At 38.4% G+C, this 72,089-nt stretch overlaps 3 protein-coding genes across 5 annotated transcripts; 2 read left to right on the top strand and 1 right to left on the bottom strand.

Annotated features, from left to right (window-relative positions):
* Positions 1–11,331: 11,331 nt before the first annotated feature.
* Positions 11,332–27,742, bottom strand: LOC111867650 (gastrula zinc finger protein xFG20-1). The gene is made up of 4 exons (XM_023857669.2): positions 27,162–27,742; positions 26,523–26,696; positions 14,272–15,389; positions 11,332–13,175 (listed from the first exon to the last, which is right to left on the bottom strand). The coding sequence occupies exons 1-4, from the start codon at positions 27,303–27,305 to the stop codon at positions 12,209–12,211; spliced, it is 2,403 nt and encodes an 800-aa protein (XP_023713437.1). The 5' UTR covers positions 27,306–27,742; the 3' UTR covers positions 11,332–12,208.
* Positions 27,743–30,521: 2,779 nt separating this feature from the next.
* LOC111867655 (kielin/chordin-like protein) lies at positions 30,522–53,292 on the top strand. Its single transcript, XM_023857680.2, has 8 exons — positions 30,522–30,661; positions 41,087–41,191; positions 42,113–42,242; positions 44,831–44,946; positions 45,524–45,661; positions 51,205–51,336; positions 51,542–51,595; positions 52,375–53,292. The coding sequence occupies exons 1-8, from the start codon at positions 30,604–30,606 to the stop codon at positions 52,515–52,517; spliced, it is 876 nt and encodes a 291-aa protein (XP_023713448.1). The 5' UTR covers positions 30,522–30,603; the 3' UTR covers positions 52,518–53,292.
* Positions 53,293–55,931: 2,639 nt separating this feature from the next.
* On the top strand, positions 55,932–62,773 carry LOC111867654. 3 transcript variants are annotated; one of them, XM_023857679.2, is made up of 2 exons: positions 55,932–58,696; positions 58,922–62,773. In XM_023857679.2, exons 1-2 carry the CDS (start codon positions 57,642–57,644, stop codon positions 59,202–59,204), a joined length of 1,338 nt encoding a protein of 445 aa, XP_023713447.1. In that variant the 5' UTR covers positions 55,932–57,641; the 3' UTR covers positions 59,205–62,773. The 3 variants fall into 3 exon arrangements, with proteins under 3 accessions (XP_023713447.1, XP_023713446.1, XP_023713445.1); XM_023857678.2 differs by having other exon boundaries at positions 55,932–58,844; positions 59,070–62,773; XM_023857677.2 differs by having other exon boundaries at positions 55,932–58,909; positions 59,135–62,773.
* Positions 62,774–72,089: the final 9,316 nt, after the last annotated feature.

Raw genomic sequence — 72,089 nt, 5'->3', positions numbered from 1 at the left:
GCTCAAGCGGTTAGTCGCTGGCTTCCCACTGCGGCGGCCCGGGTTCGATCCCGAGTCAGGTCAAGTGGGATTTGTGGTGGACGAAGTGGCGCTGGGGCAGGTGTTCTCCATATACTTCGGTTTCCCCTGCCAATCTTCATTCCACCAATTGCTCCACAATCACCCTCACCTATCATCTGGGGCTGGTACAATAGGCCAGAAGTGGCCGCAGTACAATGGACTTAGTCCCATCCCACCCCATCCCATATTATACTTTCAATTAATTAATGCAGGATACAATTACATCAAATGACTTATGGACTGTTGACTGAACTACCATGGTTACTTATATGCTCAAGAAACTTAACAATCTATATTTAAATTAGAAGATTTACAGTACTCCAGAACTGTTCTGCCTCATAAAGTGAAGGAATGCCACTAAAACAGCTGCAAAATGTAGACAAAATTTAGGCTAGTAAGACTGAAATCTGTCAGACTGAAGAAGAAATCACATGCAATTCACATGCAAAGCTATAGAATTTATCATTAACATGCATTTCTTTGCTTGTATGATCATCCTGCACAGTTTCATATTCATATTATATTCACAACTAGCATAATCATGAATTAAATAATTTTATGCAAGTGGAATTAAGTCTTAGCCACAAAAGAAAAACAAAAAAACAAAACCAGAACACTCATTACCTACTGCTAAATTTTGTGCACAGAAAAATAAAACTTTATAACTGTGTTCAACATAAATATATATTTATGACTATATACATGTATATATACAATACACAATAAAATTTAATTCAGTCACTATAATTTGGTTGAGCTGCTCAAATGGTGTTTTGTCATTTTCATACACATTTAGCATTAAAACACATACCTGAAAGAAAATGACACCCTTTCAAGGTAATTTAATACAAAATTAGTATAAGACAGGAAGGGAGCTTCATTAGAACAAGGCCCAAGAAAGAAATATTAGAAACTATATACAAATCTTCTATCCATATTGCTAACATTATCAAATTATGTAATCATGTCATGTAAAGACTTCCTGCTTATACTCGTAACATGTGATCTGGGTGTATTCTATGATTGGAGTAGATTTCAGACAAACTGAACAGTAATTTGAAACTTTCTCAAACAAAAACAATGGCAATTAACGACTTGTGTTTCCTGGTCATCACCTATTATATGGTTCTGCACACCAATTAAAACCTAAATAATTATACTTGCACAGAATTTTTAACAGTTTTAACTAGGTTTTGACCATTGTATACACTTAAATTTCCTAACATGCAGTGCTTTAAATAGAGCAGCACACAGGAAGTCTCCTCCCATCACAATACCACTTTGTTACAGATTCACTAATTACAAATATGGCGTGATGAAGATTACCTTAAAGCTGACAATACTGGGAATATTTTAGAATTAAGTGAATATGTTATTATCCAAGAAATGAAATGAGATCTACGTTTAAATACCTGCCTAAAATAGTAACATTTTTATATTTGAGGTTCTCATGGTGGTGACTATGGAAAGTACCATCTTCTCATATGCGACACTGTGTAGTGTGGTTTACAAATATTCTGGTGGAATGTACTACCTCTGTCTTCAGGGATGAAGAGTAAAGCCAGTAAGCAAAGAAGCAGCAAGCACCAACAAAAGTGCTCTGCTTTCTGCCCATTTGTTTTTTGCCAAGTTCAATCCTGAACGGTGAAGATGGAGACAGTACATTCCTCTTGAACACTGGCAAACATCTTCCACATTACATGACACCATATCCCAAAAGATAAGTCTTCAAGAGAATTCTTCATGTTACTCAAATTATTCTGTTATAAGACTGTCTTCCAGAAAAGAAACCAGCTCTCCAGATATGCAACTTAAACCTAGTAGGCACTTCAGAAAATGCACTCACCAACAGATCACTAGTACTCTCCATACAAATACTTTTATCTCACAGCTGGCATCTTATAATTTGCCCACGGCAAGTGGCCAACTATATTTCGTAAACCCCAAGGGAAAAACTGAGTCATGCATGACAATGTATGAATGTTCTCAGAAAAGAAAATTAAAGTGTTAAGACATTTCTTATGTTACACCACAGAATATACAAGAATTAAATCAGAATGAGACTAAGAAGTAATGTCACACCTACATGCCTACATGTATACAATATTAGAGAAAGATTTACTCTGAATAAGAGAAATATAATGTCTATGAAAAGTGTAATTCCAACCTAACTATAATATTTTTTATGAAAAACAGAAGAGTTACAAAGTAAAATATTATAATAATATTGGATAATCATTGTCGAACATTACAATACTAAATCAAAGAGTCCAACATTTCACATATGAATTATAATTTACCAGAAAAATTACATATTTATCTTAACAGTAGTCCCTTTGTAGTTCAGTCTATTTCTTTCATGCTTCAATATATCACAGAAAATTTATCTTCTTTGAGTATGATTATAGGAATAATTAACACAAAAGTCTTTTAAATTTAAAATGACATGGGCACCTACCAAAAAGCATGATTTCTGTTAATACAAATATGTTGGAGAAGATGTGCAAATGCCTGTGCACCATCAATTTCTTTGGGAATAACACTACAAACATTTGTCTGACTACCTTTAAAAATGACTGTTTAGCATCTGTTCTTCACATAATGTTGCTGTAGAAAATACCACATTCATGGCAGTTTCATGCAAGGATATTGTTATGAACCTTTTAGAGATCATTGCCCATTTTACCCACCAAATTCAACCCCATATCACAACAAAACATATCAAAGAAATTTTTTATGAGGTACAGTTCAGTATGTAATATGTAAAATATTTTAAACTTACCAGTCCTATTCTTTCCTTTAAGTCATCTCATTTTCACATATTCATGGTAATTACTGTTCTGACAATAACAAGACTGGTGAGAGGACACTTTGTCTCATTCCAGTACTCGACTAGATCAACCCCAATCTTCTTCAATTTTACAGTATTAATTGTGATTCATAATATAATATATAATGCTGAACTCAGTTTATATGCACTTCTCTCAGAATATTTCTATAGTGGCTAATATAAATCCTAATTGAAAGATATTTTAATATTCTATCTAATGCATGGTGATGAAGAGTTATTACAGATGCTTCATGATGATTGGAATCACCAACGTCTTCTAGATTCATTACAGTAAAGTTCAAAGAACTTAACCGTAAGACCTCTTGTGAGAAAACATTTACATACAATTTTTCTTGTGGTTTACAGGGACATGCAAGGGATGAAAGGTTTATGGAGTTTGGTTAATCCAGTAGCTGACTAAACCATAACTTGACAAGTGAGAAGTGATTATGTAGCAGACAATCTACATATGTTGCATCACATCTAGACTCGTTTCTTTCAAAATAATTACATGCAAGACTAAAGAAACATTTCAAAATGCCACACAGAATTCTAAACTTCATGCATCATTCAATAACATACTCATCACTTTGAAGTAAATTTGAACTTTATCTCATTTTGCAAATGCTCTCTTAACATTGAGAAGGGAGTCAGTCAGTACAATGCTGTCTACTGTACACGCCACTCATTTCCTTTCTTTAGATAATTTACACCCTACTTTCAATTAAGGGTAAAAATGGAATATAATAAATTAATGAAACTTTGGTTCTGTGTCTGCTCTTCCATGTTCTTCTGTTCTTACAATTTCTGTACAATATTGTCATATACATATTTCTCTTTTAGAATGAGATATGCAGCAGTTAAGCATACCATATGGATTAGAAACCATTCATGACTACATATATTACTTTGAGTATACAGTAACATTAGTATTTTACTAGTCACATTCATAAAATGAATGACATCACAAACTGAAGAATTACTCCAGTATTCTAGAAATACCATTATCTCTGAACTTTTGGCTAATGAACACAATGTACGTCATGTTTTACACATCACACTATACTAATAACAAGGGAAACTATGCTAAGGAGATTTAATCTGTGATCTGCTGGGTTATGCCATGCAGTGCTATTTGCACTTACATATCTAAGACTGCATGGCATCTAAACCCAGAAGACCCCAATTAAACTTCACTGCCGTGAAATCTTCAATCTCCCATATATATGGAATTTAGAGGGTCTGTCATTCGTTGACTTTTTCTCCATGCACCTCAGACAATGAGAAATGGAAAATGATGAACCTAACCCTATAGCACTTCATGAGAGACCATAAGATTAGTAAAATTCAGTTTTACGTTAAATGGTCATCAACACAAATTCAAGGGTAACTGTTACTTATTAAAAATGTGGTTTCAATAAATATTAATACTTCTGAAGTTGTGTTGATTGCCATTTAAGGCAAAATTCAAATTAATGTGGCTTTCAATAAACAGTAGTTACCTCTGAAGTTATTGATGGTCATTTATAGTAAAATTCAGTTTCACTAATCTTATAATTATTAAACACAACATGATGCAGAATTTAAGGATGGAGAGACAGAGGGAATGGGGATTATCTGCAGACTAGCTGCAATTAAAAGTACAACTGCCATGATGCAGTAAGACTGGATCCAACAAAAATAGCCTCCCCTGGCTTTTGCCAGACAGAAGATGTGAATAATGTTATTTCACTATTTGTGTCATTATATTGAAGCCTGAGAGAGCGAGGGAGAGGGAAAGAGAGAGACAGACATTATGAATTGCCTGTACACTAGCTGCAATTGTCAGTACAACTGCCATGAAGTATCAATACTGACAGTGACATTAAATTTTCCCAAATGTCTAAAAATTTCCTTACCTAGCAGAAAATCATGTGTCTGCATTAAAAAGATCAACTGTACAATGTCTGGGGAATTAATCACTGTTTATTGTGAGATTCATATGAAACACCACTCTAAAGAATTAAACTCTTCTTCTCATAGACAGTATTGATGTATATATGTGGATGTACAGAGTGTTTTTCTTTAAATAAAACTGACGTGTTCACAGTACTATCTTTCACCACTATTCGTGCACCGCTGGCCATGAAGTGCACACAAATTTTGCCAATGACTCAGTATGTTGATAACATTTGGAATGAAGGGAAGTTCCTACTTTTGTTCAAAGATCACAGGAGGTGTTGAAAACACTGTCCCTCTACACATAAATATCTTTCACAATTGTTTCATTAAAAACGCATGTACACACATTCCTTCTTGCACTTACAGCACACCAGACATCAACTTTCACTGAATGGCTTCAGCAATTGTGTTGCTGTTCTTGCACTAGACTTTGACACTCCACTCACTTGGGCTAGACGTTTCAGTGATTTTCCTGGTGTACATTCAAGTCTGGCCCCTATCTCATCTAACTTCTCCTCAGCAAGCACTTGGCACTTGTGTTTTCCTTCTTGTCTATTAAGAGTCTCGTTGTTCTAAGTTTATTCACTAAATTATGAATTGTCTGTATGCTGGGAACTCTTTCATCACAAAATTTATGTCAAAATTTTTGCTGACACTTTCCAGCAGATCCATATTTCACGTAGGTGTCATACAGGTTGCTCTAAAATAGTGAACCATGTTGTACCACACCGCTGACTATTAACTGGAAACAAACGGCTCACAGTGCTGGTAACTGCTGCCTACTGCTCACAGATCATAAACACACTCCCATGCATAAATACATAACATAATACCATGTAGAGGTCTACAAGTTAATTTAATTATTTTCCTTCATTCCGAATGCATGCCGAATCATTAGCAAAACATGCATGTGTCCCACAGCATATTGCACACCGGTTGCTGCGAAGCGCAGAGCTGTGAACTCATCAACCCAATTAAAATTCTCCCCATATTTTTGAATAACCTCATGTATAACCACTGTGTTTTATTGGGGTTTCTTGTGTGAAATCTTCAGTTGTACTGTACATGTGTTTTTGTGTTTATATGACATATTCCACAGCAGACAATCATTTTGACTAATTCTGAATCCACGGAATGTAATGTAATATAAAATAGAAGGCAGAAATTCATCAGGAAAAAGAGAATATTTTAAATTTGCTCACACATACTACTTAAGATACACTTCAGAGGTTGTTTAAACGTTTCTTAAATTTGAGAACACAAATTATATTTAAAAACTGACTTTATGCCAATATAAAAATCAGACAAAAATTTTGACCATGATATTAAATATTCATGCAGATAACAGATGAAAGATGAAAAGTATTATCAACTGATTATTTTCATCCTTCAATTCAATGTAATTTTAATTCTGAGCATACATTGGCAGTCTTTCCTTCTCTGTGCTAAACTTATTTTTTATACTCAAGCAGTACTTTCTGCTCCAAAATTATTTAATCATTTCCTTAAGGTGTCCAAAGTCAAATTCATTGCTTACATCCAAGACTAGCATGAAGCCTGTTGAAATTTCAATAGGAAATTGCTAAAAACAAACTTCATCAAACACACTCAATTATATGAACTTGAGAAGTTCTGGAAATACATCTGCATTTACAATGATAGACTAAATATGATAGAATAATAATATGCACAGGAAATGTTTCCTGTAAAGGCTGCCTACAAAAACAAAATAAAAAAAAAATCTGCTCTTTTCTTCTATTTATTTAACTCTCAACTATAATAGTTGATGCTTGACTGATGTGACCCTCAGATATAAGATGAAAACTGACAAACACTTCATAAATTTCACTAATAGTAATTATTTCCACAGAAACACCTAGACTCCCTTTCTTTCCATATACATCTTGAAATCTCCCCTCATATTCATATGCAGTACCACACTATGCAGAAGGATCTCAAATGCAACAAATGGGTGGAATCTTAACATAGAATCAAAAGATTCCCTTCTACAGTTCCCACAGATAACCATACCAATGAGCCACTCATATACATTAAATCACAATTTCACTGAAAATGCAAGTTACAAACAGTAGATTTTATTTTATGTGAGCAAAGGTCAAAACTGCAATGATGATTAAAGCATACATATCTCTCACTGTGACATGGTGGACCTATTCATAACTAATAACCCTGACTACTAAATAATGACAAAATAGCAACTCTCAAGTTTTTCTCCAATTCACATACAAAATAAGAAAGGTTACTCAGGTAACAAATGAGGTTACTTACCTATTTATCAGACTAACACATTAATAATAATTTATAATATTGTAACGTGTTTCGTTACAGAATACGCCGTAGAGATCGTTAATTGGTTTATTCAACAATCTACAAGAAACGGCTACAATTAATTATAACACAGTTGCGGGTTTCCACACTTTACAAACCCTACAACCAAAGTCTTCATGTACTAATAACGCGGGTGCTATACAAATCTCCCTGAATTACACACTCCAGATATAACTGTACTACAGCACTCACTAAGTCTCGAAAGCACACAATAAGTCTTCCGCTCGATGACTTCTTAGTTATCGCACACTCGCAGGCGGCTACCTTGAGAACTGTTGATAACACACTCTCGCTCGACTACTACTGATCTCTGCGACTGCCCCAGTACAACTGACTCGTAGCTGCTGTGCAGTTCCCTTATATAGCCGCAGTGCTTGCCTGTTGCGTAATGAGTGCCACGTCATCCTGTTACGTCACCGCTGTTAACTCACGTTGCATAGCTACCAGGTTGCGGGGGCTGGGCTAACTTTGGCTCCGCTCGTGACGTCACCGCGGGGAGAGTGGCGGGGTGATGACTCGCCTATTACGCGAGCGCTACGTTACCGCCACATGCCGCTGGGGAGGTAGGGGTCCTTCGTTGCGCAACATGTCACAATATTAAAAGCTATATCTGTACTGTCACTAAATTAGATTTCCATCTCTCAGTCGTGTACTATCCAACATCCCCTAGATTGTAAAATTCTGGTGAAGGCAAAGCTACCCCTGTGTTTAATTAAGCTACACACCCAGAAGACATATTCTTAACCTTAGTACTACATGAAAAACAGTGACCAGTTTCATGTGGCTGCTTTACTCCTAGGGATAAAGTCCCAAGTACTGGTCTCGATACTGTGAAGAATAAAACAATCTCTTGCTCCTACCAAGAATGAAACTGCAACTCCCTGGCCATCTAGCCTGCAGCTAATCACCATAGCTACTGATATATCACAAGAACAAATGTCATAAAATAGTTATATTTTGTTTAAATTAAAATAATTAATAATGGAATAAAAACATCCTAATAAATAATTAAATGACTGAAAATGTGCTAGCTTGTATTCCTACTGGCACTCATGTTTCACTCCCCCGTACATCCATCTCCCTCGCTAGGAAATGAAATGAACACTTAAAACTTACTATGTTCAATGTGGGAACAAATTATTGGATATTTGTCTTTTAGTTAGTGTCCAATGCCCCACATTAAATATCTTTAGCTTTCTTATATATCTTACATTTAACTCATTAGTTTTACTCTTCAATAATAAAATAGTGACATTCAAACAATCAAATTCATATTCTGCTCACACAGTATATGTATGTTTTAATGGAAAAATGAGAGTTAATGACATGCAGTCAGTTAAAAGGATTAAGAAAGTGCTGATGTTTCACACCTGTAATATATGTATGACAGAATAAAAAAACTTTTTATGAACTTCTCAAATGAGATGAGCTCAATTCTTCTGATTCATTTCAATCAATTCTATTAAGCACTATAAAAATATACTAGGCTTAAGGTTTTCTCCTTTCACCTTGTGTAAGGGCAAGCACACTTCTTAAGCTATAGAAATTTCTTTACAAACAAGAGGACTAGCTTAACACTAGAACTCTAGATATGTGCATGATTTCATGCAAAACACACACACACACACACACACACACACACACACACACACAAAGAGCAAAAAACTTCTTTACCTTTTATTAAGTCAGAGAATCTGTTTGTGTAATGCATATATGAATTATTACACCTATATTAATCTATGTGGGTAGGCTGAAAAGTAATGCACATATGCTTGTAGAGCGCGAACAAAAACAAATAGCAAGATCCATTAAAGTACAATTCTTAAGTTTCAAAAGCATACATTTATTTTTCAACATAGTCACCGTTAAGGCTAACACATTTCTCCCAACGTGTAACAAGTTTTTTCAATCCGTCACTGAAAAATTCTTCCGACTTTTCTCGAATCCAGAACTTGACAGCTGCCTTCACCTCATCGTCCGAGGTGTAATGATTACCCTTGAGGTCTCTCTTGAGTAGAGGAAAAAAAATAAAAATCGCAAGGCGTAAGATCGGGGGAATAAGGAGGGTGTGGAATCGGTTCAAACTTCAGGTTTCGCAGAGCCTCTTCAGTTGCGGGCGAGGTGTGCGGACGAGCATTGTCATGTTGCAAGATTATTGGCACCAGGCTGCCTCTAACACGACAAACTCGACGCCGGAGGTGTTTTAGAGTCTGTATGTACTGAAGAATTTACCGTTGCCCCTCGTTCCAGAAAATCGGTCACATAAACTCAGTGAGCATGCCAAAATAGTCAAAAGAAGTTTTTTGGCGGATGGTTGTTTTTGAACTTTTTCGCCTGAGGAGAAGACGGATGTCAATATTGAGCGCTCTGTCTTTTCTCTTCCGGGTCATAACGATGGACCCATGACTCGTCCCCCATCACAATATTCAAAAGAAAGTCGTATCCTTCATCACGGTAGCGCTGCAAAAGTTACTCGCAGCATTCCAATTGACGCTGTTTGTTCTCGTCTATGAGACGGCGTGGTACCCATCATGAAGAGATTTTACGGTATCCCAGTTGTTCGATAATGAAGCCGACACGTTCCTTGGATATTCCAATATGTTTGCGATACGCTTTTGAGTGATTCGTCGGTCATTTTGAATCAAATCGTCGACGAGTTTGCGATGATTACTGTCTGTGGCAGTGATCGGACGTCCGCTGTGTGTTTCATCAACAATTATGGCTTTTCCAGGCTTGCAACCACGAAATGTTATTACCCATTGATTTACATTAGATCTATCAACAGCATCGTCACCAGTATGAATCTCAGTAGGAGTCACTTTTTCAGCAGTTAAAAATTCGATAACAGCACGCTGTTTAACTCACGTTGACATGGCACTAGAACACGTCTCCATACTTCCGCTTCTCGAAATACACTGGATGAACGCAACGACCTAAAACCTGCGCACGCGTATTGAGGGGGAATGTTACTTCCACATGCCACCCAGCACGCTTCTGAAGGTCATTTCGTTCACGCTCTATAAACATGTGTGCATTATTTTTCAGCCTACCTACGTACAATGCAACTGAGTATTTAATCCGTTAGCTAAATCTATAATGTACAAATTTTATTGAAAACTTCCTTATTCTCTTGTATTGTTAGTTACCTCTTTGTTCTCATTCCCAACATCTTTACTTCCGTTACTTCCATTTTGTATCTGTTCTAGATCATCTTCTGATTTGCCCTTGTTTACTACAAGATAATATTTGATTGCTGGGATATTACCACTTTTGAACAAGCAAACTATACATGGAACCAACCACAAATATGAAAAAATCACAGCTGCTCATAAAACTAAATCACATCCAGCCTGCATTAAAAAAATATAAACAGAACATGAATTTCAGTAACTGTCACAAAAATTACAACATATACTTACAAAGAGAATACTATTTGATTAATTAAATTTCATTGTATAAAACATCCCTTCATTTTTCATGAATTTATGTATTCATATTTTCGTAATAGTCTAAATCTGTATTCATAAGATTCCTCAGCCCACAATTCAGTAATCCTTACCTGAACCTAGAAAATTATTGTGATTGCTTAGTGTGTTGATATGTTTTATATGATAAAATCAATCTAACATCTTCAATAAATCTAGAACACTGATACATAGCATGCATGGAGGAACAAGGAACTAAAACGAAAACGTGATAAGACCAGTTGATGGACCAAGCTGGAGTATATTATTAAAATAATCTTACAAAAGCGAGCTTCAGGATAAGACTAATGGGAACATTTCTAATGAAGCTCAGGGTCCTTGGCATGGAAATGGGGTCGGAGGAATAAGTTAAATAACAGTAATGTATAAATTCTTAAGGTCAGGATTGTAAGAAATCACTTGATCGTGTAAAAGTAAAAGTAAGTACAGGTATCCCTGTAACAGGCCATGATGGCCAATAAGGTTGTGAGATGTTGAGGTTCTCACATTTTCTAGACAACTGGCTCATAGATGGCGGCAAGGTTATCAGCCCTACGTGCTGGCCGCCCTTTACCCCCAGGAATATTCCTGGTACTCATTTCTGTTAGAGGCTGAGACAACCCCAGGGCCATCGTGTGGCTGCGAGGATTGGGTCAATTGAAATAAATTCAATGACCTCATCGGAACTTGAACCTGTGACCTTCCAGCAAGTAGCATAGTGCCTCAACCAACTACGCTACTGTGTGCCCCCATCAGTTGATCATGAAGTGTCTATAAAGAATACTGTCTTCCATGAGACTGTCTTTTAGGAAGTGATATCATGTAGCCTGGTAGATTATTACTGATATTTTGGTGGAATATGTTGCATCCATCTTAAGGATAGAAGAGAGCACTACAAATCTCACAAAGTTTCCATAAACTGGGAACTAAAAGAATAATGGAAACTCTGTGTGGTATAATATATCCTCAGTAAGGTATAATATGAAATTAAGTCAGGTTTACAATTCTGTTGTACAATCTAAGATAAACACATTTGCTGAAGATGACTGTATGAATATGTGCTTTACAACTGTGAAGTTCTCTGGGTCTAAACATCACACTGCAACAGATGGAGCTAGGTTGTCAGCCTCATGCTGTGGATACTCCACTCCCAGGGAAATACAGAAAAAGGTGGGAAGAGTCCCAGGACTAATCTGGATGTTGCAGCAAGGATAAAAGTTCCTGTTCTAGGCAGGAATAAACCCCTGATCAATCAGCCCATAACCAGCAACTTTACTAACTGAATGTGTGGATAAATGCAACCAACCAGACTGACAGGTCCATCTTCCAAAAACCACTTCACATTCCAAAGTACAGCATGTTTTCAGAGTTATAGCTGAAAGCTGTTACAGTATGGAGTACATAAACAGAACATGAACAAGATCACTCTAAACGCATAATGAAAAATGCAAAGTATGAGACAACTTTTAGGTATTGCAAAAAAAAACCCCTTTTAAGACCAAGACTTATTTTGTAAGCAGAAGAGATACATACTCCTTATTGAAACTAATACTCTAATGGTATCTCAGAGGGTGGCCTCAACTCCTGGAGCTACCTCCTGCAGCACTGATGATTCAAGGTCAGAAGGATGAGTTTTCACGCCAACAGCAGAATCAACAACATGACATTTTGCATGGCTCAACAGATTACCTCGTTTGCTGAAAACTTTGCCACACTGAACACAACCAAAAGTACCTTCTTCTGCATGGGTCTTTTTGTGTGTAGTGAGATACCAATGGAAGTGGAAACTTTTTCCACATATATCACATGAGAATGGTTTGTGTTCGTTGTGTGATTTGAGGTGTTTTTGGAGCATGGCTTTGTCACCATAACTCTTTCCACAGATTCCACAAACATGAGGACGATCACCTGAGTGAGAACGCCGATGTTTAGCAAGATCGGCTCGACGAGCAAACTCACGCCCACATTCACTACATGGAAAACGTTCACCAGCATGTACCTTTAGGTGAATGTTTAGGTTTGTTTTCCATTTGAATGATTTACCACACACGTCACAAGTATAAGGAGCCTCCTGTGAATGAACCCGTCGATGGTCTGAAAGATGTGAGCGCACACGGAACCTCCGTCCGCAGGTACCACACACAAAAGGGCGTTCACCTGAATGTGTACGTGTATGTGACTCCAGGTTGCGTTTGTCCCCAAAAGCTTTACCACATGTGGTGCATGGATATGGGCGTTCACCAGTATGTGTTCGCCTATGCCTTTCCAATTTTCCACGAACACTAAAAGCTTTGTTACAGAACTCACATGAGAACAGCCCTGCATGAATGCGTTGGTGTAGTGTTAAATCCCAACGAAGCACAAAGCTTTTGCCACATTGTTCACAGCTATGTGGACGTACCTGAGTGTGCACACCCATGTGGGCATTTAAGTTAGTGCGACGCATGAATGACTTGCCACACTCTGTGCATGGGAATGGTTTCTCTGGACGGGAAGGACTAATGTCTCCCTCTCCAACTGTTCCCTTGTACCTGTGAAACACAATATAACGTTCAGGACTTCCAGAATTTTGTTATGTAACCTATTATCATCTACCTTGTACTAATTTTCAAAAACATTCTTAGATGCCAGTATGTGTATGCTTGATGCACATGCTTAATATTGCTTCTGGAGTGAAAAATGAACAGAATGATCTTATTCTTGACAAGGATTTTGTTTCTATAACTTCAGGTATATATTCTTTCTTTTTATCTATACTTATGACACCAGCAGCAGTACTAGAATTAGGCTGATGATTTACAAACTGATCAAAATGAGGAAGATAATGGCCACAACCCACAGAAATATATTACATCATCATCCTGGAAAAGGACAGGAATACCATACAAATTCAGAATAACTTGCTTCTAGGATGGGGATTATAATATACTATCAACTATTCATGTGTAGAATATTCAGTATGAGTATAATTACTGTGTTTCTGGGCATTACCCACCATCCTATTTTTTTATTTAAAACACAACTTTTCAGAAACTGGATTCTGTCTGTCTTCAAATGAAACCTACGCAGTTGAATCCAATTGAGAGCACCAGTCCCTATCCATTGGGCCCAACTAAGTAGGCTTCACCTGAAGATGGAGACAGAATCCAGTCTCCAAAATGGTTTGTATTTTACATAAAAAACAGGAAAATGGATAATCTCCAGAAACACAACATGCCATTATCATAAACTTTTAGATCTGAAGATTACTAGCATATGTGTCTGTTCTTACTTTCTTTGCTTACAATACTTACTGATGTCACTGAAAAATCAGAGAAGTCTACATTGGATTGTAAATGGTCTTTGCTTATATTAATGGTTTCCTTCTCTTCTATTAGCTCAGGTATGAGTGCATATTATGTAGCAATTATAACTGAATCCATTAGAGAAATGTCAAAAGTATGCAATCAATTTTCAGATCAGTAAGAACCAAGGGGATTGAGATTGTAATGAAAGAGTTTCTTCACATCTTTTCTCATTCCCTTCATTAAATGTTGGTATATCATATTTAAAAAAACGACATCTTTCCAACGCAACAACGATAAACAAAGAAAAGCGACTACAATTATGCATACTTTAAAGACTTACTTATCAGTGTCAATCAGTATAGTTGTCTGTTGAGGTATGGTGGATTCCAGTGACAGAACTTCGTGTGATTCAGATGGGAAGCCAAGTGATGCATTCTTGGTGCTTGTATCTGGCAGAATCTCTGTTACATCATCAAGTACTTGAGAAGACTTGGTCACTAATGTGCTGGGTTGAAGTTCTGCCGTATAAGCTAATGTTGGAGTCTTGCTGGTTGCATCTGGTGGTGTCTGTTCTGAACTGTATGTCAAGAGGTGTGCTTTGGCACCATTGCTTATACTGTGTTCAGCTGCATAAGTAAGGAGAGTTTTACCAGTCAATGCAGAAGGTTCATCAGCTGTATATGACAGCATATGACCCTTTGTTAAGGCTACAGGTTGTAATTCTCCTGTAAAGTTTATATTTTCTGCCTTTGCAAGAGACATAGGATGTTGATTTGCTGTATAAACAAGCGCATGGGTCTTTTCAGATGACTCTGAATTTGGTTCTGCAGTGTAAGTAATTGTCTGTGGTTTATTTATATTGTCTGTAGTATACGAAAATGTCTGGATCTTTGACACATTAATAGGCTGTGTTTCAGTAGTGTATGCAATAGTTTGGGTTTTTGCAGCAGTAATAGGTTGTGTGTCTGTCGTGTAGGTTAGTGTGTAAGCTTTGGTAGAAGAAACAGACTGTGGCTCTATAGTGTACGAAAGAGTATGAGTTTTAGATGTTGAGACTGTTGGTACCTCATTTGTGTAAGTGACTGTGTGTACTTTATTTGCTTCAGTTGTGAATGACTGAGTTTGTGCTTTGGATATAATACTTTCATGAGGTTCCACTGAATATGTAATTGGTGGAGCCTTTGACTGCTGTGGCTCTGTCACATCTTTGTACTTCAATTCTACCATAAGCAAGATATCCTGACATTCTTCTCGAGGATGCTGTCCCACAGTCTCAGCATCAACTTTGCTCAGTACAATTACACTTCCATCATGCTGTACAGTCAATGTGTTTCCTGCATTTTGATCAGCTTTCTCAATATCTTCAGGCCATACACGGGTTGGTCGAGGACCCAATAATGGCACGACTCCCAGTCCTGTGTCATGTACTGTCCCATTCTTCTGGGGATCCACTTCATTCTGTAATGTAACATTCCACTGACACGCATATAACATATTTACAAAATAACTAATTGCTCCAGTAACAACAGTTTTATATGTTGGCTGTAAACTATATACTATAGTTACACTTAGTAATAAATGATGGATATATGTTCTAAAAATGGTAGAAATGGAAGACAAAATCATGAAAAGAAACATAACTAACTTAAACATTTACTGTGATTCACTGTGATATTTTTTCATGAATAATAAGTACCTAACTGAATATAGTAGTATATTATGGATGAACTTATTTTAAATCGTAAAAGATGGAAAAACTTGTTCCTTCTTTAAAAGTTCTAACCCAAATAAATTAATAACATACATTTCACATAAAACTTAATTATCTTTGTGCAAATACTGCAGTACAGATCCTCAATATTGAAAATTTTCCAAATATACCCTCAAACATCCATGTCATCTCCATATCTGTCATTCTCAGCATGCAATGATGAAAGTTGCTCAGAAAATTTGTGAAGACATTCACCATTATTCAGACTTAATGTACCTAGTATTCTAAAAACCAGTTTATATTTTCTAAAATACCAGATAATGGACAAAGTCCAAAAACCCAGTAATTATGAATATTATACAACACTGTCAGAACCCTTCTGAATCTACTGGATGGAGTGGTTCACTAATGTCATAAAACTTGCAGGAGAATCTACATTTAGAACGTATATTATTTTATTTCTTCAGCAATAACCCAAAAGAACTTTCTTTTTCTCTCAGTGTTCTATTATTATACCAGATTTAAACTACAAACAACAAAAAATGGTCACAGTGCCTCCCATTTCTACAGAGGAACAACAACTGACACCATTCCAAATTTATTTTGCATTCTACAAATCCATGTTTGGAAAGACTGTTGGATACAGTATAAGTCATATATCTTATGATAAATGTGGAATTAATTATAAATTCCAAGTGCTGTTTCTACAAATAGTAAAGATAAAGAATACAAAAACTGTGACATTAATGACCAACTTATAAATAAACTGAATAATTACACTGAACACTTAGACTATTGGTAGCAGACTGTGTAAGCATCTCCCAATGTCATTATACTAAGTACAACAACTAAGAAGTTGGTAAGTAATCATCAATAAACACATAAGAATTAATTATAAACACAAAGGATTTACAAATTTATGAGTTCACAATATGATTAAGAGTAGTTAAAAACTAAGCATAGAGAATGTAAGAACACAATGAGTATGAAAAAATATGTTAAAAATTAAATATCTTTAATTACAGAATTAATTATAAATTTCTAATCATAATTTATAAATTAAAGTACAAAAATCAGAAATGTAATGTTAACAGTTAGCAACAGATCAACTGAAGAACATCTTATGAACTCCACACCACATTATAAAATAACATAAACGTATAAAACCAAAGCTTTGCAAAATATTGTATCAGGTTGACCTTCCTACCAAGTTCGTGGAAATCAATCAAAAAATAGTTCAGATTTCCCTTCTGAAAACCAGCTCAGGAACCAAAGTATGCTAGGAAATAACTCCAACTGTCATTAAAACACATGTGACAAAATGTGAACTTTCCCATTTTGGGTACAGTAAGTGTAAATATCTTACAAACAACAGTTTTTGCTTCTAACATTAGAAACAAGTCTGTAATGATGCACTTCTTTTCATTGCAACTGGAACAATAACAACTTACTCTCATTTATTCTACCCTTCTGCCTCCTTACAGAACTGGCTACAGAATGAACCAAAATTTTTAAGATCACTGTTCATTTCACATGTTTCCACTGAAGTTTAAACTTCAGCTTTAATAAATATGAGCATTAGTTTCAACACATCATTCTGTTACACACCATCACCAAAAACAATTAAATATGGCTTTAAATTTGCACTATACCTTCAAATCCAATGATATTATGATGCATTTTGTTACAAAAGAAACTTTTTATTTACAGCATTAAAATATTTCACACTAGAAAGTTCACACCAGTGGCCAAAAATAAGACTTCCTGGTCGCCAGTGGTGATCAAAAACGTTTGACAGGTAACTAATTTCTGACTCAGCAACTGGGAGTAGGCTTTCGGAATTCTGTAAGTTTCACTTGTTCACCAGCAGCACAGAGGAAGTGGCAAACCACAGAAAAACAAGTTGCAATCAACTTAATTAGGATATCTTAACAACTAATTTCTTTTAAGTTTGAAATTTTGCCATTACCACATGCCTGTCTTGTACAGGGAGATCGAAAAGACACGCACATCAAACTAAAAGTTGTTATAAATTGTATTGCAGTTAATATAATTATATCTCCTACAACTAGATGGTACTGTAGGAGGACTAACAACGATTAGAAATGCCATCTGTCGTGTATCAGTCATACAACGTCTGCAGTATAGCTTTATTTATTGCGTGACAGACATGTCATTTTCCCAAGAACGAGTTTTCATTGTGGAACAATATTTCGCCAGTCGTTTCTCACTGATGAAGCATGGTTTCACCTTAGTGGCTACATGAACAGTCAAAACAATAGGATTTGGTCATCGGGGAATCCACATGGTCAGAAAATTGGAGTGTGGTGTGCTGTATCACGTTGTCAAATAGTGGGCCCAATTTTTTTTTTAAACAACAGTGAACAGTACAGTGTACCAAGACATCATTACACAGTTTATTGCGATTCTTGAAGATGATGAACGTGAGTGTTGGTTGCATCAAGATGGTGCCACATGTCACACACCTAATGAAACCAAGCAGTTCTTGTGTGAGTTTTTTGGTGACTGTCTCATTTTGAAAGGATTGTGGCCCCAGCGTTCGCCCGATTTGTCACCCGCAGATTTTTTCCTTTGGGGGTAGCTCAAAGGAATTGTCTACAAAAACAATCTGCATACACTGGATGACCTCAAGAGGAACATTATGATGGCAATTAACAGCATCAGTTTACAGGTGCTCCACAAAGTGGCCTCAAACATGGTAAAAAGAGCTCGTGCATGCATTGCTGAACAGGGAAGCCATTTCAAGCATATGTTGTAAAGACATGATTTGATTACAAAGACAAAACAACTCCATCAAGTGTGACTACTGAAGTTTTTACTACTTAAAAACTTAACACCCTTACATGTTTCAGTCCCTACAGACCATCATCAGAGGGACATCGATACTTTTTTAGAAACTACTATCACAATGGGTGTTTTGAGTGTTAAAATACATATACATATAATATTTGTAATGCATAATATATACAAAATCCAACTTTTCCACAACTACAGCAGCTTTCTTGGTATATTAAATTTTTTTTAAAAGTTTGTTATTTAAGTTAAAATTTATAAACCATGTAGATTCATGTCCCTTCTCCTATCGTCTTTATTGATGGGGGTGATCTCGTTCTGCCTGTCTATCTTGAGGAGATTCTTGGTATCATCCTGTGTTGTTCATGGTGTGCTGTGTTGTTTTTACTGTCTTTATAATTTGTTAGTGTGACGGACCAGAATGAAACAAATCAAATACATGATTTGATTTTGCATTTCTAAGATGTAAGGTTATAAATATTAACAGTAAGTGCTGTATGTCTTGTAGTTTGTGCATTAAACCAGCAAATAAGATTGCTTTGTGTGATGTGCACGACTTTTCAATCTCCCTGTATGTTTATGACAAACGGTACAACAGGAAGGAATGAATCTTGCATGCCAAGTGGATGCAAGAACCACAGCAAGACATCACAAAATACTGATACATCTATTTCTGATGACCAAAGTATGTCTACGTATTGGATTTTCAAACATTTTTCAAGCCATGTTTCATATCATTCAGCATAAAAAATATGACAACTGAATGATCAGGAATTATACTGCAGTCCCCTCTGTCCTGCCAGCTGTAAAAGACTTCTGATATCATCTTCCTTTCCAAGTATTCCTATTAGGTCTTCATGGCTTTTGGCGATGATATCTTCCACAAGAAAGATTAATATATACTTCAAGGATCATACAGGAAATGCCAGGTCCAGGTTCCACCACCTATGACAATCTTTCAGAACAAGTCTCGACCACCTGCTGCAATGATGATCTAACCACTGATCCTCATTCAGTCACTTAATTGTTCTTGCATCAGCATGCTACTATGAGGGTAAGTCAGTAAGTAAGTTACAAATGGATACAGAACTTAAACATATAAGAGTACTGATGTGAAAAATGCTTTTATTTCTCAACATAATCTCCCTGCCCCCCTCGTTGGTTGCCTTATCGTGGTGAGGGGGTTTGAGTATGCTAAGGACCCTGAGAGCTATACCAGCGGCAGCGTAGCTACTGGCAGGGCCTCCCTTGCTGGACAGGTCAAAGGGTAGGCATCAGACGAAGAGAGACACCAAAAACTGATGCCGGAAGCAGCGTCATCAGTAGCGACTTGAAGCACAGAACAAATGATGCTCGAGATGGTTCAAGTTCGTATAGCAACAGGCGTGACCAGAGTGGTTTGAACGGCTGCTGTACTGCGATGTGGAAAGCAAATGGAAAAACTACCACATTATCACTTTTCCTGGATAGTCTCTTTCCAAAAACAGAAGATCGCATTAAGTGGAGGAACTGTTTTGGAAGAGATTGTGGACCTGTCGTCTGACAGATTACTGATGAATGAATGAATGAATCTCCCTGTACATTGAGGCACCTGTCCCATTATTTCACAAGCCCCTGAAAACCAGGAGCATAAAATTCTTTAGACTGCTGACTTCCCTTTCTACAGCTTAATCGTCACGAAAATGTTCAGCCAAAAGATGATGTTTAAGAGGGCCAAACAAATGGAAGTCACTTGGAGCAAGGTCAGGGCTATATGGAGGATGCTCGAGGATTTCCCACTTGAAATCTCGCAGTGTCTCATTTGTCTTGTTGGCAGTATGGGGACATGCACTGTCATGCAAAAGCAACATGCCTTTGGTGAGGAGTCCTGGTCGCTTCCGTTCAATGGCCTTATGAAGTTTCCTGAAGATGTTACAGTAGGAGTCGGCATTTATGGTTTGTCCTTGAGGCTGTAACGCAGTGAGCAGTATGACTTCGTGATCCCAGAAGACTGTGAGCATCATTTTTCTTGAGGATGGTGTCACCTTAAACTTTTTTTGCCAGGCAACACAGGATGTTTCCACTGCACTGACACAAGCTTTGTCTTGGGCTGGTAATAGTGAACCAAAGACTCATCACCTGTGACAATTCAGGCTAGTATATCATGTCCTTCATCGTGGTAGCGATTGAGATGCTGTAATGCCAGACCCATTCTTTGCATTTTGTGTTGTGGGGTCAGCATGCGCAGCACCAGTGAAAACCTAACCTGTCATGCATTATGAGGTAGGCCATGCCATGTGAACAACCTATAGCAGTGTCTATAGTTACCCTTCTGTCTGCTTGGATTAAGTCTTCAACCCGTTGCACATTCTCCTCTGTGGCAATCTCTGCTGGCTGGCTGACACAGTGTTCGTCTTTGATACGTGTCTGCACTTCAGAGAACTTGTGCACGCAATTGTAAACAGCTTGATGTGACAGGCACTTCTCACTGTAGATGGGAAACATTTCTTTATGAATATTCCTTGATTCCATACCTTTTGCCCACAAAAATTGCACAACGGAGCACTGCTCGAGGGTTGTACACTCATTCACAAGCACTGCCATCTTGCAACTGCTGTTTCACTTTTGTAACCATCGAGTGTCTGGTGTTGAATGTCATCAATTGCCACTGGACTAATGCTGCCATCTGGTGGTGATAGCCTCAAGTGCCTCATTCAAACATGTAGCACCCCACACCAATTTGTAACTTATTTATTGACTCACCTATATATATATTGGCAGACATCATGCATCTTTAGGTCCTTAATAAAATTTCACCTTTCTCTGCAGTCATCTCTACTGTTTAGCACCAGGAGAGCCAAGTTTAGCATAGCAATGTGCTACGACCCTCACGGCCAGGGTTTGATTTCCAGCAGGGGCAAGACATTCTCCACAGCCTCCAGCCTGGCTCTCAGGCTCACTCAGCCTCTACATCATCATGACATAGTGTTTAATTAATCAGTACAGGGATTTTACTTCATTACTTTTATATCTGTACTTTCAAACAACCAGAACATGCTACCTCCTGCAGCTATCTCACATTTTTCTCATTCCATAGCGTTGCAGGCCATCCACTGCATGGATCACGCTCCAAAACTTCATATATAGAACCTGTGATGTCACTCAAATGTCTTTGATCAGAACACTGCTCACTAAACTCTGACCAAAGCACCTGCAGTGTTTCAATTTCCAAACTCCCCAGTCACTGGCAAGATGTTATGCTAGCCTCCTGCTTGAGGGGATCCATTTCCCCAGTTCAAAGCTGTCCACACAATGTACTCATCTCTGGGATCTATCATGCTTGCTAACCTAACAGAAACTGAACAACACTACTGTGAGACTCCAGCTCACACATCACAGCATTGCTATATCTGTTCCTGTGCCAATATTTTTGGAAGCTTCCACATATTAAGAAATACATATAAAATTATTTTTAAAGTTCTCCAAGTTTTATTTTCCCCATAGGTATGGCAGAATCCCTATTTAAGGTTTCTCAGTCTAAAAGAGCATTCTGAAGAGAAATTGTAGAGAAAAATGAATCACACATTTTATGTTCAGCACACTTTTTCCTTACAGCTATGGTTTTTGTGATCATTGAAAAAACTGGATATATTTCTAATTTTCCATGAAGCATCTTGGATTATCCATGTTTTTCAGTAATTATTTTCATGATTTTCCTCCTTCAATAGCTTGTGTAATTGGGAGTGTATTGTATATATTTATATATCAAAACTGTAATGCACTGAAATCATTTCTGTCCAACATATTATTTGAGTATCAATGTTTGGGTTAGATGCTGTAATTTAGAGAGGCAGGCTCCTTTTCTTTCCAGTTTCTTTAAACTATTTTGTAATTATGCCAACAATAAGTGCAAGAGGCTACTACAACCAGGATCACGCACAATTGTTAAATTGTTAAATCTATAAGAGGTAAAAAGTCATGGAATAAATCGTTTGAGTCAGTTTATATAAATGGTACTTTAACTGATAATCAACAGCATATAGCTGATTCCTTTCAAACTACTTTCTATTAACAGCAGACAATATAATTTCCAATATCAATAACAATGAGGAATTAGAAGATAAACAGGGTGGGGCATATAAACCTATCTGATTTCAAAAATGCGTGGAATAGAAATAAAGAAAGATGCAGGCAAAATTATTTTATTATTTGAAAGGACATAGAATACAGTTTTATTTTAACTGGGTTTAAAAATAGTATCTTCCAAATGGTCACCTCCGTTTTCCATACACCGACAGAGCCTGTTTCGGAAGTTTTCCATGACTCTATGAGTCATACTCCGTGGAATAGCGTTGATTTCTTCGGTGATGGCAGCCTTCAGTTCATCGATAGTTTGGGGACGATGCGTGTACACCTTTGCCTTGAGGTAGCCCCACAGAAAAAAATTTCATGGTGTTAGATCAGGCGGTCTGGGGGGCCACCCGATGTCACCCCGCAAAGAGACAAGATGACCAGGAAACATTTGTCTTAGAATCTCCATTGAACGACGCGAGGTGTGGGCCATAGCACCATCTTGTTAGAACGAGATATCTTCCAGGTCATGATCTTGCAATAATTCATCCAATTTTGGTAAAAGAAAATTTTCAAGCATGTAACAATATTGAGCAGAAGTCACTGTAACTACTTCACCATCTTCTTCGAAGAAGTAGGGACCCCAGACACCACACTCGGAAACAGTGCACCACACCGTCACTCAAGAGCTGTGGAGTGGTCGTTGGTGAAGGTTCAAAGGGTTATTCTCAGCCCAGTAGTGGAAATTTTGTTTACTTACAGTCCCGGACAGGTGAAAATGGGCCTCGTCACTACAGATGAAAACAGCTGTGGAAGGGATACTCTGCAGAATGTCGCACAAATTTCGTGTTTCAAAGTGTCTTTCATTTAACTCTTGCACTATGTGCATCTTGTATGGGTGCATTTTGAGGTCTCTATGAAGGATTCTTCTAACACTACGGGCAGATAATCCAAGTGCAGCGACATGCTTCATGCAGAACACTTGGGGGATTGCAAAATTGAAGCCCGCACTCTAGCCACATTCGCCGCCAAAGTTGAAGTCCTGGTCCAGCCTGCAGAAGATTTCGCTCTAAAATTTGATGCCAAATTTCTAATTGTTGGTCCAGTGGGAATGGGATCACGCCGACCGAGAGCAAAGTGAGTGCGAAAGGCTTGCTGGGTTTTGATCTCAGAACCACCATTTTTAATAAACTCTTCCAGCACGAACGCATGATGTTCTCCTGACCATGCCATTCTGTGTACTGAAAACTGCACGCTATAACGCGTCTAACAATACCATCCCCACCACTCTAGCCCCTCCCTAGCCTCAGCAATGACCTTGTGAAATCGGAAAGGTTAATATGCCCCACCCTGTAATTGTATTGATTATCTATACAGAGTTTTCAGTAACCCCTTTCCAAATATAATATTCGATAATACAACGACTACAGAAATTAAAAAAAATATATTAAATCCCTTAAGTCCAAAAATTCATTTGGATATGATGAAATTTCAGTAAAAATTCTTAAAATAAGTTCTCCATTTATCATCACTCCTTTGAATTATATTTGTAATAGGTCAATTTTATCTGCTTCATTCCCTACGTGAGTAAAATATTCTGTGGTTAAGCCATTATTTAAAAAAGGCGACAATTAAGATATAAAAAATTACAGGCCTATATCATTACTAACTTCCTTTTCTAAAATTTTTGAAAGATGATATATATGACTTTCTAAACATGTAATAAATAATGCTATATTATCTAGTGAACAGTTTGGGTTTAGAAGCAATTCCTCAACAGGAAAGGCAACGTTTACACTTCTAAATGATATTTTACAGGTCTTAAATAATAAGGAACTTGTGGGAGGTATTTTTTGTGACCTCGAGAAAGCTTTTGATTGCGTTACTCAAGACTTGTTAATGGAGAAACTGAAATTCTACGGAATTGTAGGCAATGCATATGCTCTAATCAAATCATATCTCAGTGATAGGTATCAACGAGTCCTCATTGATGATAAATTAACACATTCTTATACTTCTTCAGAATGGGGGAAGATTAAACAGGGATCTATACTTGGACCAATGCTTTTTCTTTTGTACATAAATGATCTACCTAAAGTAGTTAATTATAACTCTAAGCCAGTCATGTTTGCTGATGATACCAGCATTATTGTTAGTAATCCTAATTTAGTAAATTTTAAGAAGGGTATTATTACCTCTTTCAGACAGAGGAATGAATGGTTTAATATCAATTTGCNTACAGGCCTATATCATTACTAACTTCCTTTTCTAAAATTTTTGAAAGATGATATATATGACTTTCTAAACATGTAATAAATAATGCTATATTATCTAGTTAACAGTTTGGGTTTAGAAGCAATTCCTCAACAGGAAAGGCAACGTTTACACTTCTAAATGATATTTTACAGGTCTTAAATAATAAGGAACTTGTGGGAGGTATTTTTTGTGACCTCGAGAAAGCTTTTGATTGCGTTACTCAAGACTTGTTAATGGAGAAACTGAAATTCTACGGAATTGTAGGCAATGCATATGCTCTAATCAAATCATATCTCAGTGATAGGTATCAACGAGTCCTCATTGATGATAAATTAACACATTCTTATACTTCTTCAGAATGGGGGAAGATTAAACAGGGATCTATACTTGGACCAATGCTTTTTCTTTTGTACATAAATGATCTACCTAAAGTAGTTAATTATAACTCTAAGCCAGTCATGTTTGCTGATGATACCAGCATTATTGTTAGTAATCCTAATTTAGTAAATTTTAAGAAGGGTATTATTACCTCTTTCAGACAGAGGAATGAATGGTTTAATATCAATTTGCTGTCATTAAATTATAACAAAACTCAGTATATACAATTTAGAACCACTAATAGCCAAACAATTCAATTAGATATCAGTTATAATAATAAATATATTATTAACAATACAAGTACTCGGTTTTTAGGTCTTACTGTTGTTAGCTCCTTGTCATGGAAGCATCATATTGATGGACTTATGGTTAAATTAAGCAAAGCATGTTATGCTATTAGATCTTTAAGACCCTTTGTGTCCCATGAATCACCAAGGATGATTTACTATTCTTATTTTCATGCAGTTATATCATATGGTATAATCTTCTGGGGGAATTCACCTTATAGTACCAATATATTTAAACTACAAAAAAAGGCCATAAGAATTATTACAAATTCCAGAAATATGGATTCCTGTAGGGAGTTGTTTAAGAAACTAGATATATTACCGTTTTATTCTCAGTACATATTTTCATTACTAATTTTTGTAATTGATAATATCTCCTTATTTAAAACAAATTCAGAGTTATATGATATCAACACCGGGGGTAAAAATAATTTTTACCTTTCACAACCAAGGTTGTCTATCTATAAAAATGGTGTTTATTATATGGGTATAAAGGCATTTAATCACTTACCTCCTTGCATAAAAAATTGACTGATGATAAGAATCACTTTAAAAATACTCTAATAGTTACCTTCTATTGAATTCTTTTTATTAACTTAATGTTTTTTTAATAGTAATTAATAATTTTAATGTGAATTTTTAAGATTTTATGTATCATAGGTGATTTATTTTGGCATAAATATGTTATCATCTACCTTTTGGTATGATTTTTTTACAATATTAAATTTAAGATGTTGTTATGATTAATATTAAAGTAGGAAGATAAACAGTTTGGTTTATTGTTTGATCTGACCTATGCTCTTTTCATAGCATGTGTATTTTAGTTACTTGTCTGTGACTGGTTCTATATACGTCAGGCGTATTTGTAGCCTAGATTGGATCGATGGAATTTTACAATAAACTAAACTAAACTAACAATGTGTACAGACTTGACAGTGAGAAACTACAGCATGCAGTTCAAAGAACTCCATAGTGAGGGGTTAGAAAGGACTGTACATCAGCATACAGTACAGCTACAGATACTGCGTTAAAAATCAAGGCTGACATACTTGGAGCATAAATGAATCGATATTATGGAACTGAATTCATACTAACTTGTAGAGATGTTGCTTCAGCCCCAATTCCTTTAAGAACTGCAAACCTGGCCTGCAGTACTGACTCAAACTTGAATTCTGCAGCAAGACATTGCTCAACCAAATCCATGCACACCTCAAGCTTGGAGACACATGTGAAGCATACCTGCTTTGGCTTGCAGTCTTCTTCCCTTACCTAAGCATATAAATATGTAAAACTTACAGTATAAGAAAAACTGTTTCAATAAGTTTCAACCACTGCTTAAAACATAAACAGAGACAAACCTCTAACACCAACATTAAGAAAAATTTAAAGGGATAGTAAGAAAAGCAGTTTGTAGGATCATGCATCATACAGTTTACAATGTTTGTGTCATATGATCAGTCCACGAAACTCGATTATACTGATTTCCATATTATAAAACCCAGCATCAGCCCTCAATGTATTAAACATCCAGCAGCAGGAACACCTCACATTTTTTATAAACATTTAAAAACAAAACGCAACTCTCCCTTAGACTTCCTTGGATAAATATATAACAGAAAATTGAGTATGACAGGAACTATGTTCTATTCTCAACATATTTACACCCACGAAGTGGAGTTAGCAAGCACATGGTTACTACATATACAATAAATGATTTCATACTTGTCAACTTACAACAATAGGTAAACATTTCCTGATTTTTAGATCAATTCTTTCTTTTTCCCCTTCTTTACCAAACATTGGAATGACAACCTCACTAACGCTGGCACACAGCCGACAAACATTTGGTGCAAAACTTATAGTGTTATCGCACCACATAGTTATACCCCGATGCACAACACAACACCCATAACCTATTTAAATAATGTGCAGTGAATCATTACAGTTCAGAAGTTTCCATATTGCATATTTCGCCAATTAAACAAATTGTAAAAACATATTTATAAACGTCTGCTCGACTAAGTTCTGTTCGACATATCGTTATGGTCGCAAACCTACAGTTCGACGAATCGTAAGTGGCAAGATGGGATGTCAGTATCGAAGACAATACAATTTTCAGTGAAATTTGAGGATCTCAAACCGATTGCTATGAATATTACAGTCTTTTGGGATGTGACGCCGTGTAGTCTGGCATCTCATCCTAGATAGTATTTTGGAATATAATTAAGTGATTCCATAACTGGTGCCTTCGTAATCGTTCGTAATTGCTACTGTCTTCGTAGCTAAAACTCAACTTCTCTTGTCACTATCTTCGATGATCTTCGACCATATTCGACTGTCATATGGGTTGAACCGGGTTGAACCAATATAAATCGATTCATAAATTGTTTCTCGATCCTTTACGATCATTGTTGACTGTCAACCCTGTCAACCGTGCCAACCTGTATCAGCAAATAGGTCAAGGTCTCTGGTCAAGTGGTTCGCAAAGGACAGTGTTCGTACTCAAAATAAACATGTTCTATTAAAATTTTTTTCAGCTGGCATCGGAACCGGTATTATGGATTAGGAAGCACATTCGGCACCAAATTAATCTGAATGCGTAAATCATTGGACACATGGACGTATGATCGGCTTGACATGACCTCTACCGTTACGCTTCACAAAAACGCAAAATTCCAAACCATGAATACCTCTTCAGTTCTTTCGCCGTTAAGCGGATTCTCGTATACTTCAAAAGAGAGAAGAGAACAATTTTGCTTAAGCGGCAACGCTTCTGATTGTGTCTGGCAGATGTCAGGTTCGGATTTAATCTTAGAAAATGGCAACCCAAAATTTAACGTAAATTATAAATGTCGAAAATTATGATGTTCTACCATATTTTCGAGACAACTTTACGGTATTTCTGTTAATCCATCACGGCTTTAATGATAACGCAATACTTTGTTAACATTCCTTAAGTACGTGTAATTTGTTCTAGTAGGAAAACGCAGAAGGGAGGTGTTTGAGTTCATGGCGCTAAGGATATTTTTTACAAGAGGGATAGGTAGCAGCTGGAAATATTTTAATCATGAAGAGCTCATAATTTGCACACTTCACCATATGTTACCAGGATGATGAATTCAAGGAGGATGGAATGGGAGAGGCAAGTAGCACAATGTGAGAGACGAGAAATACATGCAGAATGAACTTGAAAGGAAGGGAACGCGTGAGACCTAGTTGCATATAAGAGAATATGAAAACTGATTATAAAGGAATAGGTTTGGGTGGTGTGGTGTAGTGAGGCCTGAATTCATCTGGCTCAGGATAGGGAGCAATTATGGGATTTTGTGTACATGGTGATGGGTCTTCAAATTCCATAATAGGCGAGAAACTTCTTGAAAAGCTGATTGACTGTCAGCTTCTAGAAACTGACTCTACTCTGTGGAGCTAGTTGAGTGCTCTGTTGTCATCACAGTTTCTTTTATGGTCTTCATGAGAATACATTACTTCTTGTTGACAGTAATCCAGTTGGGCTGTGAACTTTTGGGTTCTGACGCCATTTAGTCTGGTATATGTTTATAAATGTTTCGAAGGAACCGGCTGCCTCCACTGCGATGATGGAGGCAGTAGGTTCTTTCAGAACATGATAAGTGGCTAACAGATTGCACTGTGTCACAACCCGGAAGATCACAACCAAAATCTTGACCTTCGTGAAACCCCCAACTCTCGCAGACTACGTTTGCTTCATTTGCTGACGACGTTACACGGTGACGAAGTTCCGACAAGCTGAAAACGAAGAGTAACACTGCTTCATGGTGCATGTTGCCGCCTCAGAGCACTTTAAAACATGAATATGTTATATGGTGTATTGTACAGTATAATAAATTGTATACTTTATTTTGTTATCAAGATTCTGCTTGCCTACTCTTAAAAGTTTAAATTTCTCACCTGTACGCAGTAATTCTGCTTCTCACTGATGTTTAAATTACCCGCGTAGTCTGACTGGTCATTACCAACATTTCGGAGGAAACCACTACCTGATCTTCGAGGTACAAGAATAAATCTCTATAAAAGGCCGCGCCATAACTCAAGCGGTTAGTCGCTGGCTTCCTACCGTGGCGGCCCGGGTTCAAACCCGGGTCTGGTCAAGTGGGGTAGGTTTTCTCTGAGTACTTCGGTTTCTCCTGCTAATCTTCATTCCACCAAAAAAATATTCTCCATCATCATAATCACCCGGGGCAGGTACAATAGGCCAATCAGTGGCCGCCGTGCCGAATGGACCAAACTGGACTCCACCCCCCACTTTGCGAATTAAAAAAAATCCATGACCACAACCGTGAGAAACAAAATCTCACTAATATTTACATTTGTGTGTCTTGAGCTCTTCATATATGTGATTATTCAGATTATGATCTTGTTGATTGTTACACAGTTAATTTAATAGGCAGATACCAATGTTTCCGAGTAACAGTGATACCTCGGTCTTCAGGGCTGAAACGAGCAACTCGAGTAGTAATATTATAAACTTTATTATATTGATCTATTGCCACAACAAACCAAATTATGTTTCTTGCTGACAAAATTAATATAAAAAGAGAATGCTTGAGAAACAAAAATGAAAATTATGTCAAACTTTAGTCTCCAATTGAATAACATTAATTAATTGATTCCTTGCCGGTCACGGTAGCCGAGCGGTCTAAGGCATGCACTGTCTTCGCTCGCTCGGAAGCCGGGATCGTGGGTTCGAATCCCACTCAGAGCATGGATGTTTGTGTGCGTTTTTCCGTGTTTGTCTACAGATAGAGGCCTTGCGACGAGCTGATCACTCGCCCAAGGAGTCCTACCGCATGTGTAAGATCGAGAAAACCCGAAGTGAACGGAGTTCATGGAGGTAGGCCTAGGCCCACTGGGGCTGTAGTGCCAAGGAAAAAAAATTGATTCCTTATTATCAATAGTCTCTTGAAATATCATAATTGAGTAATGATAATACAAAGTAAAAGAAAACTTTGTGAGACACCACGCATATATTCGCATATATTGTAACCGCCCAGTATAACGACGTCACAGCTGACCTCATTGCACGTCGCGCACTGATGCGCTGGTGTGGGACATCGAGTCGCACTCCACAGATAAAGACGCGGTCCGTTTCAAGAAACATCAGAGTGCTATCTGCATCCGACCCAGTTTGACCGTGATCATGCTGCAACTACACAGCCTGCTCATATTGACACTCGTCGGCACGGTTTTCGCCGTCGGTAAGTACCGATTATGTCAAGCGTTCAACGTACGTTTTCTTGCTGTCTATAGTTTTGTCCAATATATTTTTCAGTCTGGGATAATATACCCATCCAAGTTCGGATTTAAGGGGAGCGACTAGGTCGGTCGCCACGGGACTTCCTCAAAACAAATAGAATCCACAAATTTGACTGAGACATTTGCTTCTCTAAAATCATGAAAAGTTAATTAATATTTTTTGTTTATTATAAGAAGTATGAACAAAAAATAGTTATAGTCTAAATTTGATATTACTGATAGGGTCCTACAAGTTTTGATTGCCTCTCACCCCGCAACTGTAAATTCGGTGCTACACCTTATAAATGGAAATCGCCCATAGGAACGGGACGAGCGCAAGGAGTTCAGACAAAAGCACAGCTTCCTCCGATACATCTGGGATGGTTTGAAATAATATTTTCTGGCCTGTATAAATTATCGAATGACACGAAACAAACAAGTCTTTTTGAGTACATTTTGAAATGTCTGCAAACAATATATTTCTGACTATATTCTGTTTTGTTTAAACTCAAATATATCTTTAATGGCCGTCTAGCTATGAAATATTTTGTTGTCTGGAGCACAAAACATGAAAACAATGTTGAAGGAAGTGCGTTATTACCGCGTGGAAGAAATCAGTTAGATCAATAACATTACCATTAATTTAAACAAAAAAATATTTTAAATACGATTTAGAATTTGATGGTCAGTATCCCAAAAGCTGCTTATCATATGACAGCTGTAAAATACTCCATTTGTGTTGTAGGGTTCTATGTTCTGTCTTGAAAATATTTGGATTTCCTCAGTGCTGAATGACACGAGCATTACGAGTATTATGTGGGCAGCATGTAATCTGGTGCGAAGCAGCCTTTCTCGAGCTCACGCCCTCACGCCTTGTTTTTAAGATTTCGGATGTTGAGATGAAAATTTAGATTCTGAGATCGATTCAGTAATACTGGGATTGGGTTTATGGGGTCCTGCATCCCCCATTTCTAATTTAATTGGTTGTGAATCATTATATTGAGCTGAACTGCATAATACCTTCAGTCATTTCATAGTCTTGTTAACTTGGAAGATTATGAGCGAGGAGAATCCAATAAAGTTTCAAGAAACTATTCCAGGATTGGTAAAAATCAGAGATGAGGTACTTCATATAAGGAGGCACTAGAGATTTCACATATATGTCGTCTTCTTTCATAAGCTGTAACTAAATTCGTTTATAACATTGACTTCGAGAACTTCGAGGAAAAGGAGATTTCGAATATTTAAATTTCTCCATTTAATACTCGCCTTGGTAAGTCTCCAAAATGAATACAATTGTAGGCCCTATAAACATCACAGGATCTCTGGAGTTTCCCCATTTTCCAGAGGTCCTGAAATTGTCAGTACGACATTATTTTTCCATGGGACATATGGCAGCAATATTTTTAGATGACAGATAATTAAACTACTTTGGGTTCAGTGAACTGCTCGGTCAGGTGTGAAGTGCCAACCGAGGACCGTGGTTGTGACAATGTGCTGCCTGCTCGGAACTATCAGGAGAGGTCATGTAGATGCACATTGCTGGAGTGATGTTTGGTGAAAGAAACTTAAATATTCAGGGAAAACCATGCCCTTATGCCACATGATAATAAGTTAGTTTTATGACCGTCCTTGCATTCAAATCTCTATTCATATTTTGGCTTAACTTATTAAACGACTGGCTCTATAAGAAGTGTGCTCAGGTATTTTAAATCTTACCATATTGTTTTTCTTCATAGGAGGAAGCTCTTAACAGTACTCCAAGTCGAGCACTTGAGAGGTAATATTAAATGAAAGAAATAAATGTTGTGCAGTTTGCGAATTACGGACGCAAAAATCACTGTAATAATATTGTAAATGATCATGAGTAATGAATACATAAATAATTTACACCCATGGTACAGGGCAATTCTTGAATAGGCGATCCTCATTCAAATATCGTGAAATGTTTCTTTACGAAACCCAAATTTTCACCAAAATCATCAAAAAAGACCCACCATTGGATCCTACCCTAAATCATTTCAACCTAGATCACATATTAAAATAAATTTCATCTTCAACTTATTTCCTTGATGTAGCTATAACGCTCCAGACCTGTTTTCTAGAGGTTCTCGCTTCGAATATCGGACGAGACACCGCCTATCCTGTCTAAGGATTTTATGGGTTCCCTCAGCCCCTCCAGGAAACTTTCAGGATAGTATACAATTAGGCCACGCCAGCTTTTTTCAAAATCATTTTCTGTTTGTTATCCATCCACCATTCAACTCTGTACAATCCAAATACTGACAGCGTCACAAAATAAACCGAAAAAAAAAACATTCCCATCTGCGCTCAACTGAAATAGGCCTTTAAGTTTTCAAATAAACATTGGTGTATATCCATTTGTCGGTGTCTCTATTTTTAATTTTTTCTTTCACTAATTCATGTCGTTATACTAAAAACCGAATTAAGTCAAATGACATATCGAGGAGCTTATTAAAATCTGAAAAGCAGCGGAGTATGTCGCTGGAGCAAAAGTGTGTTTATTAACATTTCACTGGGTACAGCAAAGCGTAAGAGACCCATGACACTGCATGTGGCTGTCAATGCTTGCCAGTAACACTCTGTGGCCATCACAGCCAACGATCTCATATAGTTATAAGGAAATTGTGCCATGGCTACACCAACCTTGGATACAAACAGCGTGTAGGAGGATTTGCATGTACGAGAACCCACATCTACAAAAATAAACATTGATTTAGATAGTGAATGATGTCCATTCATTTTCATCAAGGACAGACATTGCTAAACAAATACTGTTACAAATAAACGTGTTATCAAATTAATGTTAGGGCGTATTTATTGGGTGGTTTTCACAAACAGCACCCATTGATTTAATTACTTTGTCCGTGTGACCTTCCGCACGCATGCAACACTGCCGATCTTTCAGGGTTGAGAGATTTTCGATTTAAAATTACAGAATATGCCTACGCCATTTTTGAAAGAGTGTTAGCTACGTAATTAGTTTATTCTCTGTGGATACATCCAGAAGAGTTAAGAATATTATAGCAATAATAGAGGCCGCAATTAGAAACGATGACAGACCACTTGAATCAAATTACCAGCCTCACACGGTCTAACTTAATTACGAGCACATCGCCTCGCTATTCCAAACGGCTGCTTTCCAAGTGATTTCCTCACTAAAATTTCCATGTATTTATCATTTTCCCATCCAAGCGTACTTGAACAAAGCCTATGAAGAAGACGATTGCAGTGCCATAACTATGCGTTTTAAGTATCAGGACCGACTAATAGAGTCGCGCCATACGTCAACCGGTTAGTCGCTGGCTTCCGACGGCGGCGGCCCGGGTTTGATCCCGGGTCTGGTTAAGTGGTATTTGTGGTGGACAAAGTGGCACTGGGGCAGGTTTTCTCCCAGTACTTCGGTTTCCCCTGCAAATCTTCATTCCACCAATTGCTCCACAATCACCCTCACCTATCATCTGGGGCTGGTACAATAGGCCAGAAGTGGCCGCAGTACAAGGGACTTAGTCCCACCCCATAGCAGTAAAAAAATATCAGGGTCGACTAAATATGGGATAATTAAGCGTCCCGATATACCTTAGAGGATTAATGGGTTAAGGGGCTACGTAAGCGGGATGCTTGCCAGCCCGACGCACTTCAGAAATGGCAGTGTGTGAAACTGGGGCTCTTCTTGTCGTTTCCTTCCGCTTCACAAGGTCATTACAAGTTTTCGTCAGCATACTCGTCCTACTCAGAGAAGTTTCGTCACACAGTCTGTAACTGCACAGGTGAGAGTCGGAAGGACTCAGAGATTCTCAGATCTTATATTTTTTTTTCATCAGTAATCTGTCATACGGCAGGTCCACAGTCTCTTCCAAAACAGTTCCTCCACTTAATGAGATCTAGAGCTTTCTCCTTCAAATAAAAATATCCTCTCCTGTCCCCAAGGTCATCCAGCATCTTCTTACGTCTTTTTCCTCGTCTTCTGGTCGCATACATAGTATCTCTGTTTTTGGAAAGAGACTATCCAGGAAAATTGATAATGTGGTATACAGACGCTAAAATTAATTAAACTTCGCTTAGTGGGGGGTGGAGTCCAACTGGGTCCACTCGGCACGGCGGCCACTGATTGGCCTGTTGTAGCCTGCTCCGGGTGATTATGAGATGGAGAATTTGGTGGAATGAAGATTGGCAGGGGAAACCGAAGTACTCAAAGGAAACCTGCCCCACCGCCACTGTGTCCTCCACAAATCCCACTTGATCAGACCCGAGGTCAAACCCGGGCCGCCGCTGGGAAGCCAGCGACTAACCGCCTGAGCTATGGCCTTATACAGACGCTAACTGGGGTAACGAATTTCTCAAAACGCGCCTTCTGCCCTTGCGCAAGCACCTATTTAAATATTTTTATAATTTATTCTGTCATCCTCACCCATACAGCGCGCGGTAACGTAGTTGGTTGAGGGGATAGGCTACAAGCCGTAAGGTCGCGGGTTCAAGTCCCGATGAGGTCATTGGGTTTCTTTTAATTGACCTAATCCTTCCAGCCACACTAGGCCCTGGGGTTTACTCAGCCTCTAACAGAAATGATTACCAGGAATTAATTAAATAATTTTCCTGGGGAGTAAAGCGCGGCCAGCGCATAAGGCTGACATCCTTACCGCCATCTTTGAGCCGATTGTCTAGATAGTGTGGGACCCTCAACGTCTCACAACCCTATGGGCCTTCACGGCCTGGTATAGGGATAGCTTTATCCTCACCCATACAACTTGGACTCCCAGTGAATATTGGTCTTCTGAGGAGAAGTAGGCTCCTTTGACGAAAAACTTCCGACTTGCACGTTTCGAATCTAAGTCAGATTGCCAATTAACCCTGACTGGGATCTTTCACGGCTTTCTTATGTCCTTCAGCTGAATGCCGGGGTTGTTAAATGTAATAGGCCACTACCTTTCCTTCACAATACTTCCCGAGTCGTGGTAAGTTTGTAAATTATCTCATCTGATATTAAAAATGTCTGCCGTTATACATAATTAACATATTACGAACCAATAAATAAATAAATATATAAATTCTGCCACTATATCCCAACCGACTTTGGAGCGCACTCTGTATCATTCCTTATGAATATGAGGGGCTCTTTCCCACAGGATGAAACTATTTTCTTATTTGTTGTTAATTTATCAACGTCAGTAATTAAGACTATATATCTATCTATGGCTTTACAGCCCTTTGTTGGATCATGGCCGCTTTTTCAGTTTCTTAATCTACACACAGTCTGTAGGGCTCCTTGAATGGGGCGTCAGCTCGTCTCAGGGCCGCTACCTACACACGGAACAACACAAACACAGAATAAACGCACACAGACATTATGCTTAGAGTGGGATTCGAACCCACGATCCCGGTGTTCGAGCGGGCGAAAAAGGTTCATGCCTTAAACGGCGCGGACACTGTGATCGGCAGTAATTAAGACTATAGAGTCGAATATTAGAGGAATAATGAATTGGGAAGGATGTGGAAGGGAGCGATTGTGGTCTAATTTGAAGTACTATCTTCTCATTTTCCTGAAGGAATTGAGGAGAACCACAACAAAAATTATCCCTCCAGAATGGCCGGTGTCCCGGCCGAGATTCGAACCAGGCACTTCTCAAATACAAGTCATCTCCACTGGTGCCGAAATTAAGAATAGTCATATAGTCTACCTCCAGTCTAACAATAGACAATGTGGTGTTTATAGCAGGGAACATGTAATTGACCTTTTTCTAACATCAGCAATGATCTCTGTGTTATTGAGCGAAAACCTGAAAACTTTTGCACTATATTTCGACGACTGTCAACAGTAGACGTATTTAGCTCTAAATGAAGTGAGAGGGTGTTTATGTATAGTGACCTGGGGAGGGCTGCGGAGGAAGTGTTAAGGACATTCCTGATGTTAGGATTATTAATCTCCTAATCAGGATAATAGACGCCCTTGCTGAGACCCGAACAAGAGTATGTCAGATGGCCCACAGCTTCAGCTAGTATAAGAAATTTGTATAACAGAATACCCTTGTTCTATTTTTCCCCTGTACTCCTGAATAAGAAGTGAACACTGCTTCAGTGATCTGGGTCCCTCCAACAAGCTATCACTGTAACGTGTTTGGAAATATTCCTGCCAACGCAAGACAATTGGCCATGGGTTTCCTAACACATAAATTATCTTACTTAATATTTGTCAGTACAACAGAAAGTGCGTAACAGGTGACCGAAGCAGATGCTACAGGGTTCTGACGATGGTGTATAACACACAGAGACTTTCGGACTTTGTCCATCGTCCAGATTCTAAATAACTACGAAAAAACACACAGCGTTTCGGAAACTGGATCTGTTTCCGAAACGCTGTGTGTTTTCTTAGTTATTTAGAATCCGGACGATGGACAAGGTGACCGAAGCTTCTAAGTTAATAACAAAGACAAGTGAGTATGCTTTCAAGTTCAGAATTCATTCATGTTTATTAGTTATATATTTCACTCTTCATAATGCAACTTACATAAATGACTAAAGGCTGCATGGCTATTGCCACAATCATATTTTATTCATTCACTGTATGTTTACGTTATGAATACAATATTTTGAGGCCACATATGGTCATCTTCAGTTATATTTTATAAGTTTCTTCGCTGTATTTTCCTCTTATCAAGCAAAATTCTATTAAAAGTAAATTTTAAGTTACGTTTTTTAAGAATTTGAGGTTCTTATAGCGGTGATTAAGAATAGTTCTCTCTTCTGGGATATAACGCCATGTATTCCGTTGAAAGTCAAGAAATGTTTCTAGGGAACATGTCGCCTCCGTTTTCAGGTCAGTTCACTTTCATCGGGGTGCACGGCATTATGTCATAGAAGATAGAACTCTTATATATTTCAAGTTTAAAATTATGATGAAAATTAAAGTACATAACTAGTCCAAGCATTCCTTTGGAGGACGAATGCTATAACACACTCGTCGTGTGTGGATATTTGTAATTCACATGTCGTCGTCTCTTGTTCATTGCATGTTCATGACGGCGAGTGAAAGGTGCCTTTTGAGGTTGAGTTATTATTGCGCCGTATGCATCTTTTAAGGTACTGTGTGGCCGTTTGTCCTTGTTTGTTGGATATGATGTTTGTGGATGGTGAGTGAAACCTGCATATCATTCATTCGTTCATTCAATCAATCAATTAGTCAATCAATCATTCATGGAAACTCAATATTAATCATTACCAATTTTTCGGATAGACTAATAATAGCCCGGCATCTGGATGTATGTCTACTGTGTACTCAAACTTAGACTCATAAATATGTGAGTCTGACTTTTACCTCGTGCAGCAGAAATGTGTTCCATATTTCTGAACTGAAGCAGAAATTTGTGACACAGACTTTGCAATTAAAAAAAAAACTTCGTGACCTGTAGTCCGCAAGCGAACTATACTCACCAAGCGACCGCCGCTTGTCGGCGAAGTTAGTGCCAACTTTAGTGGATAGAGGGTGTCACGTGGTCAGCGCAACGAATCCCCACGGCAGTTAATCTCGGGTTTCTAGACCGGAGCCGCTATTTCCTTGAAATAGCTCCTTAATTATCGTCACGAGGCTGAGTGGCCCCCGTTCCAGACCCACTACTTCTCCGAAAATCTGGTAGCGCCGGGAATCTAACCTGGCACCTCTGGGTCTGTAGGCAGGAACTTTGACCAAAGAGGCGGTCCGGACTTTGCGATTAACAATGTTTAATTACGCGTTAGAATGTTTTACGACGTCGTGTCATCTGTAGACGGCGCACAAAGCCGAATGATAGTAAAATGCGGTAAATTTTGCATCCAGAGGAATAGGGCTATTATATTCTTTCTTAGTCTGTCATTAGGGAATCCTATAGGAAAACTGACGATACTCAGCTAACAGTCGCACAGCTGAGAAGAATTTTTCGCTTGGTTTTGCACCCTCCCCCCTAGAGGCCTCTATTCATTCGAAGAGGTTAGGTGGTCCCCTTTCATAATATGATTTGTACATCATTTTACCTACTTAATCCTATGTCCATTTTGCATTATTTATAAATGCATTTCTGCATATGAATGTAGTTCCGTCACAAAGCGCTCTATCTCTCCGTATTGTTTATGGAAATTACGGTCCAGTTATTGAAAGATGAAATAAGATTATATTCACTCTTTGTCTATACAAACAATCTCCGTGGTTTTAGTCGGCAAACGAACTATGCCGACTAAGCGACAGCCGCATGACGGCGAAGTTAGTACACACGTAATTTCATTAAAATATCTGGGCAATGCCTAGAATTAACATTATTCAATTGTACTTTGATAAGAAGCCCTTATTCTGGCAAGAACATTCTAAGCTTTAAATAGCTTCTCTCACTTAATTGCGTATTAACAACGTTGCAGAAAATTTTCTACTAGAAAATCTCTAAGTGTGCGATGTGTGATGTATATACTGTGTGTATTCATTCTGACATTATTTTATTAAAATATAATCCTTATTTCTGCTTTTGAGAATAAACTTGGTTGAGTTAATGTGTCAAAGCACAATAAAGCTAGGTGAAGAACCCTACTGTATGCGAGCGCAAGAAGTGCATAACAGATATAATACAGAAACATTAATACGAGTAACAGACGAGATGTATTTACATTTTTAACAAACATATCGTATGTAGTACAATGTACAACATATTGTCCCTGACCTATGCCGGCCTCAAGTTTAGTTATATTGTCCTATTTACTTGTTTCTGGTTCATTTAATGACGCTGTCATTTGGTCAAACTATAGGCCTAGAAGTGTTAAATAGTAGAGTGACTATTGAATAATGAATTAGAAAAGTTATGGAAGGAGATAGTCATTGCCTTGTTTTGGGTACTATTACACGATTTGCCTGGACAGACTGAGGAAAATAAGAATAAAAAAAAAACTCGGGCTGGCGTGTTTCTGGGCCAATTTGTGGGTCTGTGACCTGCCGTATAAGAAGCAAGAGTGGTACTACAGATGATTTATTCGGCTGCGACGTTTTATTGTTTTCTAGAAGTATGTCTTTTGCCATACCGCATTACGTTACATTAGGAATTTTTATGATGCTTTTAAAAATAGTATTCCTGTGACAGAGTGTATCTAAATTAATTTTTACCAAAATAATGCGAAGTTTGCTGCTGAATACTAGCTGCTTGTGCTACTGCACAAGTTTCGTAATTGGTCCTTTCAAACATACACGTAGTACTGTTTTCCTGGCAAGTCTATTTCAAAAATAGAATTCCACGTAATATGTGGTATATGCGTCAGTCGTAACTTTTTATTTTCAATAATTTATGTTTATTGAAATGTTACTACGCTACATGTTTCGGTTATTTGAACATCATAAGGCGTTTTATAAACAATAAAATGTGCCACTGTTCGTTACTGAACTGCGTAGGCAGTTAAAATATTTATCAATAATTAGTAAAATTTTCTGAAGAAAATATTGTTTGTTAGTTTGGTTAAAGTTGTTTTGCTTAATATATGTGGGGGTTATAATGAGTAGAATTGGGTAGGGGGGAATGGAAAGTATGTGATAAATTTAAAAATTTTCTTTTTATTTGTTATAATGTTGGTGTTATTTCAGGCGCGTGCTATGATGCGTTATAGTTTGGATCGGATCGGCTCGGCTCGGCACGGTACGGAGAAACACCGCTTTCCTCATGTTGCATAACAGCGTTCCATATCCCGTTGCCCAGCAACGGTTTGACATGTCACAATACCCACATCATTATAAAAAATTTTAACCTTACTGCAAACTTTCCATTCCCTCCCCCCATACAGAATTCTGCCCATAAAACCCCCATACATATTAAACAAAACAACTTTAACTAAACTAATAAACAATATTTACTTTAAAAAAATTAATAATTATTGATAAATATTGTAATAAATTTGAACGTTGTAACCTGTATATATTTGTATTTACATAGTTAAGACCAGTAGCAACGAGTCCATTGCATAAGCAGTTCAGTAATGAACAATGATACATTTTATTGTTTATAAAATGCCTGGGTCAAACGACCAAAACATGTATTTACTAACATTTCAGTAAACATAAATTATTGAAAATAAAAAGTTGTACTTTTTATTTGAGGTGAAGCAAGACTCCTGTGAGTAAAGAACATAATTTGTAAATATTATTTAGAGGAAATCCTTCCTGTGAAGGGTTAATATGCAGAATGTTTTGTAGATTCTAAAGAGTTCTGACAATGGTGTATAACCCTTGGGATTACTGGGTTGTTGTATTCTGTCCACTGTCCGGTATTCTAAAGAACACAGCATTTCAGAAAATGAATATGTTACTGTACTAAGCTGAGGGGGTGCGACATCTACTCATTTATTCATATATTCTGAATTTCTTCCAGATGAATGCAATTCCCAACACTGTGCAGTCCCAAAACACTACAGAGAGATAGGATGCACACCTGTATTTGTAGAAGGCTCTTGCTGTCCCAGCAGATTTGACTGTAGTAAGTAAACATTAAGAATCTACCTGCTTGATGCACAGGCCTTCATTTGTATCCAAAGCTAGTAAATTTTTTAAACTTATTGGAAGTCAGTATTGTTCATTTTTTTTATGCAGATCATAGAAAGTCATATTAATAAGTCTTTTAGTATATAAGGAAATTCTGGACCACAACTGTACAGTTCTGAACTGAATTTCATCTCAGTTTCTGAAGACTGAAATTTGAAAGTATTCAAAATACTGGATATTTTAAATGAACTGCATATTTCCTTAGTAAACCCCTAAAGAATTTCTTTCATTTAAATCGAATCAGATTAAAGGAATATAATGATTATGCCAGCATCTATCAGAAATGAGAATCCATAGATATTTCTAACACATTCAAACCAATACAGCCATTTCTTTGACATGACCATGCCACCTTAATATAACACAAGCTGTCATTCTTTTTATGAGTTTATGTGGTTCCAACAACAAATGGTATAATATAACCCTAAAATTATGCAGTTCATAATGCCACTTGCCTTCACTAGACCTTCGTTTTCTGGCAGTACAAAATGGTGTGTCCTACCACATATTTTCTTTCCATAAAAGAAATAAAATGAATATATTGTTACTAAGAATTTAAGACACTGAAACAGTCAAGATGGTGGCTTTCATATGTAGAATTCAGTATTATCTTTATTACAAGTTTAAGGGTGTATTTTTCTTCAAAGCTTGAAATATATGTTTCTCTCATTCTTGTCACATCTGAGTTCCCACAACTTTTCTTCTAGAAAACAAATTATTAACATTGTAGTAAATTGATACCATTTCATTAATATATACCAAAATGTGGCACAGTAAAAGCTATCTGCATATTTATGATATTTTTATTTTATTCATTAATCCAAATAAAAGTCTTACAAGTGGAAAACTGTTTCAGGTTCAATATATGGCAGAGATTCTCAAAAGTGTTATTATAAAGGAGTAGCATATGAAGTAAACAGTGAGGTGAGCCCAGATGCAACAAATCCTTGCACAGTGGGTTGCCGATGCAATAGTTTAGGCAGCCGGTGAGTGAAAGCAGAAATCTCAGCTTAAGATGGAACAAATATTTGAACCATAAATTTATTTAGTAATGGGTAAATGGGGAAGAGCACATAATTAGAGGTTTTGTATCCATTATTTAAAATTGTTAGAATGACTAAAAGAAGAATGGATGGAAATAAAATATATATAAAAGTTTGGCTGAAAACTTCATACAAAGAGACCATTAGTAGATCTATGTATGTAAGGTGGAGAATACCATTAAAGTACTATTACAGAAATATAAAGATTTGAAGTGGTAAGCCTTTTGTAGACATAGTGAAGAATATCTGAATACCATAAACAGTGATAAGTCTGTGACCTGCTGCATAGAGATATCAATTGCTCAACTACGTTGCTCTGTGGAGTTGCACAGTTATGCGCAAAACTTACTGTGTAAGTAAATGTGTCTGAGAACTTCTTTTCTGTACAAGAATTGAAATATGCTAATAACACCTGAATTAGAAATGCATGATTCTGTATTTTAGCATCCCGTTGCAATTGTCCAACTTAACATCCATTATTTATCATCAATCAATATTGCAACACTCTTCCATTCACCACTCAATTTTAGTTTAAGATTATACACCTTGACACTACATGTTTGCACCCCAAACAGCCATCTTCATATGTCTTGATATGTTACAAATATTTTTATTAAACTGTCTTAAAACTACTAATAAAGACAACACCACACGCTGTGAAGAAAACACGCAAACCAGGGGCATATGGCAGTCATAACTGAAAAGTAGGCTATGAATGTGAGGGGCAAGCTGTTGAGACAAATCACCCTGGACAGACATACATTTATGAAAATGGACAACACCCCGTGTGAGGTGAAATAATATGCACCAAAATAACGTGGGTATAATAGAAACTTTAAAGGATTTTATCTGGTTTTACCTTAAAAAGAGGACTAAAGCATATGATTTTAACATGAACTAAGACAGTGTAGCAGTTTTAATGCATTTTAACACAATTTAATAAAATAATTGTAACATATAAAAACACCTGAAGATGACTGTTTGGGGCCGAAACATGTAGTGTCAAGGTGTACAATGTTAAACTAAAAACTGAGTGGTGAATGAAAGAGTGTTGCAATATTGACGGACAATAAATAATGGATGTTAAGTAGAAATGCATGTTATCCAAAATTAATCTGAAGCCACATCCAAAATGTTTCAGAAGTTTGATACAGAGGTAAAATGTTGGACAGACAGATGGTTTTAAAGTGTACTGCCTGTGTTTCCCAATTTTAACATTTAATGATGAATTTTTAAATATCCCATATAAAAATATCTGTATGCAGCAAATATGAACAAGTGTAAACAAATGTAATGGGTAAACACCCATTGTAATAGTTGTTTCCAAACTGTATTGATGTCCCTCTGATGATGGTCTCTATGGACCAAAACATGTAAGGGCATGAACAATTGAAATAAGAAAAACATAACCAGTCGCACTGGAAAATTTTTTTTTTTATCTTTTATAATATTGTTAGTGTGACAGACCAGAATGAAACAAATCAAATGAACAAGTGGATTTTAAGTTTCTCTCAGCAAAGCAAGCACATATTATGTGACAGAAATATCTATAGCTTTTTGGTTAGTTCGTTGAATGGATGCTAGTTATTAATTTTGTTTCCTTGGCTGGACCTTATGAAAACACTCTGACAACTATATAAAATGGTATTGTATGCAAATTATCTACACACTATGGATTCACTTTTAAAATAAAACAAATACTGAAGAAATAACCAGATTGTAAAATAATGAGGTACATACTAAGCATACAATGAGCGCCCTCTGTAGTCTAGAGGTAACGTTCCCACCTCATGACTCGTGGTACGCGGGTTCAAACCCGGCGGAGGTCGTGGAACTTTTAAGGGCGGAAAAATTCAGGGAACAAGTCCTCTGGGAGAGACTTTAAGCTGTGGGTCCCGTGTCGTAGCTTTACGGCATGTAAAAGAACCTCATATCTCCAAAGGAGGTCACTGAGCCAAATTCAAGGACATTTTCCGCCCAACAGTAGTCTCTAACGCCTCTGATAGATGGGGGAAGCATTATAGATACCGCCAAGCCAGAAGAGACCGAACTTGCTGGCTCGGTCGGGACTGATGGTACGCACCAATATCGGTAGGGTATAGAGACTGGTAGAATATCATAGAGGGAAGCACAATGGACCAATACTGGTCTAAGTGCATGGGGAAACCCACCCTCTCCAATAACTAACTAAGCATACAATGAAGAACTGTTTTGTCATGGAACAAAAGAATAAATTTGCAAAAATTATTCCCAAGACCTGATACTCTTAACTAGTAAATGAAATATTTTGATATCAATATACCTGATCTGACCACACAAATAATTTATCTGTAGTATTAGTTGAACATTGTCGGGTATACTTAGTGATACTTTTTAAACATGGGCATTATAATAAATTAATTTGTACTGACACCACATTATATATCAGAGATTCAATTATTTCTATGGGGAAATTTAATATGCATATGTACTACATATAAAAGCTGAATTCTTGGAGCCCTTAAATTAATATATTGACTTTTTTGTTACAGATCACAACTGACATGTGTGAATGTTGAATGCCCTGAGCTGTTCCAAGAACCTCTGTCTGATTCTAATTGTTTCCACCAGCATACACTGGATGAATGCTGTTCCACGAACACTTACTGTAATGCATTCATGCATAAATTATCTGACTGGTGTATAAAAACAAACACGAATATTATATCTGTAGATTTCAAATGGGTATTCTCAGAATAGAAGAAAAACATTATTTTTCAGCACCATGATATCTGTACTTTCTTATCATCTGTTTGCCAAGCAAGATTTCCTTTATTCACTTTACCTGAAGAAATTTAATTTTTTTTTTAATGCTGGTGGTGTGGGACTAAGTCCCTTGTACTGTGGCCACTTCTGGACTATTGTACCAGCCCCAGATGATAGGTGAGGGTGACTGTGGAGCAATTGGTGGAATGAAGATTGGTAGGGGAAACCAAAGTATTCAGAGAAAATCTGACCCAGTGCCACTTTGTCAACCACAAATCCCACTTTACCAGATCCGGGATCGAACTCGGGCCGCCATGGTGGGAAGCCAGTGACTAACCACTTGAGCTATGGCGCGGCCCGACTGAAGAAATTTAACATAATGATAAATTTTCAGATAAGAAATTAGACTACAACTAAAGCTTTCCATTATAATGTACACCTTATTAACTGTGAATTCAAGAGAATTTCTATAATTTCAGGTCCAAACAACACAGAAACACAGCAAATGTCACCACTCTATGAATGTCAGTATGGTGGTAGAACATACAGAGAAGGTCAAGTAATCTATCCAGAAGACGCACCATGCAAGAAGTGTATCTGTCAGAATGGATTTAATGGTAAATACAAGTTCCATTGAAACACATAAAGCCTATTTTCTTACTGCAAACTACCAGTCCTGCATGTATTGTGTTCTGTTGTGCTCAATTAATATACAGATAGCTACATGAATGAAGCAGTCAAGTCAATTCCTTTATTGACTGCAACTGTAAATACTATATTACATATTATCGTTATGATCATCATCTTTCTGTGAAGGTCAGATTTTGTCTACTTTATTTGTAAAAAAACTTTCGAGTCTCACATCACAAATTTGTTAACCTGTAAACAGTCTCTCCTATTTAACTTCTATGTATGTTTATGATCTATCTCCATACCAAATTTAAGCTGCCTGGCTCTAATAGTTCATTAATTATAGCAATCACACTGATGGGTAAATACAAATTTTATGTAGTTCCACCACATAAGTTTCTGCATCCATCATGTTATTATTGCTAACTGCAGGGAATTAAAAAGTATGAGGTACAGATGGCCTCTAATGGCAGAACATTCTCATACAAAATTTCATGAAAACTGGTCAACTGGTTAAGAAGTTGAAAGAGAGGGCACACAGACAACAAGATGATGTCATAAGCCTAATTTCTTTCCTTCAGAAAGGCAAATAGGCCAGTAATAGACACGCATAATCCAATTATTTCTAGCAATAGAATGTTCTGACAAATATCTCTTCGGCATGACCTACAGTGATATCACTGGCCAATTTTTGGTCTAACAGGTTAAAAGTAATTAATTACTGGTACTGTGGCACAGTACAAACATGCAATATGCTTTGATATATGAGGCTGTTCTTTCTTTCAGAAATCAATCAGAAAAGAAATACACTTTGAAGGGTATTAGCTTTCTTTGACGTGGATCTAAAAACATTTCTTTCAATTCATTTTCAAGAAGTCCTTGGAGTTAAAATATTAATTTCTGACACTATCCTGTCAATAATTTCTTTGACACTACTCACAGTCCTTATATAGTGTGGCTGCTTATTTAGAGCACAGTTTTAAAGCCTTCCTGTTTCTTAACAGTGTATGCTAGGAACAGAAAACAAACTGGAAATGAATGAATGATAAAAGGTAGTAGATTACTGCAGCTTGTTTGAGTGAGGTATAGCACTCTGATGGGAGAATTACGGTTGCACTGTGCCAGACATATCATCAGTGAATTTGTGACTTGGACTGATCCATATCCAAGTGATTCATTTGTGGAATCAATTGCAACACCGTTTATTCTCTGGGGCATGCTGAAAAATAATGTTACCAGAAACTGAAGATGTAGTTCTACATCATAGGGTAGAAACTGTCTGTAACTAAACAAACATTTTATAGAATAGTGAATTGGATGCAGAGGTTGGTAAGCTCAGTTACTTCACTCTTTGGACCTTACTTCATTTAGACCTCTACCTTCAAGGCTATGTAAAACAAATCATGCACATGGTCAAAATCAGTAACTTGTATCACCTGACACAAATAATCAGAGACACAGCAGGGTATTTTACTTATTTATGGTTTGTTTGATACGAGGTTCTCAAGCTGCTTACTATGGACAGTATTATTTACTGGGATGTAAATCCATCTTCAGGGTTGAAGAGCAAAGCAAGAAACTAGAAAGAAGTTATCTGATGACACTTTTGGTAGTGCAGGTTATATAGCATTGAACAATAAGATAATTAACCTTTAACATTTGAAGTGAACCGATCGGTACAGTGATGAGTATGGTCATCATGGCCGGAGTACACTGATTTGTGTATTTGGGCATTCAAACTCTGCTAGCAGAAGCGCACGCACCCCCCTGCTAGTAGAAACAATCGCCCAATATCATATACACTCAAGTGCCAAAAGTCATGGGATAGCAGTATGTAAATTTATTTTTAAGTGGCGCCACCGCCCCCTGATGGCGTGGGAATGCCCAGAGCAGTATCAGTTGTGAGAGGTTCTCTCGTGAGTCAGGTTGAACACCGGCCAGTCTGATCATGGCAAGCCGACGTGAATTATCGGAGTTTGAATGGGGGTGCCAGGCGGATGGGACATTCCATTTCCAAAATTGTGCAGTCATTCAATATTCTTCAATCCATGGTGTCACGTGTGTACCGGGAATACCCTGTGGAAGGCATTTCCACCCACCATGGACAGCACAGTGGCTGACCACGGGTGCTTAATGATCGTGGCCAGCGGTGTCTAGCTAGAATTGTCCGTGGTAACAGACAAGCGACACTGGCTGAAATCACATCCACATTCAATGCAGGAGGTACCAGACGCATATCCAGCAGGTCAGTGCAGCGTTCTTTGGCTTTCATGGGATCATCCATGACCAGGTTCCACAGGAAATGGGAAAGAACACCCTCTCATCGCAGACACTCCCAGGGTCTCTCCAGACAATGTAGCACTTATATTCCTGCTTTCCAGCATGGCACAGATCCATCTGCATATTGTGGGCTCAATGCCATGCCTTTCAGCAGCCTGTTTTATTGTATCAAAGGAGGTTCTGGCAGAGGCTCCCTCTACGTCAAGGAATGCTCCAAGGGCAATATCCTTGTGTACAATAGCATTTCATACATTGCATAATGTTACTACATTATGCAATACAGTTTCAGCAGATTCACCTATTTGGTAAGCATAGTGGTTTCGGTACAGAGGATGTATTTTCAATGCACCATCCCTAATATGTCTACCACTTTCTCCATCGTTTTCAAAAAGAAAGATGACAGGCTGATAGGATGATAAGCTTTAGCCTCAGTATAATCAAGTTTCCCGGGCTTCGGAATAAATGTCACTTTAACTTGCCTCCAGGCCACAGGGATAAACCCACGCGCCATGCAGGCTCTAAATATGCGGCATAGGTGTGGGACTAAATGTTCCGCCACTTTTTGCACAAGTCCTGGTACAATACCATCTGTTCCCGCGGACTTAAATGGATTAATGGTACCTAACGCCCATCTGATTTTTGATTGATTGATTGATTACCTGACCAGCCAGGTTCCAGTCTCACCTGTTTGTTATGTATCCACGTAAGTCCAGGTTCTGCTGGCCCCGCTCATCACCTGAATCATCAATCAACTTTGAATCTGGGAAGTGAACTCTGAACAGTTCCTTCAGTGTCCCTTCTCCAGCTTGGGTATACTTACCGTCAGGCAGCTTGATAGTGCTGACCTTATTGGTTGCCTGTTTTGCCATGACCCTCACGAGTCTGGCACTTTCTGGTACATCATTGATCTCCTGGCAGTAGCTCCTCCATGAGGATCACTTGGCTTTCCTTATCTCTTTATTGTAACAGGTGAAGGTTTCCTTGTGCCTGTAGGTGACCCACTGCCCTGTCCTTTTCGCTATAGTAAATAGTTTCTGTTTAACTCTTAGCCCACTCAGCTCTTTATTCCGCCAAGGTGCATTCCTTGGTGAGTGAGTGGTCTTGGCTGGGCAATTATGATAATAGGACAAGATGATGGCCCATTGCAACTGGTCAACTGATCGATCTATGTCCCTTATCGTCATTCATTTATCATAAAAACTGTATTAGATACAGCATTTTTTAATACAATGTAAGCATCCTAACAGGAACTAACATTTAAACTCAGAGCAGCAGGAATTTAAATGAATGCCGGCTAGCTCAAGCTACCACCATGTTGAAAGTCTGGTGTTTAAAGGTTAATGATGAGTTGGAGTGGAAGAAAGCAATCAGTCTCTTTCAAGCTACTATCTTGGAACTCACCTAGAGGGAGTGAGAAAGCCTTGAGGAACCTGGATCGGAATGTTCGGTGTTCTGGTCAAGATTCAAACTGGACACCTCCCGAATATGTCAGAAATGTTACTGCCTGAGCCAGCTTGCTTGGTCTGAGACTATAACACCAGATGCCCTCATTTTGGCATGGCACGAAAGGAGATACTAATTACTTTGCACATATACAGAGTGATTCATATAGAACCGGCCTGACGAAATGAGCTGTAATATAAAATATACCATACAGATATTAAAGTAATTTACACATATCTTATCTTGGATTGTGTGCCGTGATCAGAGCAGGTGTTGAAAGTGTCCGCCGTTTTCAAGTAGGCACTAGAAACACTCGCTGTTCAACAGTGTACTCCATGACTGTCGCTTGCGCACTGCAGACACGTTTCTGGATTGTCCTTGACCTTGCAGCATAAGGGCTGCCACTTGCCGGATAATGCGCACACCATTCGACTCAGCACGTCCCAGATTATTATGTCGTAATTGTGAGCGGTTATATGCATCGCCTGCGGAATTATTAGCAAATTCATCGGGCCGGTTCTATACGATTCACCCTGTATAATCAGTAAGGCTAATATTAAAGTCCACTAGGTACATAAGTAAACAGTCACTTTTCTTTAAAGGATTCTGATGATGGTGTATGCTGTATAGAACTATAAGGTTTATTTTGGACTCTATCCATCGTCTGGTATATATAAGACAAAAAACCACAATGTTTCGGAGACTGGATCTGTCTCCGTCCTCAGGTGGATGGGGCAAGAGAGACCTACTCAGTTGGGCCCGTTAGAAAGAGCTAGTCTCAATCACTGGACTCCAGTGATCCACCTGAGAACAGAGACAGATCCAGTCTCCAAAACGATGTGGTTTTCTGTCTTATATATACCAGACGATGGACAGAGTCCTAAATAAACCTTATAGTTCTATACAGTCACTTTTCTGTCTTTTATTTCAAGTTTGTTTCATGTTCCTAGCACACAGTGTGATGAAACAGCAAACTATGTCATGCCTATACAGTTACTCTGCACTGTGGAGCCGTGCCATAGCTCAAGTGGTTAGCTGCTGGCTTCCCATCATGGCAGCCCGGGTTCGATCCTGGATCTGTTCAAATGGGATCTGTGGTGGACAAAATGGCACTGGGGCAGGTTTTCTCTGAGTACTTCGGCTTCCCCTGCCAATCGTCATTCCACCAATTGCTCCACAATCACCCTCACCTATCATCTGGGGCTGGTACAATAGGCAAGAAGTGGCTGCAGTACAAGGGACTTAGTCCCACCCCACTATCAATAAAAAAAAATACCCTGCACTTTTAGAAATTGGTAAACAGAGTTATAAAGTAACCTTGATACCAATGACCAGCAGAATGGTAAGTTATATTATGGACATTGCATTATCACTGAAAGATTAAAATATTTTTATTTCATAAATTAAAAGAAATAGCAATTCACAAGATCATATATTTAACCCTTTGTCTATTTCATTCATAATAATGGAGCCAAGTGCTGTAACCTCAATTTTCTTTGAGGTATTTAAACCTTAAATTGGATTTTACTGTTAGAAGGAACATACGACCCTTTTAATTACTGTGTTCTACTATGTCAGTAGCAGTCAAGGTGTGGAAGAATGAAACTTTATATATACAAGGTGAAGCTTTCATGACAACAGTATACTACGAAGTCTTCTCATGTGATCAGCCATATCAACACGGAACCAGTGTCTGACATTTCAGACTGTCTCCATGAGTTGATGCGATGAGTGCTGTGTTCACACATTCCACAATATCATGGCTGATCACCTGAGAAGAATTCACTGAAACTTTATATGTTATCAGGAACTTTGTCTGGACCATGGTGTGAAGAAATATCTTGTGGCATTGAACTGCATTACAGCAGACAAATCAGTGATGGATGTGTTCCAGTCTATTATGGTACTACAGGCTGCTGCCCCATTGACTGGCGGTGTCGTAAGTAGAACACTCTTCTTTATGACTATTCATGCAATATTATTTTTACCTAAAGAACACTGCCAAGGTGATATTATTATCAACAACAGATTAAACTCTCTTTATGTCATATATCTTTATCATGTATACTACTTCTAGTATAAAATGTGTAATACATTTATAAGTAAAGGGACTCATCTGCTATGATCGTATTTTATTTTAACAGCAGATGTCAATGACTCAGTAGTCACAAGTGTGAATGCAACGTCAAAAACTGCAGGTAAGCTCAGCCTCCAGTACTTGTTACTTACAAAACCTGAACCCCTTAATTGACATTAATGAACTATGGGCTCTATAGTTTTGCAATCCAATCACCATAACAACCAGTACAGAAACAATTCAAAATTATCATCCCCAATGTCTGTTTATATTTGGCTAAGTAGCAATTTAAACCCAACAGAATGAAATCATTTAAAAAGCAATCTCTCTCTTTACAATAAAATTGTAACAGTACTACTGGAGATTATGAATGTGCAGACACTGACTGCCCACGTAGGACTAATTCTGCTGGTAGTTAGATCTGTCAATGACAGTCCCTCTGTTGTCAGCTGTCCTCATCTTTATGAAAAATGCATCTTTACAGGAGTTTTTTAAAATATGACTGGATTTGGAGTATGTGAAGCAAAGTCCTTAGTTTAATCATAAAAAAACCATTCATATAATCTTGTAAACGTATGTTTCACCATATATTTCAACTTACAAACAGTTAATCATACATGAGAATTCGTGTGTTTCGTGAATCACTAATAGTTTCTAATGTGCTACAACATACAGTTTGTTATGTTGTTATTTGTGACACACAGTATATATAAACAGGAATCCACCTGATGATGATTTATTTTGTAAGTCAGAACATATAGTGGTGAAACACATATTTTAAAGGTCATATTAATGGTTTTTATGATCAAAATACTATAATTGAATAAACAACATGACACTCATTATAAAGTTTGAAAATCAACTGCTGTGTTCTTCTCAGTGATTTATTCTATATTTCAGAGCACAAATGCCAGTTTGGACAGTTGGAACTCAGAGTTGGTGACAAGTTATCCAGTACTTCCAACATATGTGTGGAGTGCAGCTGCGAAGTGCCACCATTAGTGTCATGCACACAGAAAACCCATACAGAATGCAGGGAGTGATCAACACAGTTTGCTGTAACATTTATGTCAATCACAACTTAGTTGACATATAAATTCACATCTATATTAATCCATCATCTCACTCCAAATAACTATTTTTATTATTAAAATATTATTCTGGAAAAAGTTTGATGTTTCAGAATTTATACCTTATGGACTATTGCAGTAGCCAGTAATAATAGAAGCATGTTTGATTCTTACAGTCAGTAATAATAGATAGCATAAAAGTAAATATAAGATCTGTTTGTAATATACAATCTCCATGTAAAGAGAAGATACTGACCATTACAAAGATTATGTTACTTTGAACTGCAATATAACAGTCTTAATAAAGAAACACAGTTGCTGTTTTTATTCCTCTTCATGTAATATTCATATCACATGGGTTGACTTGCATAAAGATTTTACACTGGAGACTTACCCTCCCACATTTATAAATATGAGCATCTCTTCCCCACCACATCTCATCCTTTCAGCTGATCCACATAATAATGTGGGCATTATTGTATGTTTTCACCCTACATTTACAATTCCAGTATTGTTTTAGAAATGCTATTTTTCACCCATCCAATATGTGTTCATACCATTGTGTACCTATTGATCTGAAAAATGTCTTCTACAACGTTTTGCTATGTTTCTTCTTTTCCTTACTACCAATGAATTTACAAGACAGTATGCAGTAATTGCTCCATAACTAAGTGCATGGAGCTGAGCCCTTCTTGAGAAACCATCAGTTGTGCAGCTACTCAAGAACTTCCCAACATTTTGTGGAACCCAAAGGTTCATTACCATGTTCACAAGAGTCCTCCACTGATCTCTATACTGAACCAGATCAATCCAGTCCATACCACCCCACCCTATCTAAGATCAATTTTAATATTATCCGTCTACCTATGCCTTGATCTTCCTAGTGGTCTCTTTCCTTCTGGCTTTCCACCAATAACCTATATGCATTCCTTGCCTCCCCTGTTCATGCTACATGCCCTGCCTATCTCATCCTCCTTGACTTGATCATTCTAATTATATTTGGCAAAGTGTAAAAGTTATGAAATTCCTTATTATGGAATTTTCTCCAATACACCACTTAATTTCATTCCAAAAACAAAATTTCTCCAGTACCTCCAAAAGTTAATAAAATATTTATGGACAAGTACATACAATAAGCCTTTCCAAAAAATTCAAACAAACAATTATAAAAAGAAACTGCATTAACATGTATCACACATTCACACATTAGTATGTACTTATGAAAACAGCAAGACCAGGGTTGGGCACACTACAGTCCAATTTTGCTAAGCGAACACCCATCAGAGAAACAAAATATCAAGCATTGTATCAATATTGTAAAATATTTGATGTAGCCTATCATGTAATATTCTGGGCCATAAATGAGTTTAGCATCAACCTTATGGCTTGTCTGGTGAAAAACTAAAGAAGAGCACACATAATAAAATGGCTGCAACATTTCCCCTTGAAGGTCTAAATACTGTAACATGACAAAAACTGTAAATCTCTTCCCAAAAGGAGTACTATTTAACATATTTTGATAAATAATGACAAAATTTACATTACATGAAACCCGAGTTAGATATTCAGTAGAAAGACACATGACATTCTTATCAATTATACCAGTCCTGAGAGAAGAATGAAAAATGGCATCAACATCTATTTACATTCTTTTATGTAATACAAATTTAACCATGATAAGTCTGTTTTATTCCTTTCTTTTTCTCTTCTTGGAAATTTTATCTTGCACTAAATTTGAATTTATTTCTATTAATTTCATGTTTTGTTAACAATATGGAGCCTACACATGGGGAATGCTGTGCTTATATTCGTTACTTTCATACCATTTGTTAAGTATTACTGTCTTACTTTTAATTATACTGCTTTATGTGGTTTGGTCTTGTTAGCTGATGTTTCTTCCACCCTAGGTGCAATGAACTTTATTTCAACACAACCAATAAAAAACACACTAATATAAGCTCAGAATGAATTCCATTATTTGTGTGAACTGTTAATATTGCAGCTTTGTTGTTGTCATCAAAGATGAAAAGACCTGAACAAAAAACAATTAACACAGAAGTGAAAGTTTAATTCTTACAGAACAAAATACAGGCACTGCTGTAATCACAAGAAATCGTGATTTAGTTTCAGAACATATTTTTTATGTATGGTTAATTACATAAGATCATACAAGAAGTGCTTCCCATATTAAGTGGATATATTAGTAATTTTAGGAAAAAAAAAAACATTACAGCTGATGAAGTACCTTATACAAAACATATGTATTAGATCTGTACATTATCTTGTACTCACGTCCAGTAAGTGGCTGCGGTCTACCATGCATAGTGTTTTACCTTCCCCCCACCCCAAAAAAATATCACGGTGTTGTGCTTACTCAAATGGGCAACTTTTTCTCCTCCCTTACCTTATCTACAAAAGTATACATGGAACCCTGCATGAGAATTTTTCAGAACGTCATATTTGATTTATGTTATCCTGAAAAAAGTTCTAAGGCCATACAAACTGTTGAACTGCAGGAAATGGAATATCAGAAAACTGTTACACATCCCAGGATAAAGAGATTACAAGTCTGTTGGCTTTCATACATGCTGAATATTGTATTACATCAAACTGATAGCTCACTATTCATGTATTATGAAACTTAAAATAACTTCCTAACATGAACATCAAGGGGACAACCATGGGGCAAATACAAATTTATTTTTTCTGCACCCTAAGGTAACAATACATATTTTTTTTGGAAACAACTGTTCCTTAAGAGTCATATTTCAATTTATTTATTTTTGGGCAATTATTGTTAATGAAAAGACAGGGCACGATTGACCTTCTGTGAAATTAAAATGTCAGTTCTAGTTATGAGCAGTGCAAGAGTCCTACGAGAATCTCCATCTTTTTTTAAAGATAGGCATTATGTTGAGAAGCTCTTCACAAATCATACAATGACTAGAACCTATACCACTAAATTTTAATAAAAAAATTATTAAAATATATCATTACCAGGGCCAGGATTTTGATGACCTGAAAATATTTAAAAAATTACCTATAAAATGACCGAAAAAATCCAGAAAAATGACCTAAAATATGACCCAAAAATGTAATATGCAGGGCCTGGATTTTGATGATCTGAAATATTAAAAAAATGACCTATAAAATGACTGAAAAAATCCAGAAAAATGACCTGAAGGAGAAAAGAAAGAACACTTCGCTTCCATGTTATTCACATTTCAGAAAACATATGAAGATAATTTCCCTAAAATGGCCAAAAATGACAAGAAATACCCTTAAAAGTCCAAAAATTTGCCAAAAAATTAACCCCAAAATGAAAAAATGACCTTAAACCTAAAAAGTCAAAAAATGACAAAAAATTACCTATAAAATTTACATTTCTCTAACCAGCAGCTCATATCCGAGATTTATATATTTAAGAGCATCATACAGGATACAAGGAAAAAAAAAAGATGATATGTCATCAAAATACGGGCCCTGATTATTACACACATCTTTTTGTGATATTACATGACCAGATTACAACTTTAAAGTTGTTATTTATCGACAGGATTTCAATCTTCTACATTCATTCAAGAATTATGAAGTCAGTAGTCAAAACAGTAGTTTCAAGACAGTATACAAAAGAAAAACTACTAAATGGGCTGTGGGTTTTCAACTTATATTTAGGCTGATTCACACACTGTTCTAATATGATTCATTAGTTTTTATGTACAAACAAAACCAAAGACATGAACTTCGTTCCCATTCAGGTTAAATGACATGGTACATACTTTGCAGGCAGTGATAATATATTATTTTTGTGAACAATGTGCTCTCAGTCATAATAACTGATCTTAGTTTTGATTATGTGGGAATCAACCTGTTTTGCCCATACTATAATTTATTTTGTACTGAATATGGTGCAAGCACTCAGACTTAATTCTTTATCTGTATCTGACCATCAGTTTGGTATGTTTGGATAAATTTGTTGTTTCATGTCAATCACTGACTGTAGTCTTTCATCCAACTGCATGAGAGTAATGTGAGTAAATATGACTACAAAAACTAGACTTTTGTATCACCTGACTACAAAATAGCTATGAATATTATTAAATTAATATTAATGGGTATTAAATAATATATGTGAAGATGTATTAATGGAATGTTGTGTAGGGAGGGATGTAGAAGTAAAGGACAGAGTAGATTTGTCACAAGTTTATCCTGGCAGAGAAGTGAATGGGTACTTTCTAACCACGAAACAGAAGGAGTACTTAATACAACAATGTTCTGTAAACTGAAATTTTTGTTCCCATTATGTTAAAAACAAGATCTCAGATAAAAATGTGTTTGTTTCATATGAAATTTCAAATTAAGTATGGAAAAGAAGTAGGTGTGGGAACATCCCCACATAACACGCTGTTTCGCCTGTCTTTCAGGCAACACTCACTCCTAAGTGAATATCACATTGACAGACATTGCGCTCATATTTACACAGCACTCACTGTCCAGCCCAACTTCGCATCATTGCTGGCCAATCAGCGCTCACAATTGCAACTGCAAGTTTCACTCTGCCCATCAAGCATGATACAAAAAGGCGGAGCACAAAGCTCGCAATGGTCAGGAAAAATTTGGGACCAATTGGAGCAATTCAGTGGGCAATGAAATTCAGAGTGGATGAGGAGTGAGACTGCATTCAGTGCAGATCAGTGGATTCAGTTATTAGATACAGTTTCATTCATTGTCATTCTATCCAGTGTGAGTGAGAGAAATGACCAGGCCATTTAGTGTGGATTCAGGAATTGTCGGCTGATGTGAGTGCAGTTATTGGTGCTTAAAGAGAGATAGTTTGGGCAAAGTTTGAAGTGCTGCCGTACTTCAGCCAGCTGGCCTCAGGCATGGCGCTGTTGGCGCCCACTCAGTGTGAGGTACGATGGCATTCCGTGCTGGCTTCCTTTGACAAGCAACATGAAAATAGGACAGGTGGTCCAGACTTCTCTGCAGAAAAATGGCAACAGAGATACCTGGAAACCCCTCCTAGAAAAAGCAGAGACTGAGAAACATCTGGATGGGAAGGCCCTGTTCACTGGAATGCTGTGACTCTACGCAGCAATGCACAGGGAACTGGTGGAGTCTCTCCTGCCTGAACCCACTCAAGACACAGAGGATGCGCCCCACAGCAGACGTCGAAAGAGAAACAGTGACTCTGACGACAACGGCAGCAGCAGCAGCAGCACCAAGAAGGAGGCAAAGGAAAGATCTAGACCACTCCTGGTTTACCAAAAGCCGAGGCCTGTAGCAACAAAGTATTTCTTTGCCCCACTCAGGTCCGTACCCATGGACGGAGCACAAAGTGGCGAAGGGCCATCTACAGAAGACAACACTGGCAAAGGCAGACCACCACCTATAATCCTAACTTCTGAGGTTAACCTCCTTAGCCTTCAGAAAGAAATGAAAGTTGTTGTGACAGGGGAATTCTTCTTTTGGAACACCGCATCCAGTATCCGAATCACAACCAAAAATATGGCAGATTATAAAGCCACACAAAATCTACTGAATCAAAAAGGTCTCTCATTCTTTACCTTTTACACCAAAGGAGACAACCCTGTGAATGCTGTTATCAGGCATCTGCCGAGTAACACCTCGTCAGAAGATATCACAGTGGCCCTCCAGGAGCTGGCCTATGAAGTCATCAGCGTCAAGCAGATGGCAGCGAAACGTCCTTTTCCGACAGGACACACCCTCATATCCCTTTTCCTTTTCCTTGTCACCCTGGCGAGAAACCACAAATCCCAGGAAATCTTCAAAATCACTAACCTCTGCAACATAATTGTCAAAGTACAGGCTTACAAATCAAAAAGTGGTCTGACCCAGCGCTACAACTGCCAGCGTTTTGGCCACATTTGGGTCCACTGCAGGCAGCCTCCTCGAGGTCTATGGTGTGGGGGTGGTCACCGCCACCGTGAATGCCTGGAAAAGGAGAATACCAAGAGCATCCCAAGATGCTGCAACTGTGAGCTGAAAGATGGGGAATCACCACATCCAACCAACTACAGGGGCTGCAGTTATGCGAAGGAGGAGCTGTGGCGAAGGAAGAACCAATGCGTGACAAACCAAGGGTCTTCAGGAAGAACGTTCTTCTCCAAATATGCAACAGCCAAGCGGACATTCGCCTCTGTTCTACACAGCTCGGTGGAAGCGAAGCAACCCTCAGTGCAGCAGAAAGCATCTAACAGTCCCCAGAATCAACAATTCACCAACAAAGCTTCAGGTCAGTCAGTGCAGACAAAAATGGTAAATAGTAATGCAACGGACATGTTCGTTGCCTTCACTATGGTGCAGCAGATTATGACAGGGCTCTCACGTGCTGCATCAGAAGTNGCCAAGCGGACATTCGCCTCTGTTCTACACAGCTCGGTGGAAGCGAAGCAACCCTCAGTGCAGCAGAAAGCATCTAACAGTCCCCAGAATCAACAATTCACCAACAAAGCTTCAGGTCAGTCAGTGCAGACAAAAATGGTAAATAGTAATGCAACGGACATGTTCGTTGCCTTCACTATGGTGCAGCAGATTATGACAGGGCTCTCACGTGCTGCATCAGAAGTGGAAAAAGTTGCAGTTATCACCAAGGCTGTTTTTAGTCCACTGAATCATAATGGTGGTAACAGTCCATAGGCCTCTGAAAATTGTAGCGTTCAATGCCAACGGCATTGGGAGACAGGCCTATGACCTACGAAAACAGATGCAAGACCTAAAAATAGATGTGGCCCTTTTCTCGGAGACACATCTGAAATTCTATATTCCAAATTATCATATATATATATCGGAATGATCGCCAGGACGGGCATAAGGACGGAACTGCCGTTGCAGTCAAAAATGGAATCCCACATACTCATGTTGACCTGGCTCCCCTCCTTTCAGTAGAAGCAACGGGGGTCTGCATACCGATTGGTCATACTGAAATACTGCTTGCATCTGTTTATAAATCTCCACTTAGAGCGTGGAGAGACGCAGACATCACAGAGCTCTTAAACTTTAGAACAAAATCCATTTTGGCAGGTGATCTGAACGCAAAGCACCCTGTTTGGAATAGTAACGTCGCAAACCCTTCAGGTTTGAAGCTTTTAGATCTATTTGTTAATTGTAATTTTGAAATTTCGGTGCCACAATATCCTACCCACTTCTTTCCTGATGGGAGAGGTGATGTCCTGGACATTGTGGTCCATAAAGACGTTCGGCTCTCAGAGGTCAGAGTTCTGGACATCATGGATTCAGATCACCTACCTATAATGTTTTGCATCTTGGATCATGTTAAAGCCAGGGAAATCTTGGATCCAGTTGAAAAATTCACAGATTGGGAGTGGTTTCAAAGCCTCACCCCTGCCCTAGTATCCCCAAGAATCAAAATTAATTCATGTATAGAAGCTGACAAAGGAGCTTGCGACTTTGCAGCTTCTATACCATCAGTATACAGGCTGTCAACAGAAACAACTTCATTTCATAATCGCAGCCCATCTGGCCTAGACCAACTACTCAAGCACAAGCAGAGGCTCAGAAAACTTTGGCAAGGAACCCGGGATCCAGCATGCAAAACGGCAGTGAACTGGGTCACTAAAACTATAAGGAGAATGGCCCAGAAGAAGGCACACTTGAATGGTGGGAAACCAACACAGAGAATTGTGAGATTACACGTCATGCAATATGGTCTATTGCGAAATCCCTCACAAAGAGGGGTGGACCAAAGGCACCAACTGCAATTCACGGGCGTTTCGGACCAGTATTTTATCCAAACGAAAAAGCCAATATAATTGCAAATTATCTAGAGAACCTGTTCAAGCCACACAAACTGTGTGACACTGACCATGAACGGCAGGTGGAGGGCCGAGTCCAAGCTCTGCTGACTACAGCCGAAGAAAACCCCTCACCTAAATTTCGATCATGTGACGTCTCCAAACAAATTCGATCCCTAAAATTAGGAAAGGCCTGCAGAATTGATGTCATTTCAAATGAATGTCTCAGGCACCTTCCAAAAAGAACTCTCATTCATTTAACGCATTTATTTAACCGCCGTTTTCAACTCGGTCACTCCCCAGCACCTTGGAAGGAAGCCAAATCATAGCTGTGCCAAAAACCGGCAAAAACCCAAAATTCCCACAAAATTTATGTCCGATTAGCCTCCTGTCCACTATGGGCAGACTTTTCGAGAAAGTATTTCTAAGAATAATCCATGGACACTGAGAGGAAAGAAACTTGCTAAACACAAGTCTGTTTGGTTTTCGTGCGTCACAGCACGACACTCCAATGCATGAGGCTAACGGATCACGTCTCTCTTAATTTTAATAGCAATATGTCGACGGCTGCTATATTCTTGGACATTGAAAAGGCCTTTGACACAACATTTATAAATTTATAAATTGATTAAATCACTCAAAGAAAGAAGAAATTGTCATCAATCACGTTCAAAGACTGCAGTAGAGAAAACAAAATATCATCTAGATTTGATTATTCCAAATACTGAATCACCTATAGCTATTAAGATTTGTAATTTGGGTTACTCACCAGAGTTCTATAAACCTATTGTTGAACCATGTGAGGTAAAGATTGAACGAACACTTAAAGGAACTACATTCACATTAACAAGTAAGCCACTTCTTGAAACAGTGTGGGGTGATTCAATTAGTGTTCCAGACTTAATCAAATTGAAATCATCAATTCAATCCTATAATGGAGTTGCATATCTTAAGATGGAAAATCATTAATTGATACTCAATGGAACTAAACAAACACCAATTGAACTACCCAAAATAACATAACCCAAGAGTATTTTTAAAACTATGGCATTTTCTATAGTTAAATCACGGAAAGCGGTTTGGAAAGCAAAATCCGCAATCAAATCAAAACCAACTCTTGGAATATCCCACCAAGCATTATCTGAATTTTCAATCCCAACAGTGAAGATATGGATGTCTCCATTACATCACTCATTGAAGATCATTACGGTAGAACTGACATTGAGGATCTTCAAGTAAAACTCCAATCAGTAACTCCTCCAATGCAATCACTCATGGAAGCAACACTTCCAGAGTATTAACTGGATTATTTTCAATCAACATAAAACGAGAATTTACAACAACTGAAAGAGTGGACCATGACAGTGATTATCTCATGTGTATTGAGGTATATGCATCAGGTCTTGACACTCTACCAAAAAATGACGAGTTAGCTCAAGTAACAAAACTCATTTCTTGGGATACAATCACATGTGAACCTCTCAACATTGAATTTGAGACACTTCTTCAGTTTCAACAATTCATTCAACTTGCTCAACTATATGGATTTATCCTTGTTTGGAAAATTTGTGACACTTGAAACTGAACTCAATTTGGCTAATCAGTTCCTTAAGGAAATTGAAGGAGATCCGTTCGCAGGAATAAAATATGGAGGAATTGCACAGGAAATAAAGAACCTATTATATTTCTGTGTCAGAACTTTAATAGTTCTTGGTGGGGAAGAATCACTTCGAACATATGCTGGTTATGGTGGGGATAATTCTCAATTAGCTGTTCCTATGAAAATCACCTTGGATGCCCTCATTCAGCGTATGAAAGAGCATCAGGCTAAGTTAGCAACTGCGGCACATGGCACCCCGGCCTGCTATATAAGCTCACAGAGTTACAATTTTCGACCAGTCTTGTAAAGCTGATTGCTTCATTTCTAACAAACAGAAAATTTAAAGTTTCAGTAGAAGGCGAACTTTCTTCGCCCAGAAAAGTAGCGGCAGGGGTGCCACAAGGTTCCGTCCTTGCCCCAGTGCTGTACAGCTTATATATAAATGATGCCCCCGCGGCACCTATAATACACCTTGCTCAGTTCACGGACGATACTTGTATATATGCAACAGAGAAGCATGAGCGACGAGTTTTCAACAAACTCCAGTGTGGTCTCACTGTCGTGGGGTCATGGTGTCAGCCCTGGAACTTAAAGATCAATGAAGGGAAGACTCAGGCTCCAGAAGGCGTAGAATGCCTGAGGACACCCTACATCTAAAAGGATGGAACATCCCATTTGAAAATAGTATAAAATATCTCGGTGTCACCTTCGATAGGATGATGACATGGAGACTGCACGTAGAGAAAACCGCAGCTAAGGCCCTGGGCACGTACATTAGGATATACAGTCAACTCTTGATTATCCGGGGGTGGATAAACTGGGGCTTTTTTGAGGCTTATATGTTGTTTAATATTCATTCACTTTTGTATCACATGGTGAGTTGTAACACTATTTTCGCACTAGTGTAAACCGAGCTCTGCATTTTTTGGTCCCATTATGCTAACACTATGTTCTAGGGTAGGGGTGAAAGAATGCAAGGATTTGTGGAAAGTTTCAAGGACAGATACACTGCCCCAGTTCGTCTCTTTGTATCGATCTTCAAGTGCGTTAGCAAAATGTTAGGGTGTAAAATGAAGCGTGTTGTGTTAAGTATTCAACAGAAACTCGTGTGAGCCGGGCTTCGAAATGTTAAGCAGTGACGAAACCGTAAGTTCAGTGGGGGTGCAGCCAGAAGAGCGGGAAGAAAGTGAGAATGAGGAAAAGGTGGACAGTGCTGCTAGTAAGAAAATATCACATGGTGCTGCTCTTAATCATTTGGAATCCTTACTAGACTATCTTGAGAGCGAAGAGAACAGTTTATTAAGTGACAAGCTAATATTACGTAGGCTTCGTACGGATATCCGTAAAAAGGAAAATGTCGCGAAAAAGCAAACAACAATATTAATTTTTTTAAAGTGTTAAGTGTGAATATTCGTAAAAAGTGTTGGATGTTGTGACGTCGGCTCATGTCCGTGGTCTGTGTGCGCACTTCTCCCCTCTACTGTCTTCCCCTTTTTCTCCTTCCTTGCTGAGCTGGCTTAGCGGCCTATGGTGGGCAGCTATGGGCTCTTGACTTCCCAACCATCGAAGGGGTAGGTTGTTTCCATTTCAGACCACCAGTCGAGGCCATCCTTGACTGTCCAAATTTATTTCTCTACATGGCATTCAAATTCAGAAAAGCAAACTCTGCGATCATTTTGTAACAGGTATTTGCATCATGTTTTGTATTCTTTCTTTATTTATATATTATATTTATTCTTTGTTGTTAGTTGATTTGGTTATCTGTTTTTGGGTATTTCCGCCTTGCTTATCTCTTTGTCCTCCACTGCTCATCTTATCCTGTGATCATGAGAACCTATACGGACCCAGAAGATCCCACGCTTCAGTTGTCGAACAGTGTGATTGAAATAACTAATTCACACTTCAGTATAATGTAAAAAAAGTATTAAATAGGTCATGAGATGACATAAAAATGAGGTTGAGTAAATTTAAATACAGGTAGGCCTATAGTATTATGATGGTACAGTATTACAGTACTACTTTTAATAACATTTGTCTTAATCGGGTTTTCGATTAATAGTGATTTCCATGCCCACCATTATCCCGGATAATAGAGAGTTGATTGTACCCTATATTCAAAAGCAAACATTTGAGCACATACATTAAATTAATCATGTACAAAGCACTAATTAGATCAATAATGACCTATGCCTGTCCCACCTGGGAGTTTACAGCGGACACTCATTTGATAAAACTGCAGCGCCTGCAGAACAGAGTTCTCTGCGCTATCGGCAATCTTGACAGGCGCACACTGGTCCGCAATTTGCACTTGGCATTCAAAATTCCGTATGTGTATGATTACATAACTAAATTATGCAGGAGGCAGGCAGATGTCATCCTAAATCACAAAAATCCAAAAGTACGTGCAATTGGACAAGGAGAAGCCAGGCATAGGCAATGTAAGAGGCTTAAACTTGGCGGCAGTCAAGCCTACGACCGTTCAAGTGTCTAACTGCTGTTTCGGATTGTTAAATAAATTGATGCATAGGCTGCTGCACATTTCTACACTGACAGATGTCCCTGTACATATTAGTATTAAAATTTAATATCAGTTATATTGTGAAGAGTGTAAAAAGAAAGAAAAAAAAAGGGATGTATATATCGCATTTTCTCCAATAAGGCGTAGCAAGTGAACACCAATTAAAAACAACAAAAAAGAAAAGACCAACCACTCCTTTTATTGTTAAGGAGGAGCAACTAAGAGAGAGAGAGAGAGAGAAAAGGCTACACTCAAAACAAAAATATGGCCATGGGTCCCAGCGGGGCCCAATGCCAAGAATGACAGTGCCGGCTGATTGTCGGCAGTAAGCTTCTGCTCTGCTCTGGCAATGGTCAGTGATCACATTCAGTTCAGAGCGATCGGTCATCAGAGGCATCAGTTCTTCACTGCTACCAGACAGCTAATATAGCAGTCGCAGCTCTCCAGCAACTTGCTCTGCGACCAGGCGGCCAACGTAACTGTTGCATCTCTCCAGTGTTCACGCCAGCAACCAACCATAGGCAGCTTTTTTTTTCTACCGGCACACTGGTCAGACAGGCCAGCTGAGCGGCCGTAAGACTTGGCTTACTACGGAGGAGCGAATTCTGCCAGCACACTCACAGTGGAACAAACTGCCCTTCGAGGGCCAGCCAACTTTTGAACAGTCCACATAGCTTCGCAACTATTCCTGTAAATTCAATTTGTACGATTTAATATATACAATTGTTACAGTTCTACGTGGTTGTCATTTAGAACATCGACAATCCCACATAAGTTTAGGAGGAAGCCAGCAGAGCTGCTCCCTCAATAATGATTCCAATAAGGAAGTGACAGGCAATAATAACAACTGGGGATTTGTCAAAGGGACTCTGAATAACACCCTTGATCTAGCTTCGCCGACTTTCGAAGGACTGCCCGAGCAGAATTTATACAGATTAAGAGTATCCCTCCACCGCTTCACTTAGCAGTAGCGAGACACTCTGTGAATGGCGTTTCAGTCACCACCTGGGCTGACGTTATAGGAGAACAACTGAAGACATTTGATGACTTCCGGGATGCCTTCCTAGATAAATTCTGGAGCCTACAGTGTCAAGCCAAGGTTAGAGATATACAAGGTGGTTCAAATATGACCGGGACTGATTTGTGTGTAAACAAGTCGCACTGTGCAGCAGCTGTGTGACCTTGATAGAGTGAAGCCAAAACCTCCACCCTCCCTCCTGTTCTGGTTAGAACCTGTTCAGTCCTGTCTGGGAGTTGCTAGAATGATGAGCGAACAGAAGGTACTGCGGAGCATGGAACAACGCACTGTGATCAAATTCCTCATTGGAGAAAACGTCCTGTCCACTGAAATTCACCACAGACTCCAACAACAGTATGGGGAAGAGTGTCTCTCACAGACCCGTGTGTTTGAGTGGTGTAAGTGCTTCATAGAGGGCAGAGCGCGCGTGGAAAATGAACCGCATGATTGTCGGCCACGAACATCTGTCACCGAGCCAACATTGATCATGCAGATGTGCATATTCGTGAGAATAGGCATATCACTATCAAGGAACTTGGAGCAATGCTGTCCATCAGTGTTGGTAGTGTAGAAGACATCGTGAAATACCACCTGCACTATCACAAGGTGAATGCACGGTGGGTACTACACACTTTGACGGATATGAACAAAATGGTGTGCAGGCAAGCTGCCAGTTGTCTTCTACAGCAGTTTGAAGATGAAGGTGGTGCATTTTTGAAGTCTATAGTGACCATCGATGAAACGTGGGTGCACTACTTCATTCCCGAGTCCCAGCAGTCATCACGAAAGTGGCGGCATACCAGTTCTCCCAAACCCAAGAGAGCACTGAGGAGCAGTTTGGCAGGAAAAGTGATGGCAACGTTCTTCTGGGACTGGCAGGGGGTTATCCATGCAGACTTTCTGACAGATGCCAGAATAGTCAATGCAGCTTATTACTCAGACCTCCTGGCAACATACATGAAGGAAAAGATCCAATCCAAGCGGAAGACAGGTGGCAAATGGGTAGCCTTCCTTCAAGGCAATACATGCCCCCATACGGCCAAAACAATGGAAACCCCCCGGAAATTGAAACGGAACCTTCTGACACATCCGCCGTACAGTCCAGATTTGGCCCCAAGTGATTTCTACCTGTTCGGAAGGCTCACATCAGACTTGCAAGGCGGTTTGTGGACGACGACGCTGTCATCCAAACTGTTCGGGAGTGCATATGCCACCAACCACAAGCCTTTTTTGAAAAGGGCATCAGGATGCTACCAGAAAGTTGGAAAAAATGTGTTGACTCCAGAGGGGAGTACGTTGAAGGCTGACATGTGCAAGTGAGTGCTTGGAAATTATGGGTTTTAAAAAAATCAGTCCCCGTCATATTTGAACCACCTTGTATCAAGACCGGTATGATACATGGGGAGGGTTGAGTTACGGCGATCACTTGTTGAAATATGCTGTCAAAGCCAAGTACTTAGAACCCCCAATGTCTAATTTCGAACCCCTAAACGTTTTAAAGGAGCATTACCCTATCCTCTTAAGGAAAGCGTGGATTGGTGCCAAACCACGGACTCTGCAGGATGCGGCGGCATTCCTAACTGACGTGATGACTGTCGAAGAGAACCAGGAGACGCTAGAGCCGAGACGACCTGTATACCAAGGGAAACGCGATAATTAAAATAGGCAGCGTTCGGACCCACGAGATGACACCCGATGGAGCTAGAATAGGAACCAAAGGCACGCAGGGAGGTATGAAAGCGGACCTGACAATCGCAACGCTTACAGGAACCAGGAGTGGAAAGAATGAGGGAGCGATCACAGAGAAAATCGGAATCACGACCCAGACAGAAACGGGGGTAGGAGGAATCAAGCTGCGACCGTGCCCACCCCTTCATACGGCACGGAAACTAGAGATCGACAAGACCGATGGGAGGAAAACAGAAGTTAGGCACTATAGCGGCTGATATGGCGTCTATTGGCACGGCAACAGGGGCCAGCGTAATTGAATACGATGTTAAACACCCGAACGAGCGACATAATCCATATAAACAATTGGCAGCTTCAGGCGAGAACGAAAATAATTATGACGGCAGAAATGCCGGAGAACTGACGACTTCTCCCCTTGTTAGAGCTGGAACACACACAGCGACATCGGTCATACGACGTCCATATGGTTCATGTCGCATTAAGTAGTAGAATATAAAGTGTAGTCTTAGCTTTCATACGTGACGACATGCAACATCTACCGTACGACAGTCGGAGAGCAAAGAAATGTATTTCGTCGCTCTAGTGTGAGAAGGTCGTACGGCAAAAGAATCGTACATTTTTCCATATGACCGATGACGCTGTGTGTGTTCCAGCCCTTAGAGTGGCATTTGGGAACTTTAGTTGCAACTTTATCATCGATACGGGGTCCCAGGTATCGGCCTTATCAGAAGAAATTTATCGGAAGCTCAAACTTCACGGGAGCCCGTGCAAGAATTACCGGCGTAGTCGGTGGTACTTATGAGTGCTTTTGGGAACAAATATCGAGGGTAAGAAGACAAGCACTTAATTCCCTTTCGGATTAATGACGATGAGTTTGAAATAATTTTCTTATCTGCACTCAGTTGGTCAGCCCCAGCTTATTGGGTGCTGATATTTTGTGTGCTTATAAATTTTCGATTTGGGAGAAAGCTGCATGGCATGGACCGTACCAGGCGAAGAGCTGACGATAATTAAATACCAATTCGTGCAAAACTACGAGCCTTTTAGGAGCGGCGAGATAGGGACTTCGACTGAGGGGAATGATGATGAAGTCTGTATTCAAAGAGTTTTCTGCAACGGGAACGTATTCTTACAACCGACCGTTGGGCGGACTCCATCTTGGTGTGGGAGAAGCGACAGGTATCCCGGGCCATCTATAAAGAGGAATGGCGCGATGAAGACGGGTACAGAGCGACTGGCTATTCCGGAAACAATGGGGGAGACACCGTCTCTGTCGATGACGAAATAAATGGGAATGACGAGGAAAATGACGAGAGGCTGGTCGACAACGAAATGGGAGATGATAATGTTGATAATAAGCCAAGGCCTAAGAAAGTAAGTCAGGGTGGAACGATAGGGAAGCAACCTGTACGACGTCCTTCAGAGAGTGAAGACGTGATCATCCGAGCCTTGGAAACTATGGAAGCTTTGAATCCAGACCAGAAGGTGGAAGTGGAGGAGATCTTGAGAAAATACCACCGATCCTTCTCTTCGATACCTGGATCGTGCATCGGATATGAGTATGAATTTGAAGTGGAGGATCATGTGCCCTTTTCAGCCAAGGAACGTCCGATTCCGTATGCAATGAGAGGCAGTACGTGAACAAATTAATATGATGATGGAGCAGGGGATTATCGAACCGGCCACATCGCCCTACTCTAACCCACTCGTGATCATCCCAAAGGCTAATAAAGCGCCCCGCATTTGTCTGGATGCTCGACGTCTAAACGTTGTTACCATAGCCGGCTCAAAAAGGACTCAACCTATGCAGGAGCTATTACAACAATTTGATGGGGTAGAATTCCTGTCCTGCCTAGACCTCACGGCCGCATTCTTGCAAATCTCAATTAAATCGACGTACCGGAAATACACTGCATTCCTCTTCAATTCTCAACAATATCAATTTTGCCGGATGGCTCAGGGCCTCAAGAATGGTGGCTGCGCCTTGATTAGAGTAATGCGGTGGATATTTGGGCCGGAAACCCAGTTACCTGTGCCAATATATCGACGACCTATACATACATTCGAGGTCCTACCAGCAACATAAGTGGCATGTCGATTTCGTTCTCAGAAGATTTATGGAAAACGGATTTACCATAAATTTGAGAAAATGTAAATTCTTCAGGAAATCAATAAAATTTTGGGGGCATGTCATTGATAGCAATGGCGTTTCACCAGACCCGGACTGCACCGTCTCCATTTTGATGTACCCGGTCCCTAAAAACCAAAGCAGTTGAGGCACTTTCCAGGCAGTCAACTTTCACCATAGGTTTATTGTGAGATACGCAGAGTACATCGCGCCACTGGGACCCTTACTAAAGAAAGGCGAGAAATGGAATATGAATACAAACAGAAAGTAGAAATTAAAACTAAAATTCTGGACTGTATCCATCGTCCCAGTCAGTTGAATCATTTGGTCACCCCTGGTGTTTGAGGAAATGAATGGCATTCATAACAGCAAGAAGAGGGGTGATTAGAACTCCCTAAGTTTCCCCCTTTTTTCCTTTTTTTCCTTTTCTCCTTCACTCTATATTCCTGTAGAATATTTCAATTCTTTCTTTGCTCCTTGTCCCAGACGATTTGGGTCTTTCAATAATTTTTTATCTTGATTCGTCTTTTTATCTCCCATTGACAACTTCCCACTATGAATTGATCACCCTTGATTTCGTCCCCTGCCAGTTTGTTCAGTGATTGAGATTAGCTTGATCTAAGGGACCCAACTGTATAGGATACATAAGAACCCTCCTTACCTTTTAATTTTTTTTTCTTTCCCTTTTTTCCCCTTTTTTACCTCCATTTTACTTACCTGAGGACGGTAGCAGAACCAGCTTCCGAAACGTCGTGATTCAACTGACTGGGACGATGGATACAGTCCAGAATTTTAGTTTTAATATCTATTCTCCATCGTCAGGATCCTTTAGAAAGTAGAAAATTTCATACAAGATAACCAGTTTCAAAAGATAAAAATGATCCAACCCAACAATACCAGAAAATCGTAAAACAAACACTAAAACATTGTAATAACATCTTACAAAAAGAACACAGATGGAGATACACAAACATGAATCCCATAGTCCGAACTTACATGCTACAATAAAACTACATAAACAAAACACACCTATTAGACCTATAATCAACTGGAAAAATGCCCTCGCTTACGAATTGGCTAAACAACTACTTACAATTACCAAATACATATAATGTTCATAATTCTATACAGCTAATGACAGACCTAAAAGACATTGCGCTCAACAAGAATATGAAACTTTGTTCATTTGATATAGAGAATATGTACACAAACATACCGAAAATGGGTATTAAAAACATAATAAATAAAAGACTAGACAACCTAGGAACTGAAACAAATATACAAAAAGAAATCATGAAAATGTTAAGTACAATAATAGAACAAAATTATTTCCAATTTGACCAAGAATATTACAAACAAACAGACGGACTAGCAATGGGAGCACCAACATCATCAATACTGGCAGAAACATACATACAACATATGGAGCACACACAAATATATCCCATCCTAATAAAGCACCAAATAATTTCATATTTTAGATACACTGATGACATATTGATAATATATGATCAAAATAAAACAAATATCGATCACACACTTAACGAGTTCAACAAAGCACAACCAACTATAAATTTTACCATGGAGAAAGAAGAGCATCAGTCTATTAGCTTCCTAGATCTAGTAATACGTAGAAATGACAAAAACCTTGAATTTGCAATTATCAGAAACCTACACAAACTGACATAATACCAAACAGTTCATGCCACCCACACGAACATAAATGATCAGGCATAAACTATTTAATAAATCGATTATATACATACCCAATAATGAGAAAAGCAAAAGACATAGAAATGAACACAATTCAAAATATATTATACAATTATGAATACAACAAAAAATTATCTAGCAACATACCCCCCAGAAGAAACAAAAACAAAACACAGGAAAACTCAGCAACAAAAAATAAAGTGGATAGCCCTTACGTATAGTGAAAAGGAAGTAAGAAAAATCACAAAACTTTTTCGAGATACGAAAATAAAAGTAGGTTTGTGCACGCAAAACACAATACAAAATATACTAAAACCAAAATCACAAATGGATAAATATAATAAAAGTGGAATCTATCAAATGAAATGTTTAGATTGTCCATTAAAATATGTTGGACAAACAGGGAGAACATTCAAAACCAGATATAAAGAACACATTCACGACATAAAAAGTAACAATAGTAATTCAGGATATTCAAATCATATATTGAATACCGGATATAGGTACGGCACAATAAGAGACACTATGGAAACCATGACAACGGGAAAGAAGGAAAACATGTAAATACACTGGAGAAATACCATATAGGAAATTACACAACAAAACATTATATCCCCATCTCTCTCCACTCCTCACAACCATAACATATAAATACAGGAACAATTACACCGCATCAGCATTAGTAAAGACAACACCACACGTTGATGAGGAAACACAAACTAGGAGAAAGTGAATAACCCTATACCGAGCTATGCTAAAATGTACCCAAGTATCAACATTCAGGATCAGCAACTGTCACATATACCACCATCCCAGATAGCCCCACCAGCGCAGGCTCCGACACTACCATTACAAGCGGATAAAAATAACCACAACTTATCCGATTATACAAGGATCAGTGGGGAAGAAGAGATGTTGGATAATGACGAGACAACAGATAACCATCCCTGGCAAAAAGTCGAAAATAAAAGGAAAAGACGCAAGAGATACACTCCAAGTTATGTCAATATTGAAGAACCTAGTACATCCAACGGATACCAACTGCCTGAAAAACTTAACGATAAAAACAAAGAAAAAAATGAAATAACTGCAGGGAGTAAACAA

Source organism: Cryptotermes secundus, unplaced genomic scaffold, assembly GCF_002891405.2.
Source record: "Cryptotermes secundus unplaced genomic scaffold, Csec_1.0 scaffold931, whole genome shotgun sequence".
In the NCBI taxonomy this organism is placed as follows: Eukaryota; Metazoa; Arthropoda; class Insecta; order Blattodea; family Kalotermitidae; genus Cryptotermes; species Cryptotermes secundus.
The sequence above is the reverse complement of the archived record's forward strand: the minus strand, read 5'-3'. Positions and strand labels throughout refer to the sequence as shown.

What these genes read in the sequence shown, in the direction of transcription:
- LOC111867654 (XM_023857679.2), top strand. Translation starts at nt 57,642, where the DNA reads ATGCACAGGGAACTGGTGGAGTCTCTCCTGCCTGAACCCACTCAAGAC.
- LOC111867650 (XM_023857669.2), bottom strand. Translation starts at nt 27,305, where the DNA reads ATGTGGTGCGATAACACTATAAGTTTTGCACCAAATGTTTGTCGGCTG. An exon ending in GGAAATGTTTACCTATTGTT is followed by an intron (nt 26,697 to 27,161) that starts GTAAGTTGACAA and finishes TTATATGCTTAG; the next exon opens with GTAAGGGAAGAAGACTGCAA. An exon ending in CTGAAGCAACATCTCTACAA is followed by an intron (nt 15,390 to 26,522) that starts GTTAGTATGAAT and finishes GTTACATTACAG; the next exon opens with AATGAAGTGGATCCCCAGAA.
- LOC111867655 (XM_023857680.2), top strand. Translation starts at nt 30,604, where the DNA reads ATGCTGCAACTACACAGCCTGCTCATATTGACACTCGTCGGCACGGTT. An exon ending in CGGCACGGTTTTCGCCGTCG is followed by an intron (nt 30,662 to 41,086) that starts GTAAGTACCGAT and finishes AATTTCTTCCAG; the next exon opens with ATGAATGCAATTCCCAACAC. An exon ending in CCCCATTGACTGGCGGTGTC is followed by an intron (nt 51,337 to 51,541) that starts GTAAGTAGAACA and finishes TTATTTTAACAG; the next exon opens with CAGATGTCAATGACTCAGTA.